The sequence below is a fragment of the Buteo buteo genome, chromosome 17, assembly GCF_964188355.1.
Source record: "Buteo buteo chromosome 17, bButBut1.hap1.1, whole genome shotgun sequence".
NCBI lineage: Eukaryota > Metazoa > Chordata > Aves > Accipitriformes > Accipitridae > Buteo > Buteo buteo.
Window position 1 is genome coordinate 26,317,511 of NC_134187.1, and position 72,089 is coordinate 26,389,599.

Here is a 72,089-nt window from a genome sequence, read left to right on the forward strand (position 1 = left end):
AGCATGGATGCCTGAGCTCCAGTATCTGGCCACATTTCCTGGCATGCTTAATTAAATGAATAGGCATCGTCCATATGGCTGTGTGACCAATCAACCCCTGCTGTGGAAAAAGGCTCAGAGGAGGTAGACAAGGATGGTGTGGTCATGAAGCTCAGGAAAGAACGTAGGGAGTGACCACAGCTGCTGTGAAGGAAGCTGAACTTATCTCAGTGGGGACCAGAGAGTGACCTTTGTTGCAGATAGACCACTGTATCAGTTGAGTGTGTCAACTGGTTGTGTAGTTGGTCTGCCCTAAAATAATCAGTAGAAATTATCTTCCTGAGCCAGCCAGACCAGCATGAGGGAAGTGTGTATATGCCTCAGCCCAACACAGAATGTAAAAATCGAAGAACCAGCAAAATTAACTGTGAAGAGGACAATGGCCTTGAGCTGGCTTTCTTCCCAGTGACTGGAGATGCCCAGCATCATAACGGTGAGCGTATAGCAAATGGTAATGGCATTTGTGTTTGTACTGTGATTCAGCTGTATGTTGCAATTGCTATATTACACTCGTGTTGTTATTTCAGTATATTGCTGTATCAGTCTGCTAAATCAAAGTCCTCTGTAACGTCAAATGTCTTCAAATAAGTAATTTAGTGTTAAAACATTAAACCCTGCTCATATGGGATATCAGAAAGAACCTGTTCAGAGTATTAGGCTCTGGAAGTCTGCATGAGCATTGGTGCGGGTGCAAGGGAGAGGATGGGAATGAGAGCTGGGAGCAGGGGGGAGACAGGACCACCCCTTCCCGCTTGAGTGAGCACTTGCGCGGGATTAAGGGATCATGGAACTACAGTGTCAGTTCTCACTGCAGACACAGGTGTGGGTGCTATGTGCTTACTGCAATTTGCTCCTGCCAGTGGTCTCCTTTTCTAGAAAGTACCTAGGATTATACCTCTCATTTCCACCTCTTGTTTCAAGCAGACATTTGAGAATACTGACTTCCTTTCTGCTTTAATTTCTTGCAATCTCTCGAAAACAGACACTCAATAAATTTTCTGATTTTACTCTTTTGTATTCTTCCCCCCTGCCCCAAAGTTTATTTCCCTGCATTAGCTCCTCTTTCTTTGGATGAATTTGCAAGGAGGAAGAAAAACACGCTGTCAGATCTCATACAACTAGAACTAAAAGAAAGCAGCTCTACAATAAATAGCATGTATTGACTAAACCTCTCTCAGTTCAGTCGCTTTTTCTATCTGTCAGTGAAGCCTTAGAGCAAATTAGTGCCGTGACTGGTCCCTGCAAATTGTCCATAGGTGGCTGGAGCGATGGCTCCGCTTCCCAGGGTCTCAGGAATGTCCCTGAGGCTTGTTAGGATGCACAGGGTTAGAGCATCCAAAGTCACACAGCTACAAAAACCCATCACCTCCAGAAAAGCTGTCAGTCCTTTGGGAAATTCACATACAGTTGCTGAAATGCCACAGCTCCAGCTCTATTAGTAATATGATATAAAGGAAACATTTCAGTCAAATGAGTCAAATATTTTTGAAACCTCTTTAGAAACATGTATTTAGAAGAGAGGGAACCTTAACAGGTGTAGGTTTGCTGGGCTTCTTTTTTAAAAAAGAGCAGGGCCAAGAGGGAAAGGTCTGGTTTACATTTTCACAGAACCAGGGACCAGCTTCTTCTTAAAAGTAAATTGCCATTGATTTTAACAGCAGAAGCAATGAGCCTCGCATTGATTTAGGCAACAACTAAAAATTGGATTTCATGTGGCAAACCGTTCTGGGATCATGACTAATTATATCACTTCGGGTAAAGGCTATTAAAACCCCTGTATTTATCATGTTCTCCCTTTAAATGCCATTTTATCTGAAAAAAACATCTCCTGTGAAGGGGAAAAAACCAAATTCTGCATTCAGTTCAGTTTTTTTCTACCGGACAACACTTCTGCATTCTGTAAAAACCGTAAACGGAGGCGTGAAATTACGGTTACAAGAAATGCCGCGAAGCGGGGTCCGCTCGGAGGGCGGCCGCAGGGCCTCAGGTGCGGGCCTTGGGCCTAGCCCTTGCCGGGGAAGTTCCGTGTTTTGTTTTTCCGTGGCCTTAGTCAGCGCTGCCTCTTGGCCTCTTGCCTCAGGATGTGCCGTTGCGGGCCACTCCCTGAGGTACTCCGAGGCATGTGGGTTTTTTTTGGCGGCGAGGCCAAGAGGTTTTGGTTAAATCCAGGGCCAAGCTGGGCTTGGCTTGGTTCAAGCTCCCTCCTCTCCTGGGAGCGCCTGGGGAGGTGCCCAGGAGGCAGCTTGAGCTGCTGATAACGTCGGGGTGGAGGTTACAGCAGATCTGTAGGGACTAATGATTTGTGTCATGTCCTCTTTACATTGCTTTAGCCTTAGCTGAGGTGCAAAGGTGCCCTGCCCTGCCTCAGGGCGAGTGGCACCAGGCCATGGCAAGCGTCTCCCTGGGGTGCGTGGCTGAGGCGGGAAGGGTGAAGTCCTGAACGTGGTTTTGCAAAGGAAAATAAGGACTGGAAAGCAGGTATCTTATGAGGCTGCAAACCATGGACCTTAAGGAAGGGAATCAGTCGGTGTTATTCAGAGCCTCCCCTTTGCTGAGCACAGTATTCGTACAGTAGGTATCATTAGCAGAAACTTTGGTTGGTTAGAGAGCTACAAGTCTCTTCTTGGGTTTAAACAGTCCAGATTTTTATTAAAAATTAAATTTAATTATTTTAATTCTAGCAGCCAGTGGTAGACATGGCTGTCCTGATGCCACACCGGGTGCAACATCGCAGCCTGCAACGTTACGGAGACTTGCTCTTATCTGTCAGGAAAGGTAGTGGGCTGGGGCTAAATGGATATGAGCTAAACAGAATTTTGGGACCCACATTGCCTCCACCCTTGTCTAGCATCTGATCTGTTGGTCTCACCCATTTGCAGGGCGGTTTTGTGTTAGTAACATGAACCTCCACTTGGGATTTTCTACACCCACTGGCTGTCCCACCAACTAATGTCTCTTCCAGGTTGTCAGACTGTACTTTTTAACCACGGCTGTTGAGTGCAACCTCACAGCCCAGCATGGGGGTGTTTGGGCCTTATTCACCAGGGGAACACAGAAATCTCTTTCTTCACACTAAATTTGTGTGGTCATGTTGTCATCTTAAATTAAGAACAGACTGATCCTTGTGGTCAGGACTGAAGTTCCTCCATCAGGCCAGGATTCATCCCTCAGATAAATCCAGATCATAAAAGCATTCACCCACTTCATACACAATTTTTCAACACCATTACCAGCATTGCTGGCCTCTCTCTGCAGGTACTTTCAGAACATCCTCTTTTTCTTCTAAAAATATGTACTTCCTTTCTGTGCCTCCCTCCTTTTTACATTATATAGAATCACTAAAATCACAAATATTTATGGTGTTGGCTGTTCATTTTCATTAGCTGAGTAAAAGAATCAAAAAAGAAGCTCAGAAAGTAAGACTGAAAGCTGGTGGAATGATGCAGAACACTGGAAAGAAAACAAAGGGAAGTTATCTTAAGGGCAAAGCTGAGAAGCAGAAAGAAATCAGATAAGGTTTGAAGAGATACTAACAAGGAAATGCTGCCTGGAAAAGAAGATGACATTTTGAACAAGCTAACTAAACTGTAAAACCGTAAAGAATACAGCCATTCATATCAAATCTATTTTAACATTCTCTTTTTGAAATACCAGCAGCAAAATGTAGAAGCATAAATTTCTTATTTTAAAACAGTAATAGAAGCTGTAAGCTTGGCTTGCTTGGAAACACTTGCTAGCACCAGCAGTCCAGCCAGCTGAAGGCAAATGGTCTCCCTGGCTTCACCAAGCACCCGAACCCTCCTTTTCCCAAAGAAAGGCAAAAGACCAGAAGGAAAAGATGCCGAGGACTGTCACCTCTTCTGCTCAGCACTCCGGCTGGTCATGGTGCAAAGGGCAAATTGGTGGGAGAGCTGCTGAGCACGGCGGAAAATGCAGCACCCTGCACTCAGAGCCCAGCGGCAGCTAATCAAACAGCCCTCATCGTTACTGATCCCTGGCGACTTTTTGTAGGGTGCTAATCAGCAGCTTGGCTTTTTTCCAGCCCATGTGATTGCATACTGCCTGCTGAAATTACTTTCCGCAGTTTGAACCGAATTTAGTATCTTGCTGCACATCCTCGGTGCTAGGAGCGCTCGGGAGACGTGTTTGTGCCATGTCGTGACTGCAGCTCCCGACTGACGGGGCGTAGGTGATGCTCTGCTCCCTCTGCCTCCGTCATTTCTTTCATGTCTTAGAGCAAGGCGGTTAATAATTTTGCAATGGTTTCAGGTCATGCACCTGAAAATTGCTCTCAAGGTCCAAAATATGGCCCCAGCCTTATTAGGGGCTGTGTGCTTCCAGTCAGAAGAGACCCCTGCTTATAAGTGCCACCTAATATTTAAGGAAGCGTAGGTGCAGGCAATTGGACATGAGTGCCTTGACAACTTCCCAGGTGACAGTTGGCCTCCATTACCTAACTGTTTGCTGTCAGCCCACCGGATGATCATGTAAAACCTGTTAGCTGCGGGGACTTAAATAACAAGTCTCCTTTCACAACTGCCACAGGCTGAGAAGACAAGGCAGGACTTGCTGACGCTAGAAGCAGGGTGGGCGGCTGCCCGCGGGTGCCGTGGGCTGCCTGCCTCGGCTGCACTCACTCCCAAAATCCTGGTACCTGTCCGCCCTGGTCCCACTTTGCTCTTCCACCTCTTCCCAGGACCATAAACAGGGTGGCTACACACCTGAATTTTGCTTACGCCGCTGAGAGACTTGGAGCTGTCTGTCACGCGCCCAGTGACCGTGCTTCTGTTGACAAACAGTAGCTCATTAATCACATTAATTTATCCCCACCATACCACTGCAAGAAAATGCATCAAATTCTTCTCTGAGCTCTGTTTGGGCAGTTGCACAACTTCCAGAAGCTTAAGTGAGGGGAGGATCTGGCTCCTAATCTCCCAGGAGAGTCACAGTTGCTGCTCGGAGCTCCTCCTCCCAAATCCCCTGGCTCTTGGGCAGTTTTCCTGTTGTAAATTGCCCTGAAAGTATGAAAAAAAAAAATATCTGTTGAGGCAAGCTTGGCTGAATGTTTCATTGTTCCTTTGTTTCTAAACACGTGGAAGCTGATTTACTTCTGCTGCCGTCCGGTTAGAAAGGAACAACTGCTTTAAAAAAACCCCACCACCTCTGGAAGCAGAAGAGAAAACAATTGGGGTTTGAACATGAATGGCCATAAGTCCAAAGAGAACCATGTCTGACAAAGAAGAAAAAATAAATAGATTTATTCCTGCTACGTATAAAGCAAACTGTATGTTTTTAAACCCGTAAGAACAAATACCCTTTGTTTTCAATGCACGTTCAAAAATGGTGGCTTCGGTAGCAGGGAGAAACAGTTTCCATGCCTTGCTGGGGGAAAATGGCATCAGCACTTCCCGTCTTTGTCAGCAAACTGTTCTCCGATGTTGGCAAACAGCCAGGCCCCTCCGCTGCGTGGCCGGGGTGCGCTTGCACTTCTCCTGAAAGCCGTGTTTCCCCCTTTCCCCCACAGCTGTCGAGTTCGGTGTTTGCTCCGAGGTCACTGAATAAGCCTGTTAGACAAGCACAAGGTATTATTAACATTGAAATATTCCTAAGCTGTTCTTGTGGATTTTTTTTACAATACTACCAAGGATATGCTAGCGCAATATCTCTTGCCAGGCAGCAAAGGCAGGAGCCAAACATATGATGATAGCTACAAATGTATTTTCGTGGTCCACGGAGGGCTTTACTGCAAGTACAAGAATGAGTTCTGATGTCTGCACTCTCCTTTGCTTGATTTCTTATTCTTTCTTCCAGGATCCACAAGAAATTTAGCTTGCAGCAAGAGGTGATTTTGGGTTTGCTATGAAAACAGCACAAATGAATAGTTTTCATGTTAAAATCTTAAATTGTTTGCTAATCTTAACTACCCAAAGATGAGAATAATTTAAGAGAAACCACTTAAAGCACTTTGCAACCTAATTATGCTTTTGTGTCCTCTGGCAGTGGGAAAAGGCTTTAAAATGTGGTGACACTGCAGGCTATTTTACCTTGCCAGAAAGATGTATGTAAGTACATGTGTCAGTAGTGCAATAACCACTGTCTTCTGTTGCAGTAATTTGAAATTATATGCCATTTTCTTACACCTCCTGCAAAAGGGACAATTAAGGACAAGGTCTAAATGCAGCAAAGTCACCTACCCTACCTTCTGGATTTTGTAAAGGATGAAGCTTTTATCAAAATTAAGCTCTTTGTGACTTTGGTATTGCTTTCCCTGTTCCAGTAAAATTCACAATTCAAATGCAACATTCAAAAGGGAGAATGCTCCTCAGAAACAGCTTTCTCTCTCTGCCCATTTGATGCTAATATCTGCTGTAGTGGAAAGGACTGGGCAGCAGGCAAGCATGCTGCACTCCTGATCTGCCTTCCTCTTATAAAAATGTTAAAATTTTCCCCCAAATATATTCAGTGTATTTGCAAAGGACTTTAAGGATGTTGCTTTTATATGTTTAAACAAACCCTGAGTGCAGGTGTAGGTTATATAACATTACCAGTGAATGGATAAGCAGACAAGAACAACAAAAGATAACCTGTTTACCCATTCCAGTTGCAAAACCCTCCTGCTGGATGACTTTCTGCTGTCACTTAGTGTCGGTGTAATGCTGAGGTAACCGCAGTGCTGTAACTCCACATCTATAGCAATACAGGCAAGAGAACCAATATTTGGCTGCCTACCTCATTTGGATATAAAATGCTCTGGACATCCGTTACCATCAGGCAACGGTTTGCATGGCTGTGCAGAGTCTTCACAGGTAACACATCTCTGCTTTGAGGTGTGATATTTTTTTAGACAAATGCCATATGACCGGTAGAAGTTGAGGAGTGAACCATGAAGTCAGTAGCATTGGAAACATGCCTTGCACTGGAAATCCATGTGAAGGAAGAGGGGACGTGCATTTGTGCTTACAAGATCAGGAGGGTTTCTCCAAGTACTGCAAATGGTCTAGGAAAAGGGCACCAAGCTGGAAGTTGAAAGCAAGCGTCAGTAGGAGGGAGGCTATGAGGGCATCACTCATCCCCAAAGTGGGCATATAAGGAAATAGGTATGCTCTGTTCCGAATCAGGTAAAACCAGATTGTTGATGTGAATACCTATCTGTCATCTGACACAGGTAAAGGCCCCACAAAACATTCATGGATACAATCAGGTTTGTTGGTACAAATTTGAGGAAGTATGAGAACTCCTACTAAAACTCCTTTGTCTTCTGTCCTTTCTCCTCCCTTCTGTGCTCATCCCTCTCTCTCTGGTCCTCCTTTCCACCACTGTTGCCATCTCAGGCCTTCAGAGGAAGGAAAATCTGCTTTTCTGCTGCCAGGTGCAGCCTTACCCCTGGCTGCAGGTTGGTACCAGAGGTAAAAGGTGTGAACTGCTTGCAGCCCTGCAGCTTTCCAAAAGTGCTGGGTTTCTGCATGGGTCCTGGCTATGCCCAGAAACCGAGGAACAGGGAGACGGGAGGAAGGACACTCATGTTATCCGCCTTCTGAACATCAGGACATGCTCCTTACATCCTATCCAAACTTCCCAATGCAGTATTTAGGCGCCAACAAAACTTTCACTTGGAGATCCCTTGCTGCTTTGCCTTAAAACTTTTTAGTCTGAGATATTCAGAGCAGACCTATGATGCTCCGTCACACACAGCAGTGTTCTAGCTGCCTAATCTCAAAAAGCAACATCACCCTCTGCACCAACATCGTTTTCTGCTCTTTTCCTCTCTCTGCTCATGTGTGTCTCTGCCACAACTCAGTCCTTGATCATTGGACTAAACTGGAAATGGACACGAAGCTGATCATTCATTTTGTACTAGTGGACAGACCAACTTGCATTATGATGTTGTGGGTGTCTTGTACAGATCATTGGATTGGGAAGTAGTAGATGAGGTCTTCGTCAGATAATTGGAAGAAGCCTGAAATGAACAAAGTGATTTGGAGCAGTCAACATGGATTCATGAAGGGGGAATTGTGCTTAACCAACCTTATAGCTTTCTATGACAAGATGAGTGGCTTCCTGAATGAGTGGATGTTTTTTATCTTGACATTAGCTAGGCTTTCAGCACTGTCTCCCGTAACATCCTCATAGACAAGCAGAGAAGTATGGGCTTGCTAAGTGGACAGTGAGGTGGACTGAAAGCTGGCCAAATTGCCAGACTCAAAGGGTTGTGATCAGTGGTACAAAGTCCATCTGGAGGCCAGTTACTAGGGTTGTACCCAGAGGTTGATACTAAAGGCCAATATTACTTAACATCTTCATTAAGAACTTGGATGATGGGACGGAGTGCTCCCTCAGCAAGTTTGCTGATGATACAAAGCCGGGAGGAGCAGCTGATGCACTGGAGGGTTGTACTACCATTCAGAGGGGCCTGGACAGGATGGAGAAATGGGCAGAGAGGAATCTCATGAAGCTCAGTAAAGAAAAATACAAAAAGTCCTGCACCTGAGGAGGAACAACCCCATGCTCCAGTGCAGACTGGGAGCCAACCAGCTGGAAAGCAGCTTTGCAGAAGGCCCTTGGTGCCCTGGTGAACAAGTTGACCATGAGCCAGCAATGCTCCCTCATGGCAAAGAAGGCCAACGGTATCCTGGGCTGCATTAGGCAAAATTTTGCCAGCAGGTTGAGGGAAGTGGCCCTTCCCCTCTGCTCAGCACTGGTGAGGCCATGCCTGGAGTGCTGCGGCCAGTGCTGGGATGCCCTGTACAAGAAAGGTATGAACTTACTGGAGGGGGTCCCACGAAGTGTCTGAGAGATGATTAAGGGACAGAAGCAATGGTTGTATGAGGAGAGGCAGAGAGGGCTGGGACTGTTCAGACTGGAGAAGACAAAGCTCGGGGAATCTTGTTGGTGGGTATAAATACCTGATGGGAGGGTATGAAGAAGGCAGAGCCTCTTGTCAGTGGTGCCTACTGACAGGTCAAGAGGCAATGGGCACAAACTGGATCAGGAAATTCCATCTGAAATAAGAAAACACTTTCTTACTGTGAGGGTGGTCAAACACTGGCACAGGTTGCCTGGAGAGATTGTGGAGTCTCCATCTTTGGAGGTAATTCAAAAGCCATTGGGACATGGTCCCAGGTGGCTTGTTCTAGCTGACCCTTGAGAAGGACTAAGTGATCTCCAGAGGTCCCTTCTGACCTCAACTGTCATGTGCTTCTGTTCTGTAATTTCTAAATTGCTATGCGTTTGAACTGCACTTTCTTTTAACAGGAAGCAAATCAGTTCCTGCTCACACCACAGTGAACAGGCAGTGATATTAGATTCTCTTCATGCATGAGAACATCTGTTTGCTATTTCAGACACAAAGTCTGAATGTAGCTTTTCAGATGTTTTACAAAAAGTTGGACTTGAAGGCAGTGTGTTAAAAGAACATTTGTTATATGAGACTCAAATGCTGCTTGATTTTCACAAGGTTGAATCGTAAATTTCTGAGGCTTTGCCATTGCCTGGACCTGCAGTACTTGACCAGCCTCCTCATCTGTGAAGGGCTCCTTGGGTCCTGTATAGTACGTGATGTGCCATCAGGTACTGCTGGATGTAACCACAAAGGCATAACATTCCTCTAGTTCTGTAGACAGTCTGGTGGCAAAACCAAGAAAATATTTGCGTACGTTAAAATGAGATGTCTTTATGCCTCCTTTATAGATATAGCCTGTTCTCGCTAGTGAAAGTTGGTGGGAGGTACATATATTACATCTGTACTACTAAATGAAACAGTCCAAGGGGGCTGACTCACCTTGAGGCCAGCACAACTCATGTCCCTACAGCTAAACTCTCTCCTCCTCTGAGCAGTGTGGCCGCATCCTGCCTGCCTGCATAAGTCTTGGGCCATGCCTGCAGAGTGCGGGTCAGCTTGGGCTAGGACCATGCAGGGAATAAGATAACCGTATGTTTTCTGGGCATATATGGCCAGCCAGGACTGTTTGCTTTCCTAGGACTGTATATGAGCCCCAAACTCTTTTTCCACCTCATGGGTAGGGTTAGGTATCTCCATGGTTCAAAGCAACCAGTACTCCCATCAAAGGGGCTAGTTAATGTTAACAGGCCATTAGAGCAGTGTTGCCCAAGATGTGGGCTGTAATTAATTAATCAGGTTAAAAGACATGATTGAGAAGGTAGTTGGGGCATTAGAAAGAGCAACTAGGGGTAGATTAATATATTACTTGAGTAGTTAGGGAGAAGGGTATGAATGACAGAGTTCACCTAGAGCAGGAGCATGGAGCAAAACACTTGAAAATGCTGCTGTATAGCAAAGTCAAGAGGAAACACTGAAGTTTTTCTTACATCCTTCTTAGTCAAGGTTGTTAGAGAGGGACCCCCATGAGAGCCCTGAGTCATCTCAGGAGACGAAGCACCTGCCTGTTCTGAGTGACTGCTGCGAGGGCTGGTGTCCTGGTTTTAGCCAGGATAGAGCTAATTGTCTTCCTAGTAGCTGGTACGGTGCTATGTTTTGAGTTCAGTAAGCTGGGCAGGCTTCACCCTTCAGTCAAGGAACGTGGCAGCATGGCTGCAGCTGGTCTAGTTGTCTTCTGTGCAATGCTGTTGGATTTGGATGGCTCACCCAGAAAGCTGAAGACTTTAGTTCGGTTGCATGCTCAGCCACTAACAACCACCTCCCAGGAGGAGCCCCCAGGCATGGTCAAAGCTCCCACCAGAGGAGAGCAAGTGTAGGCCTGGTGATTGGGAGTCTACCTGCTAGGGGAGACCTCTGAGTCTCCATACTCTCTTTCTCTGTACACTACTAGTGACTGCTTGAACACTGATCCAGCTCCCAAAACCCAGGACTCCTAACCCAACGCCTGCCTGCTAGGCTGCAGTCCTTTCTTTCTGCTATGCCCTCTTCTCAATTAACATTGAATTGTGTAAAAACATAACTCAGTCAGACCAGAGAGCCAATGTTTTTTCCCTGGCAGATGTAGATGCTTAGGGAAAGAACAGGAGAAACAGCCGGTACAAAATGATCCTTCCCTGCCATATTTCCCACTTTCCAGCAGCCTGTGGTTTGGGGATTTCCTGGGACAGTGATGGCACCCAGACCACAGCAACCAGAATGCTGAATATTAAACCAGATAGCATCAATAATAGTAATGACAATGATGATGATGCCACTATCTAACTACTGTAGCTACGTCTTTTCCCTGAATTTGGCTAATCACCTGCCAAACCCTTCCATATTTTGGCCTCCATAACACCTTGCAGTGATCAGTTCCACAATTTACTTAGATGATTTAATTTTATGTACCCTTATCATGTTACACCCCCAGCTGCCTATTTTCCAGGAGAACAAGTTCTAACTTAACTTTGTCTCCCTTGTTATGAAAGACCTTCTATTTTTCTGAAAATCCCCTTTGGCCTTGGCCATTTGTTGCTCTGTTTTATGCTTTTTGAGATTAGGCAGGAAGAACACTGCAGAGTAATGAAGATGTCAACTCATTGCAGATTTATACAGAGGTTTAAAAGTATCTTCTGTTTTGTTCTCTGTGGTAGCAAAGCCCAATAAAGAGGATGGAGAATTTCCATCCTTTCCAGAGGCCCTTTAAAAAATCTGCTAAAGAATTTGTTTAGGTACTCTGCGTGGAGATTATGTGTATTTGAACCCTGTGAGGCAGAGGAGTATCTGACCTTCCACTTTCTGAGAAGTGCCCTAACCGCAAGGGTCTCATATGAACTTTGAGACATCTTTTTCTGCTAAGCCCTTCTTGAAAAAAAGAAAGCGGCCACTATTTCAATTTGTGGATTGCCATTGCCTGTTGCTTACCTTCCAAACTGAGTCCCTCTGGGACTTGGGCATTGCTGGTTTGGGCAGTGACTAGACCTACACAGGTCTCTTGGTGCTCCCCTCTGTCTGGAGAGGTGTGTGCTGAGACGCCTGGGAAACTTGGAGGTCAAATGTGAGAGGAGTCTGGAGCTCAGACCCTCGTAGAAGACAGCAAATGAGCAAGGGTCCGATGCCTCAACCCATCTTGGAAAAAACTGTTGATATAAATGGACTTTTATCACTCCCGATCTAGATAAAAAAATTGCTGTAAGCCTGCAAAAGCCTAAGTTCACGTTAGGTTCACTGCCATAAGTGACGTAAAGCTTCAGCCGCCATCCCACGGCTGCAGGACACAGCCACTGTCCCAGTGCTGCACTGGTTGTGTTGGACCCAGCTGCTTTCCAGCCTCACCCACGAGAAACTCCCTCTCCTCACCGCCAAGTCCTGATGTTTCGACTGAGGCCAGCAGCCTGGTCTCCCTGTAAATGCACTGTTTTACCCCAGAAGCCCTTCATTCCTTTTCAGTTTGTATCTGCCACGCAGAAAGACGCAGAGGGAGGATGGAAACCCCAGCTTTTCTCGGGAAGAAGGAATTGCTAGGATTTCTGGAAAACAGTTGCCAGTTGCATGTCTAAAACTGGTTCCAGGGTAGCTAGATGCAGAGGAGTTCCTGCCTACCTCACCGCATGCCAAAGCTAACAAGGTAAGAATATGAAAGCATTCCTTGGCAATCATTTGAGGATGTCTAAGTTGGAAAGAGTGACTCAAAGTTAGAGGAGCTTTTCTTTTTTTTTTATTATTTTCTTTTAAAGATAAAATTTTGCCAACAGGAAGGCCTTCCATCCCAAATAATATGCCAGCCTTATCTGCCTTGGACCAGCAGGCTTCACAGACACTGCCGAACTCTCCCCACTATCTAATCTTCCTTGGCTTCCTCCTGTTCTGCCCACTCTTGTGTTCCCTCCTATCTCCTCGCTTTATCAGATTGCCTTTGGTGGGTTCTCCTCATCTTCTCACCTCTCCTACATGGCCTGCAGGTCTCCATTTCTGCTGTCTGTTCTCCTGTCTCTGGATAAAAGCAGAATTTCATTTGCTTGTCTCCTTGCAGACAATTTACAGCCGACTTTAATACCAGACCTGCCTCCTTCTGCCCACACTGAAATCTCAGCTTGTTTCTTTGAGATTAGCTGCCAGATAAGCTGAGCTTGACCAAACTAGAGCTCTTCAGCATCTCCCTCTTTTCCTTCTGCCTTTTTTGGTTAACCATGGACAAAAAAGCCACATACAAGCTTGTAGCTTGGGCACTCGGTTCCCACATGCGGGCTGCCTAAGCCTTGCAGAGTCTTCCTTCATAATGACAAGTAATGAGGCATTTTAAGAGGACTATTGGGTGGCTCCTGCCCGTGTCTGGCTCCACAGGTTTTTCTGTCTCTTCCACCACTTGGGCAGTGGGAAGCAGGCACAGCCTCCCACTTTGTATCCTTAGGGTGCGGCGCTGCTGGCGTGCAGCTGCAGAGGGGCAGGCAGCTGCCTTCCTCCAAGGCAGGCAGGCAGGGGAAAATCAGGAGGGAGAGCTTACGCAGGAGCAAAAGAAGCAGTTGGACAGGAGACTCAACCATGGAGATGTCCTGCCTGGGGAGAGAGAGGGAGATGGGAGGGGGGAGGTTCTTGAAGAGCAAGGTAAGGCTGGCAAAGAGGGAAGTGATGATGAAAAGAGCCTTTTTCCCTGAAAACCATTGTTGCAGTTCCTCTTGACTAGGTTTAGCTGTGCTTCTTGGAGCAGGCAGAGCTCATGGGAGCACTGTGACAGAGCAGTCGGGATTTGCTGCGTACATGTGAATTCAGATATTTTTTTTTTTCCCATTCCCATCATCACAGAAATCATCAGGCAGGTCACAAAACTGGGAACTTGGTGTTATGTCAGTGTTTCCTACCCCATTGAAAGAACTTTTGAAAGTAGCTGCTAAATCACCAGCTCGTGTTGTAGGACCTGTCATAGAAGCTGATCTCCAACTGGAGGTGTGCCATGAAGACACGGCACTAGTATTTTGTGATTTCAGCGCTGTCTGTAATGTCCCCCGGGAGGCACATGCCACCTGCCAGGACACAGCCCACAGATGTCTTTTCATGGTAGGTATCAGACAAACACAAATCTGTCTGATTTCGAGTCCTTACTGCCAGTGAGGTCCACCAGTAGAAGTTGTTTACAGGGAAGTAGCTAGTACAGGCCAAGTTTATATATGCTCTGTATTTGTTCATGATAAAAGGTAGGAAATGGGTGTGCAAGGCTGTCACTGTGTCATCTCTCTCAAACTCGCAGCACAGCCGAGAAATGTAAATACAGAGCAGTTTGATGATAAAATCGATCATAATGCTTTTCACTTTAATTGCAATTAGAGCAGCAGACTCACCATACCACATCATCCCACACGCTCTTCTAGACCAGCATCATGCCTCTGGTTGCCATACGGCAACAGGAGGAGCTAACTGTGCAGTGTTGTAGCGTATCATTGCAACAGCAAACATGTTTGGCACCAAAGTTTTCACACTACAAAACTCTGTTGGCTGCATTAGGACAAAAGAGAGATAAAGCCTCCCTTTCAGAATGGAAGCAGAGCTGGAAAAAGAAATCAGCTCCGCTGATGTCCTGACCAGTAATGCACCTGGCAGATTATTCCCTCGGGACAGTACAGTCCTGGAGGAAGCGTTCCTCTCCCCCAGAGAACAGCATGCCCTGGTATATCTTGAAAACCATTACAGAGTTTTGTACAAACATATGAGCACAGAAGGCAGCCAGCGAGAAACACAGCAGCCTGCAGAGCTTTTCCCTGGATACTCTAGTTGCACAGTTTGAATCTTCCAAGTTTCCTTTCTGTTGCGTGGATTTTGCTTTTCCAAGGTGGGATGAGAAATAATGTCTTGTCCTAGCGCTCATTGGGTTTGGATTCAGGGCAAGTGTCACATTTTATGAGCTCATGGCAAGACCAAACACGCCGTGTTGCTGGAAGCCATGGTCACAGCTGGAGGGACCACAGTGGGCTGCAGGGCTGCCCTCTCCTCTCCTAGCCATGTCACGCCTTCGAACTCTTATGGCCTGAGTGGGAATGGGCAGATACCACCACCACCAGGTGCTGGGATGACTGGGAAGTGGAAAGTTGGAATGAGTTTCCAGGTACACGTGGACACTCCCTTCTGGAGGTCTGCTTTTCGCCGGCATCTCTGGAAATGGCCCCATCCCTCACCCAGCAGAAGCAGTGGGATGTGTGCCCGTCAGGCTGCGCCATAAGTAAAAGGGAAAAGACAAAAATCTGAAATATGTCATTCTGTGCCATTTGCTGAGGAGGCCCGGACAGTTTTACTTAAAACGATGAGTGAAGTTTGTTGTCTAGAAGTGATTGTTTTAAGAACAAGACCTAACTGCATTTGAAAGGGGAATTCTGCTCTTTACCTCACATGGCTGTTCAGCACGTGTCACGTCCAGAAGCACTTGGATGTCACACGTTTTAATTCAGACAGTGGCAATTTTGCTCTCGGCAGTGCAAATGTGCAGCTGAACCGAATGTCTGAAAGGGACGAGCTGGCCTATTTCCCAGCCTGTGCTACGGCAATACCCTTTACAAACACACACCAGGTCTGTCCTGCTTGTGGGACATTTACAGAGAATACCAGCCCAGAGGGCTCCCGGCCGCGGTGTCCCCGGGACAGCCCCACCACCGGCCTCAGCTCCCCTCCGCACAGCCGGCGAGGGCTGAGAAGTCACCGTAGCCGCTCTGCTGAGCCACCCCAGCGGGACACCAGGACATGAGGAGGTTTGCACCGGTTGCACGGGTTGGGGCTAAGCAACTTGGGCCAAAATCCACAGAGGATTTGGACCTGAAATACCACTGTGGCTCTGGCTCCTTTTTCTCTTTATTCCCCAGAGAACAGTTATTTTCTCTCTCCAGCTCACTGCATTGCCTCTTAACTTAGAAGGCCACCTAGGGCTGGTCCTGGGCTTAGCAATGAGCTTTTCCCAACCTCATCCCTGCCTGTGCCATCAGCACACCCCAGCGAGGACCCTGGCTGGTTTTCCACTCTCCCCACCGGGGTTATTTTGCTTTGCTGGGGATGTTACCACTGTCATAGCTCAGGGGGTCACATCGGAGTTTATATTGCATTGCTCTAGTTCAGCCTGCCGCTTTGAGAAGTTACAGGCAGAAGTGGTTTGTGCTCAGTAGTCCAGTTTGTGTCTGAGATAAGCTACTGCTCGGCCGCATCTGCTCCCCAAAATCAGGGGGATTCTGGAGAGCCAGCTGCCGGCTTTGCATCTCTCCGGTAACATCCCTGGCAATCCTCTGTCCTGTTGCTGTTTAAAATCAGACACGCTGTAGCTGGTGCCAGAGGGATGAGTAACGCACAGGAACGCTGCAGGGTGGGGTGAAGGGTATGAAATGTGGGTGATGTCGAGCCTTGCTTCCCTGTGGTGGACAGGGTTTTTTTTTCTGGGAGGCTTTCCTGTTTTCCATTAGACAGCTCTGCAGCAGTCTTTGGGCAAGGAGTCCCAGTCCCTTACACCGCCAAGAAAAATACTGCAAGTTCTTGGCCTCTGAATGCCCATGTTGTGAGTAAGCTGGCAAGGATTACATGTCCAGCACTGCCCGCGCGTGCACGGATGGGAACGGACAGGAAGGCATATAGTCCAGCCTAGTAAATGGTTGAAGGGAAAGAATAAACCCAACTGAAAAATGTTGGAGAGCTTGAGGTCATCTTGGCACAGCTGCTTCCCCAGCACAAATCAAAAGAGCGGGGAGAAAGCGGGACATTTCAGAGACTCAACGGTAATAGGCTTCACTCCTTTATGCTTTCTTCCCCGTTGCCCCCAGCCTCTTCTTCTGAACATGGCCTGCCAGAACAACACACACAAAGCGACTCCTCGCTTCCACACAGACTGGCTGTAGTCGGATAGTGAGGCATTCTTTAAGATGCCTTCGTCAAAATCCGTACCATCGTCCTCATAAAAAACTGCTTTCTTTCTATCTAATTGCATTTAACAGGAGCTTGGACTTTCTCCAGAGTAAGAACAGTTGTTGTTGCTTAAATATTTTATAAACTAGCATTTTTCCAGCCAGAACACAAACTCTTGGAAGTCAATGACAAGGAGCCATCATGCACCAACACTTTCATTTGTGATTTTTGAGCACAACGTGTCTCTGGGTATTACCCTCACTTTGCTTCACTGGGGTCATTTTTACTTTCTCACTGCCAGCATGATTACATACATGCCTTTAGGTTATGTAACAGAGGTAGTTTTTGGAATATCTTTGATAGACATAACCAAATTAATGGGCTAAATTAACAGTTAGACTGTTACTCTGTTTTCTGGCAGGACTTGTGACCTTGTGGGGGACCCATTTGGAGCAGTGTGCTCCTGAAGGACTGCAGCCCGTGGAAAGGACCCATGCTGGAGCAGTTCATGAAGAACTGCAGCCCATGGGAAGGACCCACGGTGGAGAAGTTTGTGAAGGACTGTCTCCCATGGGAGGGACCCCCCCGGTGGAGCAGGGGATGAGTGAGGAGTCCTCCCCCTGAGGAGGAAGGAGCGGCAGAGACAAGGGGTGAGGAACTGACCCCAACCCCCATTCCCCGTCCCCCTGCGCCGCCGGGGGGAGGAGGGAGAGAAAACCGGGAGTGGGGTTGAGCTGGGAAGGAGGGAGGGGTGGGGGAAGGTGTTCTAAGGTTTGGTTTTACTTCTCATTACCCTACTCTGATTTGATTGGTAATAAATTAAACTAATTTCCCCAAGTAGTGTCTGTTTTGCCTGTGATGATAATTGGTTGAGTGATCCCTCCCTGTCCTTATCTCAACCCATGAGCCTTCTGTTATTTTTTCTCTCCCCTGTCCAGCTGAGGAGGGGAGTAACAGAGCAGCTTTGGTGGGCACCTGGCATCCAGCCAGGGTCAACCCACCACAAACAGTTATTATATATGCTGTTCCCACTTTAAATACTAGCTTCAAATGTCTTTTTTACTAGGCTCTGCAGAGTACTGCTAGCTACAAGCCCATGGGTTGGGGGAGGTGACTGGCTTCCTAGTACCCAGAGAAGTTTATCAGAGCTCTACTGGATACCTGCTGCTGTTCTCCTCAAGCTCAGAAAGACCCCAGGGATAAACTCAAAATGTAGTGGCCACCTTAAAGAAACCAAGAAATTGCCCCTGAGAGGAGGGGAGATAAGTTCACTGAGGCACAGCAGTGCATTATATTGGATGCAACTATAAGTAGCAGAAAAGGAGGAAGGTCTGGGACCAGAAGCTTGGGACACTGCAGCTTGCTTTTAAGACAAACATCATAATTCACGTTAAACTTCAAGACTCTGGGGAGGAGCACAGTAGAGCAGAGCTCCGTGGATTTTAGCACCAGCAGCAGGGAAAGGTACAAGCTCTGCTACTGCCACGTCCAGAGCTTTGCTCAATGGCCGCGGGAACTGCCGCTCAGAGGCACCAAGGGCGAGCACCCACGCACCGAAACCCAGGGAGATCTTGATACTGACCTGCAGCAGTCAGTAGGAGTAACGCTGCGGCAATCACAAGGATTTGAGATTCACCGAGTTGTTTTACGCAGCACACACAGGAATTGTTGTGGCCTTCAAAAGAAAACACAGTTAACGCTTTAAATTTTTCCTAAATGAAGTGATGGGAAAAAAAATGGAAATTCCCATTGCAGTTATACCTATGTACGGGGAGCCCTGCATGAAGGGGGAGAACAGGCTAGATCAAAACCAGAGAAATCCAGAGGTCAGATGCTCTTATTGGGGATTACTGCCCTAAATTTGCCATCTGCAGCCCCTGGAGCTCTAGCTCTGTCTAGGCTTTAAGCAGCCATGGCTCTCCTCGCAGCCTTCTGAAGCCAGTCCCATCCAGCACCAAATGCTTGCATCACTTCTGCCAGCGTCAGCCCGTGGTTCCAGTACGTTTCTGGAAAGAACAAAATTTTCAGGAGGGTTTGCAGAGGAATTTTCACTACTTTGGTGCTGCGTAACCTTAAGCAAGCCATTTTATTTCCCTTTGCTTCATTGCCCCTTCCTCCTTCCTGATTTTTTTCTGTAGAATCTGGAAAGCACTTTGCTATTTCAAGATGCTGTGGGGTGTTTTGCCTATTTTGCATCAGTACAATATTTTGATTATATGGTATTTTACATAAGAAAGGGCTAAGCACCACTTTCTCCTCACCCGAGGAGTGGGGAATGCAGGAGGTGGCCATCCCGGGGGAATACACCCAGGGCTGCCAGCACCCGCTCCCACCTCATCTTCTGTATGTCGGACACCGCAGTTCAGTTCTTCATTTGCAGCTCAGTGAATCCAGGTAGAGAAAATACTAAGCTGTCCTGGTTTCAGCTGGGATAGAGTTAACTGTCTTCCTAGTAGCTGGTACGGGGCTATGTTTTGGGTTCAGTATGAGAAGAATGTTGATAACACTGATGTTTTCAGTTGTTGCTCAGTAGTGTTTAGACTAAAGTCAAGGATTTTTTCAGCTTCTCATGCCCAGCCAGTGAGAAAGCTGGAGGGGCACAAGAAGTTGGCACAGGACACAGCCAGGGCACCTGATCCAAACTGGCCAACGGGGTATTCCATACCATGGGACGTCCCATTTAGTGTATAAACTGGGAAGTGGGGGGGGAATCACCGCTCAGGGACTAACTGGGTGTCAATTAGCGGGTGGTGAGCAATTGCACTGTGCAATCATTTGTTCATTCCAATCCTTTCATTATTGCTGTTGTCATTTTATTAGTGTTATCATTATTAGTTTCTTCTTTTCTGTTCTATTAAGCTGTTCTTATCTCAACCCATGAGTTTTACTTCTTTTCCTGATTTTCTCCCCCATCCCACTGGATGGGGGAAGTGAGTGAGCGGCTGCGTGGTGCTTAGTTGCTGACTGGGGTTAAACCACGACATAAGCACAGGTAGTCAGAGCGGGAAACCCAATATCCCACCTTGCTACTCACAGCGATGCTGTGCAGGCTGCAGGAGGACGGACGAGGGAACCATGAAGAAAGCCAGCGGCAGCGGACCGCCGCCAGCTGGGACGGCCGTCCCGACTCCTCGCAGCAGCCCGCACGGTGCTGTGCTCTGCACTTGGGGCTAAAACAGCGTTGGTAACGCGCTGGGGCTGGGGCTGTTTCCGAACCGTACTCACACAGCACCAAGGCTGTCCCCGTTTCCCACTCCGTCCCCCAGCGAGGAGGCTGGAGGTGGGCAAGAGGTCAGGAGGGGACACAGCCGGGACTGCTGACCCAAGGCATGCCCCATACCATATGGCATTATGCTCAGCAATAAAATTGGGGCCCTCGACTCCTTTCGGTGTTAGTGGTTCAGAGTTAGAGGTAGGAGACAGTGCAGGTCAGGTCTCTAGTTTCAACTAGATCTCGTTCCTGTAAAACACTCTCGATTGCTTGTGCTCTGGTGCCCTTTGGTTAAGGGGCACAACGAAGAGGTTACAGCAAGACTGACAATGCCGTGCAGGTCTGTTTGGTTTAGCACAGATGATACACAAAACTTCCTACTCTGCCACCTGCCCACCCCAGCGGCCGCCCCGTCCCCCTCCTCCCTCAGGGTACAAGTATGCTCATCACACAGTTCACCATTTACAAATGTTGCTTCTGTTTCTCTCCAAAGCTCCTTCAAAAAACCAGCAATGAATCATCAGGTCTTTGACTTCAAGAGACCCAGGGTTTCTGCTATAATGCTCAAATTGCAGATTCTTGTTTCTATTGTCTTCTAAATCACAGGTTCTCACACTGCTCAGCGTTACAGTCAACAGCCGTCTTCCGATACCCACCGCAGCAAAAGGAACTATTGCATTTCTGTCCTCTCATCTGCTCTCCTGGAGTAGAGAACATCTTTACTAGTGTATTTGTGCATGCATATGTTGCTCCTTATCCTGAAGAGGCAGCCAGAAGGAAGGGCCTGGCTCTTGGGAAGGGATTACAGCAATCCTTTCCTGCTGAAACCCAGCTCACACCATCCACATAGGTTATTTCAAACTTCAGCTGCCACCGCTTCTGTGACCAGCTTCCCATGTAGTAGGAGGTCTCTTAAATTTGCTGCAAAACCACATCAGCACACTGAATATAATCGACTAAAAATATTAAACAAAACGACTGCAAACAAAAGTTTAGGTCATTTTTCCATTCAGCTTGTACAAGCTGCATGATGTTTATTTCACAGAGGTCAAGTTGCTTTTGCAGGACCAAAGGAGTCCAAAGCTCTTGTACAAAGGTCTTGCTGCACCATTCCCAGAAAGGCAAACTGCTTGCACAGCTCTGTGCACACGCAAAAGGAGACACGTTTTGAAAGTTTAGACCGTGATAAAAAGCATAGCTAAAATAATCCAGAAATAAGGACACTTGTACTCAAGTCCTTTCTGACTCTCAAGAGAACACTGGGCACCAGAGTATCGTTTATTGCTCTGAGACCTCTGGAAATCACAAACGGGATCTTCTAGGTGAAAACTGAGCGGAAGGCATGGAGCAAATTACTGAGGTTGAACTGGGGCCAGAACATGAGCAATCACAGGAAGCGCCACGACTGACGCATTGCTGAGGTCTTTGGGCAAGGAATCAACCACATTTCACCTCAAGTGCTTGGTGCTTCTTCCCCTCCCTTCGCTCACGTGGCTGTTGGAAAGGTCATTATTTCCATGAAAGCACTTCACGGCTGCAGGACCAAAAAACCTGAATTCATAGCCCAAGGGAGTTTCTCATGGTCTCTGCTAAGTCAGCCAGAGCTTGAGGCTCAGGGACTGCTTCTCCACCTCAGAGTGGGTGCAGATACCGCAAAGCCACCTCTAAACTATACTCAGAACCAGTGGCAAAGCTTGCCCTTCCCTGCAGCAGCTCCACTTTGCCGCCTGTGAGAACCTTCACCATGCCACACCGTCAAGAACAGGCTGGAACACATACCTTAACTCTTCATCTGGGGAATGAAACTGCCGAGATACCGCAGCCATGGACACCTCAACAAACAAGCAGCAGCTTTGTGTTTGATCTGTCCTGTCCTTTCTGAGAACACACATACAAGAACTCATGAGGGAAACTTCTAGGCACAGCTTTTGGGCATCGTGACAAAATCTGCTCTCGCTTACAGGACAGTCGCCACCTACTAGGCCAGAAGGGTGATTTAATGTCCACTGAAAGGGAAAAAGGACACGTGTTGATGCAGTACGAGCAGGAGAGCATTCTAGCTTTTTTTAGGGGTCTTCTAAGCATAGCAGCTGATGCTAAGCCATCAGACAGATGCTACCATGACAATGACAAGGACTTCTCTCCATTGCAGGAGGGGTAGACCGGTTGCCATTAGTCCTGAGAAGTTTCACTGTGAACAAAGTGAGTCTGGATAAGATGAGCTATACTTGCCAGGTACGCAACTCTTCCTTTTTTGAATCTGAAAATGTGGGTTCAAGTCATGCAAGTGACCAACACATACTGCAAATTTTATTTTTATTTCCTTCTCACAGAAACTAAATTGGCATATGCCTACATCTTGATTAAAACAAATTCACCACTGCAGAAAAAAAGCATTCTTTTTATTCTCTAAAGCACACCTGTGAACACAGAACAAAGTCTAATGTCAGTACATGAAAGCTTTTTCTTAGTGCACCTCTTCATTGCAGCTTCTCCATTAGTTCTTTTTAAAAAAATCATTACATCTTAGGTATTTATATATGCTTGCATTAAGCTTTGCATAACCTACCCATAATGCAATTCACTTCTAGAAGTCAGTTAAGAAGCTAAATCAAAAAGGCCCCTTAAGTTTGCTTTATTTACAGGTGAAATGGCTAGATTTTAAATACTTTACAGTCGCTCCCAGCACTGGCTCCCAATTCAAAGGATTAGTGCATTCCATGATTTCTTTATAATTATTTTCTAGAGGGGATTAGGCTGCCCATACCTACAGCTATGTAGGTACCTCAGCTATCTATATAAAATACCTTATGGAAATAAACATGCTGCCAAAAATATTTATAATAAAGAATGACAAATGAGAAACTCAACCTTTAGGAAGAATAGACAGGTCCTCGATTTTGTGGTGCAGTCATTGTCAACTGTGGGAACAGCAGCAACGTGGGAGAAACAGCAGTTAAGGAGTGCCACGGTCCCAACCAATTCTCTCTGGTCCTTTGTAAAGACAGCTTCATGTTCAGCTCTCAAACCCTCTCTCTTTCACCACCTCTCCCCCATTACTGCTTTTTTGTTAAATCACTGATCAAATTTCTGAACCGCAATAGCATACAAATTTATTGCAGAGGCGAAAAAATAATGATGCATCTGGGAGAAGATGCATCTTAATCCTTTTTTTTTTGCAGGAAATGCAGCTTACATATGAATATGGCAGCTCTTTCCTAAGGCTACAGTTATCAGGAGACAGGCAGGTTATCTGAATAAAGACAGATCTGTTCCTCTAAGTTTTACAGTTTATGAGTGGATGCAGGTCTTGTGGAAACTGAGAAACTGCTGTAAAGATTAACAAATAGGATGCACATGCATTTGTCTGTTCATATATACTTTCAAAACCCAAATGGGAGGAAGAAGTATCTGTGGTTCAGGTAGGTCCAGAAGATTTTTTTTTTTCTTATACAATAAGGTAGATTACTTAGCACATTCCAGGTTAAAAAAATTACAGCAACATTCAGTAACTGGAATGCATATAATATACAAGTACCATTACATTTACAAAGCTGTTCAGGACGATTTTTCTTTCTAGAATAAGCATAAAAAAGTTACAAGCTAATTCACAATAACTTTAGATACAATGTTATTAAAATACATTGATGTTAATCATAAAAATATTTTACTATTTACATGTACATTGTATAAACCTTAACAATAAGAATATGCCCATTTGAGGATGCCTTAAATGAATATTTAGGCAGATTGGCCCATTTTATAGTGCAGTATCCCTGTTTTGGTCTTCACACCATGAAACTGTACCAGATTCACAGTATCTTTGCTAGTGCTTTGCTAAAAGGCTTTGACTTTCTACTATTTAAGAAACATTCATTCATTCATTACAAAGAGCCAGTTTTGTTTCCACTTTGTTTCTTATTAAATCCTACCCCCAATAGTTCAGGACACTCTGCCTGGCCTTGTGCGATTTGGTTGCATTTCCAAATAAGGCTATAATTCATTTCATCAGTTATCACGCTATCTTGCTTGTAGTCTGGATGCTGTGCGATAAATTCCCTCATCCACCGAGCAACTGTCATTAATTCTCCTGTGGGCAAGAGGAAGCCAAATTGCACACTTTATACATCTAATTGAGCAGTACAACACCTAAAGTTCTATATGTTATATTGACAATTAATGAATAGTCCATGCTTTCACGAGAAACACACTCCTATACATTTTTTTTTAAATATGGCTAATCTGCAGGCATAATTAGGCTGATATAGCACTGATAGTTTAAAAACCACTTGTCTGATGCGATCTTCAAACTTTTAGATATTGTAATGAGACAGTGCAGAGAGAAGTAGCTACTGGAACAGGTGTTACCAACAGATTGTATAGCAAGAGGCCTTAAACACGTCATTTAACAGAGAATCTGGCTGAGACAAACCAACAGACACCTCTACGACAACTACATATATATAAAATAATTTTGTACTTGATCCATCCAACTTGGCTGCTAGCTTTGCTCTGTCTACCTTGACTTAATCTTCTTTCTCCCTCTGGCAGCTCTCCAGCAAAGAAATAGGCAGGTTCCCAATTATACCCACTCTTAGTTTGTACACACTGCCTCTGCTTCACTATGCAGTCCACGGGGCAGTCAGCAGGTGCCTAAGGGTCCCCAATGCTTCTATACAGGGTCGTCAAACGGTGCACACCACTTGCAGGAGACCTTCATCCCTACAGAGTAGCAGCTAGAGGCCAGCTGGACACCAGCGTTTAGGCTACTGAATCTTGCAGCATATGCAAGCAAACCTTAAATAGTACAAATTTAAGGTAACCCTGACAGTAAGACATTAAGGTAGGCTGATGGGATAGTCGAAGAGTCTCACAAAGCTTTCATTGCTAGCTTCTGGAACCTCAGCTTCCTTGTAAGAGTAGAAAGAATCAAGGGCTTCCACTACAGAAATCTTTAGTTTAAGAATATTATAAAAAGCAAGAGGAATCCAGTTAGGGAAAGCAAGAAGGAACACACAAATAAAAAGTAAAAAGCATCCAAGGCTGTTTAAAGATATCCTATCAGTGGTTCTGAACAGAGATACACAAACACAAATCAGAAAAATTACAAAAAGTACAGGAAAGAAAAGCAGAATAAAAAAGGTTATTAAAAATAAAAATGTCCCTCAAAAAACAGAAGTCATGTTTTAAAGACATGAGGCCAGAGTTTACACTTCTATATAAAAAGAGGGCAGAAAAAAAACCACCCAAGAAGCATTATTTGTTGAAGGCACTAATAACTCTCACAAAAACTTTCTCAAACCAACGAGAAACAGAGGGGCTGCAAGAAAATCAGTGGGGCTGGGAGATAAGCAGAGCATAGGGAGACTCCCATTTTTGGACTAAAAGCCGCTGCAGGCTGTCAGTGCAGGAGAAGATGGGAGAGCAGCCCAGCTCACACCAACACAGACATCTAGTGGTCAGGCAGCCCAATCACTCCCCATCCTTCGTACCAGTGAACATCTGCAGCACCATCACCATGAACACAGCATGCAGCTCTCAAAGAACATACACGAGTATTGGGAGAAGGCACCACAGACTGACAAAAGGTGTGAGACAATTTCCAAGTGAGGAGAGACAAGACAAAGGGAATTGCAAGTTCAGAAGCAACAATATACTTGCAAAGTTTGCAAAGTTATGAATGTTGATGAGAAGTGAGTAGAGAAATGTTATCCTACAATGCAGGAACTAGAAGGCATACAATGAAATAACTGGGAAGAGCACTTAAACGTGCAAAACTACAGGATTTTCACTTTTCAAAGAGCACTTCATAAAATTGTGGCATTTCTTATTGTATGACTTTATGGGGAGCAAAAGTGTAAATGCTTCGAGAAGGGTAAGGCAACAATCATGGAAATCATGTTTGGGAATGGTCATGAAGCCCCACGATTCCTGCACCACCTTCGGGTGAGAAAATGTCTACACTGCAGACAGCCAAGAAGCGGGAGAGCACGCCAGGACAACGGTCACTTGATTCTGCTATCTTAACACCACTTTCATTAATATTTGGTGGTGGTCATCAGCTGCTGCCTGCCTAGCAAATCTGTGTCTCACTGAGTGGTCCCAGTCACACACCAGCTAGACAGAGACGAGTGAGGGCAATACCTAGCTGTGCTGCAAGAGAAGAGGAGGCTGAAGCACAGATGAACTATGTTGGGGCAAGGTTAAAGCCACAGCAGCTAAGATGCCTGTGGTTAACTCCGAGTGCTCTGTGTTCACCGTCTGAGAAGAGAAATCTGAAAAATGGCCACTCTTTGTGGACATGCCCATGCCAGACAGGATGCAGTTCAGGTACATTTGATTTAAGATTGAGAGTAAACCGGAATAATCCAAAGCTCACAACTGAGAAACATCATGGCACAGTAATACAATACCTAATGCTTTTTATTCTGTGAATTCTGGTTCTTATAAAGCATCATTTAAAAATCATTTCAAGTTCATCAGAGTTAAGATATAAACCCTAGACTCTCACTCTCACACACCTTTTAGGTCCATGTAAATACACAAGCTGCCTTTTGCAATGCCTGTGACTTTGCACCAGGCAGCAAAGTTGTTCTTTGGAAGGGGAACACCTGCTGCAGGGGGTCGAGCCCTCGTCATTAGCTCTTGGGAAAAACCCTCTATGAGATTTATGCATTCCTTGTTTTTTCAACAGCATTTTTCTGAAGGGAAAAAACCAACAACAAACAATAGAATATTTTGGAAGCATTGCTATTTTTAGGCCTGATGTGCCTCAGTTGTTTTCTTCCTGCCAGTTTCTCTTCTCTCCCTCAGTTAAGCCAAGCATAAAATCCCCTGTCTATGTTACCTGAGGGACAGAAGCCTCCTACAAACAAGCAGTCTTAGAAAAGAACATTTACAGTGAAAGCTCTAATTAATTAAAACTTGTTACCACTCTAAAGTACTGCTAAAGTATTGAATTACCAGGTGAGAGAAAGTACTGATTTCCACCTCAGCTTTAAAAAGGTCTTTACCTAGAAGCTTCTACAGCAATTTTCAAGAATTAAAAAGGAATGCAACACTTTAATTTAAAACCAGTGAATATATTTCACTGGGGGGGGGGGGGGGGGGGGGAGTCTTTACTTATGAGACTAAAATTAACTGTCTAGCTAAATTTACAGCAAGGCAGGCATACAGGGGATATGCACATAAAAAGGTATAAAGTTGCTGCAGACTGTGCTACATGCCAAGTTCTGAATTAAAGTTTAGCCTGCATCTTTTACTCATTGTACTGCTGCATTTTAAAAAAGGAGCATAAGGAGTCATTATACTGCCTGTCTTCACAAACACTGCAACATGGGGAAGACAGGGAAAGAGCCTGGATCGCTCTGCTTGAAGGAGTTTTGCTACTTACAGAAGGGCTTTCTTATCAGGGAGCTAAAGACTAGGTTCCATGCTCTAGTATACCAGAATTTAGACTTACGAATGCTTTGGAGCAGGCATGGTTTAGTCACACCAATAATACCAGGCTACCAGACCCAGCCTCACATACTGTTACAACACTTAAGTGACAGGCAAAGCGGATTATAGTATAAGTGCAAACTACTACAGTGGACAATACACTGGCAAAAGCAGCAGTAAGTGGTGCTGAAAAGAGAAATCTTGGACTGGAGACATGCTACCCTCTAAGCTGTAATTGTAACTGTATGAATTACTTCTAATTTAAGTTCTAAAATGGATCACGAAACATTTGTAATCAGAATTAGACTGGACCAGATTTAAGCCAGAGAACACACTCAAGTCCTTTGCTCCTATGATTCAACACTTAACCAGGCAGCCACAGCTGCCACCAGTTTTACCCAACTGAAAACTAGAGGACAGCCCAATTACTGTCTAAGGAGAAAAATGCCAGGAAAAAAAAAATCTATGTCCAAAAGTGTCAAACATACCAGATGCTCTCTTTTTTATTAGCTTCAGGTAGTTTAGGATGGTGCACCTTGTGTCCACATCCACTTCCATGTTTTCAAGATAGGAATTCAAAATTGGGATCAAACCAGGAAAGACTCCTTCCTGTGTAAGAGAAGAGAGTCAGCATAAAACATGCTCGATCTGATTTCTGGGAGGGCGGAATGGAGGGGAAGGTTGTGTGTTCCAGGTAGAAGAGGCTACGACCTTCCCATTGATAATTGTATCAATACTCATTAAGGTGTACTCTTCCGTGTCGGTGCCTGTCCCATTCTGTGCAGAGCCACATCCATCCACAACAGTATTTCCACCTTCATGGGCGAGAAAAGGAAAGGAAGAAACGATTAGAACGCAAGAGATGCGCTAAACATCCCCAACAGCGTTAATCAGATTGCTTGTTATGATACCTTTGCAAATATCTTTTCTGAAGTAAAACATTCCCTGCCGGACAGCATCTCTTTTCTGGGCCATCTTCATGTTTTCATCCACCTGGCAAAAGCAGTATTTCAGAGATTTGTGATATTTTAGAAAATCAAGATTTTCCCAAACCCTCACATTTTGGTCTCATTAGTTGAAACTATGTTTCTTACGATTTTCGTCACACAGGGCCAAGCTGTGGAGGTAAGTTTTATTTCATTCTTCAGGGGTCCTGGGCAAAACCACAAAGAGATGACGTTCTGCGAAATTAGGTCTCCGGCAGAAAAGGTAATGGTATTACGTTAGAACATGCTAGGCTAATCTTTTACATTTGGATGAAAACACAGGAACAGCTGTAATTAACAGGTTGCATCCCATCTGGCAGACTTCTTTGCATATTTAGATGCAATTTACATGAGTATAGAAGAAAATTGCTGTTTCCCTAGCCATAGTTTGCTGCTTTTATTAACAAAATCACTGAAGTCTTTAGGAGAGCTATCACTGTATTATACAAACTTTCAGAAACAAAATTCCAGTAACTTTGTATGGGAATTGTATCTATTCCATACCCAAACATCTGTTAGCTAGATAAACTTAGAGTGCTAGTAAAGAAGTTCTAAATCCCAGGCTTCTCAAGAAATCTACAAACTACGAAGCACTGTTCATGTGCTCTGCAAATGACAGAAGCGTTGCTCTGTCTTTCTGGACAGAAGATTTTGTCCAAGTTCTTTGGTTGGTATCTTCTCAGGGAATTGACATCGCACAGCTTTAGGACATTAGGTTTACTGTATTGTCTTCGGAAGAAGGGACGATTTGCTGAATTCTTTGTCTGACCTTTAATTAAGGGCAATGCAAAAATCTTTACATCTTACCTTTCAAAACTTTGTTTTCAAAAGTGTGGTTTTGTTCATTATTTCATATTATGAAACCTATTTACAAAACAGGCTGTTTTGAAAGTTTGAAAGAACTCCAGCCCTAGTTAACAGAGTACAACCACACTCCATCAGACAGCAAAGATTAGTGTGAGATTAGCCCCATAAACCCGTATTATTTTACTTGAAAGAGGCAGGCTTACCGGTGGCTGTGCAATTCTGTGTTGCATTACTTGCCAAATTGCTTGGCAAGCTCAAGCAATTTTATGCCCCCCAGCCACTCAACTCTGTTCAGGTTCTTTCAGCACCTGATCTCTTTTTCAGTCTTAACTGGTATTCATTAGCTAAAAATTTTGTGCTTTTGAGACATTCCAAATAACAATGTAATTATGCACTGTAACTGCTAAATTGCTGCATTATTTATGAAGTATGAACTCCCTGACATCAGGAAGAGAATTTCTCTTTTTAAAAATCATCCCAACTTTATGGTATGATTACTGTTAATTTACAACTTCAGTATTCTTCTCCATTTTAATTAAAAACACTAAGAAATGCCTCAGGATACTTCTGCTATACTGTAGCCAGCACTGGCAGTATTTTCTAGTATATAGTCTGTCAAAAGCCTTCTGTACTACAAGACCTTTTTTAAAGTTACCAGTAACATTGCAGGAGTATCTATTTAAAAAGACGTTTTCTGGTCAGGTGCCTCAGAAAGATGTGCAAGGACAGTTTCACCCAAAACAGTTCAACGATTGTGAGGACAAGATTAAGGAAAAAGCACATTTTGCATGGCTGGTCTGTCCAAACACAAGTCAGAGTTGTGACCAGAATCAGCAGTATTCATTTTCACTTAAATACTGTGTAACACTAAGCATGCTGAATCCCTCCTTGCCCTCTCCACCAGATATTCTCTATTTTGTTTGTAAGAACAAAAGACATAGGCAACAGCTACATCAAAATAAATATCTAAAGTTTTTATTTTGACCTCCACAGGTTATTTTCCCCACATGTAAAATGGTGGAAACATGTCCTTTCTCACTCTCAAAACAGTCTTGCGACAATGGAATTTCTCAACATTTCTGCAGTAGTCAGACACTGTGAGGCACCACAGAAATTCCCACAGTATTTGTCTATAAGCTTAATTCCATGTGACAGAAGTAAAATATTTGTTTAATACTGTGGAGTTGAAATTGATTCAAAATACTGGTACAGATGAAAACTGACTGAAAGATAAAAATGACTGTTCCGTAAGTGCACAAATATTAGTTCCTAGCTTGGAGAGGATAAAAATCAGACTTGATGCAAATACTTTGCATTTAGCTCTAATAGATCTGATCTTTCACACCTACCTTGGACAAAGGAATGAGAAAATCCAGTTTATATGACAGAATCACTCTGGTTAGCAGTACCACGAACACAACATATGCAGAGTTTTCAAAGTCTGTTAACTGGACCTAGACACGAAAAGGTTTACAGATTAAATTACTTCAGTGGGAACACACTCATGGAAGTAGATAAATATCTAGGAGAGTTGACTCCAACGTTCATGTTGGTACTTGTATTCGCAGACACTCTGCTAGCAGAGATGGTGACGCATGAGCTGGAATCATCAGCAGTGACTTCAAATGCACAACACATGCACACACTTCAAACTCAACCCTTTAATACAATGCCAAAACACACTTGTGTTTAAAAAGACTATCTAATAACCTGCACCTTCAGGCTCTCTGTGTAATTACAAATGTGTAAGAGCTTTTAAATTTCTACTTTAAAGGGATTAAATTCAGAGAGCTCAGATGGACAGTTATAAAATAAAAGCACTTGTGAAAAACAAAACAATGACAGTGGAGTTGTTCAGTACCAGGAAAAGTACTGGAGAAATACAGTCCTGAGAAGCTAAATGGGGCTTTGTTTACTGTTGCTTTAATACAAGCCTAATTCCTTTCCCCATCACCCAAATCCATTAGCATGCTTTGCTGTGCTGCAGTGGATTCTCCTGTCAGTTATATTCCCACAGTCCATGTCTGATTAAACACTGCTGTCCACTTCACTTGCGTCTACTGATTCAGAGGGGAGAAAACACAGCATAAGAATTAAGGGTTTGGTACTGGATGGCAGAATGCCTGGTACTCTTCCACCTAAAAGGAAATGTGCTTTTGTGCATATTGACACCTTCCTTACCTCCATAGGTCTGAATTCCACTCTCCATCCAATATCTGAATTTGGAGGAGGTGGCTTAAACCTCATTGTCTGCCAGTTCGTAGACTGAATATTCTGCAAAGCACATGAAATAATCTGTCACAATCAAGATATGCACCATTTTATAATAGAAACAAAGAAAAATAAGCAGATAACTAGAGTCCTAATATTTTCCCTGGAACTGCCCATCAAGTTAAAGAAGTGCTTCCTAAGTGGCACGACTTCCTGAAAACAACAGTATAACCACCCATCCTAGGAGCAAATGTGTTACACTTCCTCATGCTGTTTTGTTTGAAGATTACGTATAAGATACTAGAGGACTGAGATTTAGCTGACTTATTTTTTTTATGAGGGGTTGATGCATCCCAAACTAAAAATACCTAATAATACCATAGCTATTATTTCATAAAGCTGTATAAGAGAGACATAATTGTCATGCAAAACAGTTTTTAGGAAGCCATAAAAATAGATAGTTCCCCATAACACATATACATAGCCATAGTTTGGGCTTTTCATATTTTATTGGGTTTAAAGTATAAGCCACCACCTTCTCCTAAATATATGATAAAAAGAAATAAATGTACTTATAATTGCAAAGTCATATGCTAAAGAACTAGTTGAAGTGAAAAACTCAGAAAAAATTCTTCGCTAATATAGTCATCCTCCAATTAAACAGTACTATAAAGAATAAGCCATTTAATGTATATATTTATTAAATTCCTCTAAATCAGACAACAACCTCAAAATGGTCGGATTCATTTGCATCATCTAGATGTATTTTCTCCTCAAACAAAGTCAATGGGTCTCGAATGAACAAGTGTGCAATATGCTGTGCCAAAAGGTGGTCAATACCTACAAAATGAAAATTCAAACAATTCACACATAGCAAAGCAGGCTCTAGGAAACGATTTGCTTTACAAGACTGAAAATATCCAACTCTGCAATGCTACCTCAACCCACCACATCCTGTTAAAGTTTAAATGATGACTTCAGGAAGGAAGGAAATGATTAAAGAGGAAAAAAAACCAAAACCAAAACAACCAAGTTCTTGTTTGGAAATGGCAGCTGAATATTGGTGTGGCTGCTATTCTTCCTGTTTTGTGATGCACCTCTGTGCCACGTGTCCTAAAGCAGTTCTGCTCTCTCCACAAAGATAAAACATTAATGCATTAAACACCGAGCTTCACAAGCTAGAATTAGGGACAGTTTCTTGAGTACTTTTTAAAAAACTCTCAAGACCATGCTACACAGATATTTCTTGAGGAGTCACCACTCTCAGGGATGCACGATGATTGAAACAAACAAGAACGAAAACGTAAAATATCCCCACACACTGCAAGCATAATTCTTAACCTGCTCATAATGAAGCAAACACTTACCTTCCTTTATTAGGTGCTCGTAGATATCTTTGTCTATTGTCAAATCAATGTCATTGTATTTCTCACCACATTCAGATAGATAACTGTCTATGGAATCATATCTGGATTTACTGATTCTATAATGGTTGTTCTTCAGTGGCTATATAATTTAAGAATACAATATTTTAACAGCTTGTTAACAATGTTACCTAAGTTTTGCTCACTAATGACACTTATGTGAGAATTATTATCCTGTTTAAAAAAACCTATAACCTCAATTAAAATTATTCAAAGCACGAGTCTTAAATAGGCTTAATGGAAAGCGATCCTGGAATTATGACTATTTTGTTTGCAGATGTATGTATCTGAGCGAAAAAAACAGACATCACACATTGACTAGAATTCTCTAAAAGTGGAAACATTTTCCTGATGTAATATACCATTACCCCAAGTACCTGGAAAGCATTATTATACCTACTGCAACACATACCAATACAGTTTCACTACTCACACATTGTTAGAGATGCTCTTAAAATGGGTAGTTCAAGAAATATTTTGAGTAGATTTTTTTAAATTATTTTTTAAATTTCTATAATTTTGTAAGTGCCTTGAATGCCAATTGCTGCTTAGAGAAACTCCTTAAATTCAAGTTGTGACAATTGGCTCTTCTCACATAGTTCTAGTTTATACTACTGGATTCCTCAGCAGCACCTGCTATTCAATCCAAAGCAATTTTTGCTTTTTGGGCTCAAGCACAGACTGGAAAGTTTCATCACAGGGGGACCTTTTCAGCAAGCTGTGAAGGAGTGAGCAGAGTTCTACTGGGATTCTACACCTAACTAAAAATATGTATTTGCTAACGTAAACTGTACCAACCAACGCGAATGTTTACACCACCTCTCCTGTATTTACCACAAAGACTGCCATGTTCCCTCGTTAGGGATTCTGATGAGCACAAGCAGAATTTGATGCTAAAGGAGATTCAACTATTTTGCCTGAAAAACCCAGACATCTACTACCCAACATTACTTACCTCTAGCCCCCTCTCTTCTCGCGTTCTATCATCTACAGATGCAGAGATTACTCCCCAGCGACAGTCAATATCAGACACGTAGCCTCTGTAGAACGGAGATGCAGCACTCAATGCCATCTAAAATAAAACAGCCTGATATGAAAACAAAGGACAAGCCAAGGAACCAAAAGCAAAACCACAACCTCACCGGAAAGGGTAACTTGCTGGTCCTGAAGTAACTGAAGTATATACTTCAGTTTAACATACAGCCAAAGCCCATACAACCACAAATCTCTCAACTGCTATCTCCAGAAAACACCTCGATGAAGCGTTAGTATTACTGAAGGGGCATCTGACACTCCAAATTCGTTACCTCTACAGATCAGCATTTAAGGAACACCAAGACGATACAGGCAGAGGCAACTGTGTGACAAATCAGCAAGTATTCTGCACACACACTTCCAAACTTCAGACGTTCACCTGGTAATCGTTTTATTTTGTTTATTTTTGTTTGGCCAAGCACCTTAGCAACACAGCCGGAACATACCTCACTCAGAGCAGGATCTGCTCGCCACCTAGACCAGACCAATACTTTCTAACTCCTGTTATAAACACCTGTTTATGACCACATGCTTACAAAAGGGACAACTTTAAACAACTTAAGCTGAAACCCTCTGTAACACCAGACCAGAGTTGAAAAATTAAAAATTGTTTTAAGGAGTGAGCTTGTCTTGTTTTCATGAAAAACTGCCCCAAATGTATTTCTAGAACTATTCAACAAGAGCCTCATGCATGTGGGAAGGAGGGCAGAGGAGAAGAAACAGACAACACCTGTTTTGTGTTGTCATTCGGACATTAAATAAATCACACTGCTCATGTGACAACCTAGCAAGAGACTAACGCTGCTCCCAGAGTACCAAATTTGTGAGCAGTGTTTGAGGGTTTTTTTTTAATTTAGATTTTATTTTTTTACATGTAGTGGCTTTTGCACAACAAAGAGCTGATGTGATAGAAGTTCATTACTTACCACAATGGGACAGATCGTGGCTAGCTGATCATAGAGATACCTCGCTTCGGAAATGCTGCAAGCCTGGAATGTTACCTGTTGGAAGAAGTACAACTGCTATCACAATTTCTATAATCATAGTGCAGGCACAGTCTTCCTAGATTTAGAATCAATGACATAATAAAATGATTTACATACCAAGAATTTTATGGGTTTTTTTTGTTTGTTTGGGTGGGGTTTTTGTGGGGGTTCTCCCCTCCTCCCAATTCTTGGACAAACTTTTGCCCCACCTATCAGCTGCATTTATATCACAAGCTTCTTTCCACACCATGTTCATTAAAAGATTTCAGACCACAACACTTTGGCTGTGAGGCTAAATATACAAACACTTGCCAGAACCAAAGAAAACAGAGTTAACATCTACAATACATATGGGTCAATAATGCATCTTCAGGAAATAAGCCAGGAACCTACCTACTTAGAACAACAGTCAGAAACTATTGTAGATGTAAAATACGTTTTGTGTGACAGCTAATCCCATTTTAAAGAACATTTCAAGATGCCTTTGATCCTGTGAAACTGTGAAAAATAAGTATTTTCATGTCTACTGTGACTTTTATTTAAAACAATGTCCAATTTTGCCTGTATTAGAGGCCAGGACACAGCAAAAGATGGAAAAGAAATGTTATTTGCAGAAGCCATTAATGATGTAGAAGCCCTACCACACATAGGCCACTAGAAAATAAAACTTCTTTGAAACTTCTGGTGAAATTTGCTCAGCGCAGCATCAAACATGAGACACTTTTCTAGTTGCAGACCTTACCCTCCAGACTTCCCAAACCGACACTTTACACATTTTAAAAATGCAGAGGGGGATCAATCACCTCGAAACTGTTAAAAGATGCAAACAGATTAAAAGCCTCTCTCTCTTTCGCAGTTTACATATTCATAGATGAGAGGATAACTTAGATGGGAGCATACCCCTGTACCACTATCATAACATTGTACAACAGGCTTCAGCATTATATCACCCTCACTGCTTGATGTCCTGAAGAATGCCAGTCAAACACAGATTTTCCTCTTCCGCAGATTACGATTAGAGAGTCCCACAAAACATACAGGTTCTCCTCCACTGGCCACTGAAGCCCAATCCAACCCCAAGTAAGCCTCAAAAAAACCCAACCAACCAAAAAAGACCCCCAAAACTCCAGAGGTCACTGGTGGGCTCAGTGGGGGATTTTTTGGGGGGAGGTGGGGGAGGTGGGATTGAAGGGGAGGTGTAGGAGGAATATGGGATGTGTTTGTTTTGTTTGTCTTTTAAAATCTGCAGCCAACATTCACTAAAACATCCCAAGTTAGAAAAAGCATGTGTGGTAGGGAAAATACTTCTTCTGTGTCTATCCTTCAAGTGGCTATCAAAGAAAAAAAAAAACAACAACCCAAACCAAAACACACTTTGAAAAGACAAGATTATTTAATTCTCTTGCAGAGAAGCAGCTAAGTGTGATTTCTCATCACTAATTTTGGACTTCCAGCACTAGGGAGCCTGCCTTGGCCAGGCGGACAGGACACCTACACTCTTTCCCCGACACAGCGATATCTGCCTCCTCTTCCCTTTTATGCTTATTCCAAATCAACATTAAATCCAGGATTCAACCCGGTTTCTCGCCAAACGCCCCATTACAGAGGAGAAGGGCACAGCAGTCTTCTCCAGAGGAGGGCTGCAAGCACTGCAAGGACTGTGGAAAGCAGCAGCTATGAGCACAAAGCTCAGCAGGCACAGGGACGTGAAGCCTCAAAATGGTTTTGGATGCGATGATTTGCCTTTCTATTCGCAGGGGAAGCACCTCCCACCCCACCATTGCTGTGGGCTGTCCCACCGAGCTCATCAGGACATTATTTTTAACCTTGGAAATACATGAAACTAAGTTGTAGCTTGGTGCAGTGAGGAAAAAAAACCAAAAAACCAAAGGGAAGTATGCATACTGCAAACTACCTTACAGAAAATAGGTGGGAAATACATGTTTTCTTCTAGTCAGTTATCAAGAATTATCAGCTGATACACAAGAAGCTGCTTATAGCACCTACCAGCCTTGTTTTCATTCTCCCTTTGATGATAACAAGACTACTGAGTTTGAATTTGACCACTGATTACAAGAACGAGGAATAGTAAAATGGTATTCCATAAAAAGGAACTTAAAGTATTTTTAAACAAGTTCATACAATGACTGAATGGTAAGGCTGTATTTCTTTTATTGGCCTTAAATAAGAAAGAGATGGTACAAACCAGACCACATCAAACTTAAGACCTTGTAAAAAACACACAGTATTATATACACTTCACTACTTCCATCAGATCCTCCCTAGTTTACCCTTAGTGACAAGGGCTTTTGCAGTTTCTGGAAGGGAAATGCTTTGAATGGGGTCATTTCTGCCAGTGCTATGAAACAACAGCAGCTTGGAGAATTTGCTTTAATCCCCTAGAGCCTTAACACTAGCCTCTTCCTAGCTCTGCTTCCAAGACGGCGGTGGCAACAGGCAGATTTTATCAACAGTCAAATACATCACTACTACTTAAGGTATCAGCCCCCAGCATCAGGTTACTACGATAGACAAACTTTTAAAACAAACAGATATTTAAAGGATTAAAGCACTGCCAAGATACAGCACCTTAATTTAAACAGAGGATACTGTAAGATAGTAGCAACTCAGGCAAGTCAATGAAAACAATAAAAAGTGGGCATGTGTTAATGGGAGAAAACAGAACCAACAATATCTCCCAGTACGCAGTATCAGAAGACAGCTACCCATGTGGATTTGATAGGTTCATGGTACAAGCAGTGAGAAGACTTCTTAGCAGATAGCTAAAAACATTTAAGAATGAGAAATTTTATACAGAAGTTCATGCTGTTTGTAAATAAAGTTATACAGAAGGAGAAAGCTACTTATTTTTAAAGGTATTCCAATGACTTTTTGTCACTCCTTGCTTTTGCTGTTCTAAGAATGGGGAAGAGGGAAAAAAACCCAAACGAATTCCCAAAAAACCCCACACATTCCTACAAGACAGCTCAGTTTCCATTCCCAGTGTCCTTTGGTCATGCCTGAAAGATGACCACAGTGGAAGATGATCTTTCACACTTGGAAAGTGCTGCAGCTCCAGCAGCAGGTGCTTCATCAAAATGGGTTTGACCAGTTCAAGAAACCCTTTCAGCAAGGCATCCAATCACATCTGAATACTAGCAGAAAATAAACATAATGCAAACAAACCTGGATTTTAAGGCTAGATTACCAGGTATACGATTAAATTTGTTGGTTTATTCCCCCTTTTGCCACTCTGAAAATGCATCAGTTGAATTAAGCTAGAGAAATTAGACATAAGGCAAGTCTTAAAAAGGGAAGCGTTTAGGGAAGACAACGTTCAGTAACATCTTGAAAGCAGATGCATTTTACCTGAAGACAGCAGTTTCCCATTCCAAACCCCATAGCATCCATGTATATATAGTCTGGCTTAGCCGCCTTTGCTGCTTCTCCATCATCATTAGGAAACGTTTCGATAAACGGTGATGGCGTGTTCTTATCTTTAAATACTGTGTGAAAGATGCAGGTACTCAGTAACCCAGAGCATTAGATTGAATAATTATTTTGAAAAGCAAAAAGATAGATTGAATTTACTCACTTGGTACATTTATCACAACCTTCTCTCCTCTTCGGTGCCGAATGTTTCTGGTCAGTGTACTACAACAAAAAAAAAAGTTTGCTGAAATATCTGAAAGTTTCTCTTTATGCAAATGTTTTTGCAGTTAGTTTCTCAGCAATTCTCAGGGTTTCTGAATGTGAACTTTCTATTTATTTTAAGCATTTTCCTTCAAGATGCTTCTTTTCCTAGTTTAAGATAGACTGTAACAGATACAACACTGAATTTTAATTCACTAAAGTCAGTTTTAATTTGATGGACTTCACAGTACTATGCTAATAGAATAGGCAGAAGTAAAAGGCTACTGACCTGAAGAACAGAAGGGCAAGCAAAAAGGCATGCCTAGTTTTTAAATAGAATGACTTTTGTTCTCCTAAATCTCTCCTTACAACGAAAACCCCTCTCAGACTATACAAGTAGTTTGACACCATGCTCCATTTCAGAGCAACTAGGGCAAGTTACCAAGTACACTGAGATGTTGCTGTGACATACCTGAGTGAGAGCTGAATTAACTCTGATGAAGTGGTTAGCCATAGGTTTTCAAACCGGAAACAATTTTGCAGTAGCATATGCGACACCTTTTGCCCCATAATGGTGTGAACTACTACATAAAGTTACCTGAACTTAACAGTTTACTTTAAGTCACTTTGACAGAAAATACATGTCATCACAACCATCTCTGTCCCAGTCCTTCTGATATCTGCACCAACTAGCCACATAGCTCTCTATTCCAATAATGTAAAGAAGTTGCAGGTATACCTATGATATTTAGGCATAGAAAAATATTCAACTTCTCATTCACGCTCCCCAAATACCCTTACCTAAATCTAGGATGTTTATTGATGGCTTCATCTGGAAAAAAGAGGGATTTTGAAGCTCCTCCTTCTACTGGCGTTGGCTTATATTCCGGCAGCGTAAACCCAGGACACCCTAACCTATGTAACACAACAATGAGATCCAAGCTGTAATGAAAACAGACTGTGATTTTTAAAATGGTCAGATGATCAGAGACTAGGATTCCAACAGACAAAGGAGTAAAAAGAGATTTTTTAAAAACTTGCATCTACCATGAGTATTTCTGAAGCACTTTTCAAGACTGCTATCTACGCATATGGAATTGCCAGAAGAGGTCTTAAAACAGTTGCTGTTAAAAGGTCAGCACGTGCCAACAACTAGCTTCTGGGGTGGTTAAAACATACTTTTTTAAAACCGCTACTCTATCATTGGACAGAGAAACATAATAAGCAAAGAAAAGTTACAGCTATTAGGTGTAAAATGCTGAGAGATATGCAAGTAAATCAGAATACAACCCTCCCCTTTGGAATCTCCATTGTAAGTTTAAGAGTCATCTGAAACAAGAATAAGTAGGTTTCCAGTACAACTGAGACAAAGGAGCATTTGAGAAGTTGGAGGTGAAGTTGCAGAAGATTAATTTCTCCATGCTGCACAGTATAAAGGACAAAGATTGTGCTATCCTGAGAGGCTCTAGCATTTGGATGTATAAAAAAAAGGGTTAGCTGATACAACTACAAGCAAACTACTCAAAATACCAGGAAACACTCACATTTCTGGAAATACCGTCTATGCTCAACATGTATTTCACTATTGGTTTCTTCCTCCTGATTTAAGTATACAAGGTGTCCTACAGCATGTAAACCCAACTTCATCACTTATATAAGTGCAACATTATAAACTGCATCACTCCAGTCCTCAAGAAGGAAACAACCTCCTGGTCCAGTACTGAGGCCTCATAAATTTAAGAACTAGGGATACACATTTAGCTTCCAAGGTAGAATTTTTTAATATTTAAGCATTTTCAGGTTTGCTCATTTTTAACTGAGTTATTTTAATTTGAATAAGCCTACCACTTTGCCCTTTTGTCAGCACTCTAACAATTTTTTTGTCTTTTCAGATGCAGATTTTATTTTTTTATCATACACACATGTATATGCACAGACACACAGAGGCATATGTACATGTTATTGTAAAGAGAACATAGCAAAAACCCCCAAACCCACAAAACCTCAGAAATACACATTAGCGAGATTCCAGTCAAACCAACAAGGACTTGAATGGCAAGACAGCAAAAGGCAGAAATAAGAAACTAAATAGCCTAGGGAGAGCGATCTCTGAAGGATGAAACTATGTTTGTGACGATAAGTAATAAACAAACTACATTTTATTATTTACTGGCTTTCACTTAAGTCCAACATATTGCTCCTACAGTGATATAAAAAGTGTTTCTCTGTATCTAAAGTGATGAAGAACTCCTCTCCCATTATTCCTTGCAGAACTGGTTCTGAAATGTTTGTATACAAAATTTATTAAATGACATAATCTATTTGTAAGGTTGCAGGGCAACCTCCCACCCCCAGTTCTGTAACACACTGAGAGCTCTTACTAAAGATATCTAGTATAGCTCCCATAAAGAGGAAGCATTATTTTGTCAACAGAGTGTTTGTAAAATAGCATTCATGGGGCACAACACAGGTGTTTTGGTACCTGAACTTCACTGCTAAGTCACCTTTTGTGCCGTTCGTGCTCTCAGCAAAAATTTAGGGCCATTGCATTCTGTGCTATAGAAGAAACCAGCCAGTAAGACCAGCTGTTTCTCTTACACTGCAGAGCAATTTTTTTTACTATTTTAAGCGTAACTATCTTCATTCATTTGACTGACCAGGCTAATTAGAATGAATGTAATAAATCCCTGCCTAGGATTATGTTTGAAAGAAACATACAAAAGTAGTTTCTCCAAGGTAATGGTAATATCCTGAATTTCATTTCTTCAAGAGTTTCTTTACAACAATGAAAAGGAGGAAATCTACACTTTGTAAAGGTGTTGTGAACCCAGGAGAGGTGCACTTCTTGCTAGATTCAGTAAGTACAGTATTATAGAAGTTTTGTAAGGATATATCCATTTTGTAAGGATAATCACATTCCTGTTCTACTGTGTGTTCCAAGCAACCAAAAGAAGTTTGCACACACTTTAGTGAAAAAGTAGAGTTAAAAAATAGATCAGGTTATCCATGTTTTACAAAACTGCTATTTATAAAGATCAAAGGTTGCAAAATAGGTAAAGAGAAACCTTTTATATATGATTTGCCATATCAATTCAAGATGGCAAACTACTCTACATACAGTATTTTATGTTACAAATATTCAGGTACTCTACAAATCATCACAAATTAGAAATAACCTAAAAATATAAAATATGCTTATTTGTTTGTGTCACTGCAATAAAAATTTTAGGAAACACGACCGGAACATTAAGCCAAAGTACTTTAACTGAATCGTACTTTGCTCTGTTTCATTGTACAGTTTAGCTATATATAATAAAAAGTTTATAAGGACAACAGCAAACACAGCATTACACTTCGGCAACCACCTCACCTTGGAAATGATGTCACAGTACAAACAGCCTCATTTTCTTTGAGCACAGAAGCTGCCTCTTGCCGTCTTTTTCTCATGTTGTCTTGCACGGTGTTGAATTCAGACATGGTTCCCCCATACGGCTGCCCAGGCGTCCCTTCTATCATGTAACTTCCATATTCTGGTCGCCAGAGTGTTGGGTGGCTATAAAAAACCAATAGCCTCATTTAAATATTTCTACAACTTCAAAAAAGATGGATTATTTACAAGAATTTCAGAAATGAATGCAACTTTCAAGAAAAATCTCCTGAAGTTGATTGTTTGGTAGAGTAACACAACGTACCTTCCAATGTACCTCATTGCCAGGAAGCAGTGAAAAGAAAGTTTGGCAGTAGGAAGTGTTGCTGTAAGTGCAATAAGTAGGATTTGCCTATGTAAAATTGCAATCGCCTTTAGTATCTGTCTCAACCTTTGTTTCTTGGGGTTTTAACTGAAACTGGAAAATACAGAGCATTCAACTGCTTCCACAGTAAGGAAGGTAAGGCAAATGTTACGCTCAATTTCTTCTTTCTACTGCCTGTGAATACCTGGTCCTGTTTCACAAATTTATTAGGTTAAGAAACCAAATGAAGTTTCATCGCACCTAGTCACCCTCTGGCTAGTTGAAATAGGGATATGATCCAGCTATTCCCGAGAACTCCATGGGAGAGGATAGGGAAGAACTGCCCCGCTGTCCTTACACCTACCTTCCTAATTCTGCCAAAACCAGGAGACTGCTCCTACAGACAACAGGCTTCCCCATACAGCCCTCGCTTGCTCTTGTAGTCAGGGATACACAAATGCTTTATGGGGCAGGGGAGGTGTCGTACCCCATTAGTGTGTACACACAGACACAAAACCAGAGCAAGACAAAACAAATACCCAAACTGCAACTTCTGTGGGCTCACCCTCACATCCTCCTTTCTTTCAAGTCCTAACACCAAAGGTGCATGGACTGCCTGCAAGTGTGCTCAAAATCCTTCACTGCCTGCACCCCAACTTTATCTGAAAATATCGGTATCTGCGGCTCAGTTTTACCGAAAGCAGACTTGAAAGTTAACCCAGGTCTACAAAATTCTGTACAGTATCTAACAGGAGAAAAAAAAAAAAAAGAAAAAGAAGGAACAAGAAACAGCTACTCACTTGGGGTTTACCTTCTCCCCCTTGTCTTGCAGTGTTTGAAGAACTTCTTCACCGCAGAGCACCAAGCGCACTTTCTTATTCTCATGGTCAAATTTTACTAACATATACTCCACCTTGTAAACAATAAAAACAAAATAAACAATAGTAAGAATTTGTTCACACACAAACACAATGGCACATAAACTTAAGCATCAAGTGAAAAAAAAAAAAGATGTCAGACTGAACTTTATCTCTACAGAAGCTTAAAAACCATCACTATGACTGCAGTAAACAATACCACAGAAGATGGCTGCATGCTTATTTCACCTTGAATAAAGAATTAAAATTCCTTGAAAGGAGCCTTGAAAATTTTTTTCCCTCCATTTCTAATTGTGGACATTTCGCCAAAAGGTTCCTGAATTTGTATTTGCCTCCACATTATTTTTCAGACAAAAAAAAGCCTTAAACCTCTATGCAAGCTATTAACCACAAACATCTCTGTCATCCCATGAGTTACAGTCTCTGCTGCTGACAAAAAAAACCAAAGAAACAAGACATCCATTTACTCCCATCACTTGTTGGAGCTATTTAAGACTAGCACGGCAGAGCCTCATTTACACCACGGAAAGCCCGCGGTCGTCGCAGACAGCATGTTATTAACACACTCCAGCTCTTGGCACAGGACGGGGGCTTTCTACCCCTTCCCGATTCAGCTTTGATGCCAACCTTTTCTTCCCCTCCTGCTGTACCTTGCCCCCAGGACCTCCACCTCCTGGCCCCAATGTCCCTGCCCAAGCCAGGACCCACCACCCACTCCTGGTGACACTGCGGCGGAGAACTCCATCCAACAAGCTGCGACTTAACAGCTGCCTGGACCTTATAGACCTTCAATACTTACTGATACAATCTATATCCTGACACCTATTTGGCAGAGGATGCTTTGCACTGTTTAGGAAGCGTGAAAGACAAAACAGCCTCCAAGCCTGATGTGCCACCTGCCACAAAAGCAGAAGTCGTACGTGGAAATGCATCACAAGGGTGCTGGCTTTGAAAACCCCCAGCTGGACCAGCGGTGATGCACAGTGCCTATTTTTGGAGGCTCTCAAACCACTGCCTCCAAGACTTTGACAGCTCCATCAACCTGTAGTTAAAAATTCAGGCTGCAGTTCCACAGCTAGAACTTGTCAGAGGTTTTGCGCTGTGCTCCTTGGTTTTGTTTTCTGACACGGCCTAGAACTGCATCCACCGGTACTTGCCAAACACACTGCTCCAGCCCCAGGAGTTTAGATTCACACAAGATGCCGATGTTAAAGTTGCAGCGTATTAACACGTGGCAGCTTCTATTTAGCACAGAAGTCTGATGTTTATAGGAAAACAGCTTGCCAAAACAGGGAACTTGTACACTGTTTTCCAGCACACTGTAAGTAGATTTGTGGGCTTGATGTTCTTTGGTTGCTTCTGTGCTCATGGAAGAGTTATTGCTAGCTACTACGGCAATGAATATAATCCTCTGTTGGGATTTGTGATTAAATCACAAGCAGCATTATCCAAGAGTGTTTGTAATTCTACAGAATCTGATCAGACACAAACTCTAGAGGGACTCATTCAGCAATTATACATGTTCTCTATATTTTTTTAAGATCAGATTTTAATCCCTGAAGAAAAATAATGATTTCTAGTTTCTGTGCAAGACAGCATTTCTTTGTGTGTATATTTTCTGGTCTGTGTGTATTATGCCACAGTAATCTACTTGAGATAGCTGCAGATGGTAGTCAACCAGAACACACTCCAGTGCCGATTTACTTGTTGCCTAGTACCAGTCTCTCCAGTGATACCCGACCCATGATCACAGTCAATAAAAAGTGACTTCTCTCCCACCTTCCAGTTTCCTACCACGATCAACATCATCTCCTCCTGCTTTGGAAAAGCATCATCCTCACTGGGACCCAGCCTAAACTAGAGGAGGTAAGCAACCACGCAGTTCTCCGAGTCATACGGACGGACAGACGTGTGGACGGGCACGAAGCCCACCGCACACCCGGCCTCCCACCACACCGCCGGCGCGGGCTGGTGGCAGAAGGCAGGGCAAAGGAGCCGCAGCCGCCCACGAGAGACCACAAAGCTGAACATTTGTCCACCCTTACGTGCGTTTGTTACTGTGGTTTAGCCTCCTGTCTTAAAGACCCCTCTCCAAACATAACAGCAATGAGCTGGTAGTGTGAACGCTGCACTTCCCTATAAACCATATTACAAGTTTCACGATATAAAGTAAGCCAAAAGCATAAAGAAACATTAAGCCAAGAAGGCAAAACCAAAGAAAACAAAGTGTTTCATAATCTGTGTGCAGTACTGAATACATTGCATTTATGCATCTAGCTTTAGAAACAACTACTACACTTGCCTCCAGAAACATTGACTAAATCTTCAAAGCTGTCTTAACACACAGAAGATCTGCCATTAATTTTAATGAGAAAAGAAAAAAAAACTTCAGAAGGCTGCCAACAATTCCAAGTAACCCACAGAGTATCTGCCAACAGAGGGACTGACTGAATAGGCATCCTTAAAGAATTTAATTTAAGCTCATCAAAAGATTTAGCCTACAGCTAGAAGGAGAGAAACAAATTCAGAGTTCATGCGTTTTTACATTTAACTTCAGCTCATCATTCACAGACTTCTCACATGTTTTCTATCCGCAAAGTTCAGAGAATTGCGGCCAAGCTGAAAGCATCAGGATGCCTGGCAGAGCTTCAAGAGTCCCAAAACCAAACACGCAGGGTTTCACCCAACATTCATAATTCATCATCGTGCAAGCCCTTCAGAGATCACTTGCCTTCCTAATTTTAAGTAGTCTCTCTAGCGAGCAGCAAAATACACGTCAGGTCAAACTACTGATGCAGAAGGCTGACAAGCAGCCTTGCTAAGAGCCAGCTAGGAAAGCCCACCCTGCCACGGTAAGGAAGGCGGCCGCTTTGGACCCACGCGCCCAGCCAGTGGTCTCACCCCGCACCAAACCCCACGCATCTCCATCCTCCAGCCAGCACATGCTGCCAGGCTGCCGAGGACAAGGGACGACCTCCCAGCTTCTCCCTGCAGACGGACACGCTCAGCACCGCTCCGGAGGACGAACCTCTGACCGGCCCAGGTCCGTCTGGCTCGCAGAAGTGCTGTGGTACCTTACCAGGAGGAGGAACAACGGTTTGGCAAAGCAAAAGCTGTAAATCCACACGCACGCACGGAGCAAGCCTGAAAAAATTGTTCAAAGTTAAATGCATTAAAAAAGTAAATAGATTCTCAGTTAAAGCAAATAAGCTGAGTACGAGAGATCTATCCATGAGCCAACACAAGGAAAAACCATCCTTTACAGGCTGCCTTCCTCTCGGCTACCAATTTGCAACATACTGCATCTACAGATTCCTTCCAGGGCAGCTCCACTCCACTGCTGTATCTTCCAGAGACAGAGCATGAACCACGAGCTTGCTGGGAGGACAGCCCTGAGAATGGCTTTACTTCACTTGTCACGATTATTTCTCAGTTGGCTCCCAAGGAAATGTCAAGCTTTTGAAAATTATTTGACATCGCCTCTGTAAATACAACCACAAGAGAGACCTTGAAGCCCCTCAACGGAGGAGAAGCCAAACCACTCTCCGTGCACGAAGCCAAACAGTGGTGCTGGACTTGCTCAGTGGCAAAGTGAAAGACGACTGTTCTCTGGAAATGGGTAAGCATGTCTGAAATTGTGTTTGAATGCCTGAGTTATTTGACCATAATTACACATATTATTTCTCCATAAAGGACACTACTTAAAAATGAAGAAATATCAGTCAAGCGACTCTTCAGTAGCAATTCTAAGGAACAAGAAAAAACAAAGTCAACACATATCCCACACAATATCGCCGTCCAAATACTTGCCTTGGCACTGGTCTGCTTTCCAACATCAAACCCCCTCCTCGCACACTCAATTTAACATCATCATGCTAAGTACACTAGGAACAAAACCTATCTATCTAATAGTTAAGAATAAAGTCATTACTCTAGAGTTAATGTTAAAATGCTTTTAACATGCAAAGTATTTGCCACAAGGTATTTCTGCATATGAAAACACAGGTAAGCATATAGTCTGGACTTTGGCAAGCTCAGAAGTAAGGTGCCAAGAAGATCATATAATAGAGGAAAACAGTTTAAGAAGAATGATCTGAAAAGCTTTTTTGAGAGGAAAGCAACACAAGTCTGTACACTCTCTACCTGTGAAAAACATCTCCCTGTGTTCACCTTTTACCACAGTCCTGATCATCCATCTCAGCTGTGGATCTCCCATCACTGGAAGCATTCAAGGTCAGGTTGGATTAGGCAACCTTTTCTAGTGGAAGATGTCCTTGCCCACAGCAGGGGGGGTTCAACTAGATGAACTTTGAAGGTCCCTTCCAACCCAAACCATTCTGTGAGTCTAAAAAAAACCTGATCACAGGTGACTCATGGACCATTGCTGTTCTTCGAGGACAATCTTACTGACGGTTTCTTTCTCCTTCCACTGGGCAACTACTGCCGTATGTACTTGGAGCAACTGTTAGCAGTTTCCTCATACGTACCTTCCGTTAAGCCTGGAGCTTTACTAGTAACTGGAAATTTTTCCTGAACACCCAATGAGGTCTCGTGGCTTTTGTTTACTATTACCAAAAGCCACTGCAACACTTAATATAAGTATTTTCATGCAGTATGCCTCATATATTTATGTATACAGTAGAAAATAAAAACTAGGTAAACTTTCTTCCGAAGAGCATCAAAGAAACAAAACCCTTTTCACTAGTTATTAAGCTCCATTACGGGGGAAAAAAAGTAGTTCCCCCATACATTTATTGGTCAGTTAATGTATCATTAAAATACCATGTATCATTAAAATGACAGTCTACGGAAGAACAAAGTTTTAATAATCCAACTGTTCATTGAAGAACCTCTGCCACAAGTTTTCAGTGTTAAGATAGAAAAAGCAGATTTCTTCTGTAGGTGCACATACTTCTGATGAATGTAGAGCATAATACTCAAGAATTTTTTTAAATGCAGTTATTTTCTCACTACTGCTGTGATAAAACATGGAGCCACAGTAATAACCAGCTGGTAATGAACCTTTAATGGGAGGTTTACTGGCCCAGAGAAGCAAGTCTAAGCCTGAGGGAGCAAATTTCAGAGGAAAACAAGTCTGGAAGAGCCACAGAGGCTGGTTAACCTGTTTCTAGCCAGCAAGCCCCTAGACTGTGCAGTGGCACAAGGCAGAGCACTTCCACACTCATGAGATTACCATGGGTGTTCTCTGCCACAGCAACAACTTCAAAAATCCGCCACGAATAGCACACCAAAAGGTTCAAATGTATTGCCCCAAATGCTTAATTTTGATTCAAGCAGATTGAAAGCGGCCAATTCAATGAACAAAGCACTGTGTCCAGCTCTAAATGAAACTGACTCACGGAAACCATGCCCTAAAACACAACTGATTTTTTATATTACACTGACAATAAGCAGAAAATGAAGAACTTCTACACCACGTTAAAGATGACAACGGATAAAGAAAACGAAGAGGATGCAGTCAACACAGCCAGCCCCAGCTAAGTGCTCCTGCCTGTTCCCCCTCCCACTTGCCGACATCAGGGCTGCAGATTTTCTTCTTCTGCACGTGGTAAGATGTGACTACAGGATGTCTTTTGCTGCACATACCACAAACCAGGAAGCTGGCTTACTGAAAACTAAAATCTAGAGGTTATAACCATTTGCATGCTTCTAAAGAATAAGATGTGGCGCATTAGAGAACAAAGTGTCTCTTCTTCAACTGCTGTACTATGTAACACCTGAGGTTAGTACTATAAAAAAACCCACCAGGATAATGTTAATTTTAGATTTCTGCAGCAAAGGCAGCTTTAAGACACTCACTTATGAATTTTTAGATTTAGAACAGAAAAGAACAAGTTTTTTTGGCAAAGCTATATTTTCTATTCCACACAGATGATTTTAAGGACTAGTAAAAGACCATTTATTCAACTGTGAAACAAGATGCTACAAGCTTGTAAGTTGCCTCTTGCATCAGAAAGCAAGAAGAAGAAAAAAAAAACCACACAAGCAACACCAACAAAATCTTTCCTGTACTCATTCTTCTGACACTGTTAATTAACTTGCTGTGCGCAGCAAGAAGAAGTCATCCTGTGGCAAAAGAGGCATTACAATAGACAACAATCCCATGACAAGACCATAACAATTCACTTGACACCCACAGAACGAAGTTCACTGTGAACTGAGTATTTCTTTATCAGAAACATACAAATGGCAGATAATTTAAGCTTCTCTTACTAAGACCTGAGATCAGGAAGGAGAAAATCAATGCTTGCTGTGTGGGCTGGTCACAATGACAAATTGCAGCTTGTTTAGGGGAAAAAAAAAACCAAAAAAACACAACAAAAACCCCTCTCCAAACTGGCTGCCATGAATTAGCTTTTGAAAAAGCATCTCACTAAACTACAGCAAGTCCTGCACTGTCACACACACAACACATCCAGCAGCAAAGCTCCCAGCTGGTCAGTGGTGCTGCACCACGACCGACGTGTACCTTAACACCCAGCCACGGAAGAACCGAGCAAGAGGGAGCTGAAGCGAAGTAATAAGTCATCGGGGAGGTTAACACATCGTGCATATTTTGAGAGCTAGAGAATTTAGATGTAATGCAGTTTAGGCTTTCCCTAAAACAAGGATTAAAGCCAGGCAGAAAAAGTAGTGTCAGGACTGTCAGCCAAAGCACCCAAGGAAGGAATAAACACAGAGACTCTTCAAGGGCACATATCTTGTTCAAGTCAAAATTTAAGGAGTTCTATTTGCACGCATTAGCATACTCATTTTAGAGGTTGCATATACACATTCAAGGCTGTCAAGCAGCATGAACTGATGCGTTAACATTGCACCTTCAGACCCTGCCCCAGAAAGACCACCATGATAAATAGCAGGTGCAACTACAAAACATATTAAGGAAGCACTAAATCTATTTGTAAACAAATAATGCCACTGTCCCTTTATTTAGCCAAATAAAGCTCAGAGATAAAGGATGAACAAGCAGACACGTGACAGATAACCAAATCATTCACGAGGGCTGCTTCCCCCCACGCGGCAAGCAGGCGAGTACATTGATTAAGACAGCTCCCATTCAGATGCATCCACACATGCGGTGTTTGGCAGGGGGCCATCGTGAGGAATTTCTGCATGAAAGAAATTCAAAAACACATTCTGTTCAGGGAATTTTGCTGGGGGAGGAGGAGACTAAAAGTGATTGTCTTCAAATGACAAGAGCTCAAATGTAAAAAGCAATTTTGTAAGACTTCAGGCTACGTTAGCTTTATTCTAAGCATAAGATTCCCAGGAAAAGCTTTAAAACAAAGCAATTTCTGCACACCAGTATATTGCAGCAGTTTGTACAAAGTGGGAATGTGAGATCATCATAATATTGATGATTAGTCTGTATAATGACTTGGCTGAATTTTTTTTGAAGAAGATCTACTATTGACAGCCAGGAAAACACAACTATTTTTTGTGATTCTGTTTTATTTATAACATATACAGTAAAAAGCTAGTTAGAAAGTTTCAGATTAAAGAAACCCCACGAGTCATTCAACGATTACCTAAGTGGTTTGGATAGAGTGACATACCTCTTGCAGCACGTGGAGTTTAAAGAAATAATAATAGTGTCTATTCTTGTCATCCATGCAAGCGTCTATATCAGCTTCAAAGATATTATGTGGCATCTTGTTCCACAGGACATCCAGGCTTTGTGAAGTAATTATCTTAAAAGGACATCTGCTGCTTTTCTGTTCCATTAGGTTAGCCAAATTTCTTGTAAAATGAGAAAAGAACACCACCTCTCCTGTACACCGTGATGCACTCTGAACCTACTGCTTCTTTTATCAGTCACAGTCCTTCCTTAACTCTATTTGAAGATTTCCATGTGCACGTGTGTGTGTCTCACCAAGCCTCACTGTTGTCTTTTAGTGAAGAGATGATCAAAACTTCATTTGTGTATTTTACGGATAGTAGTTGTACTTACTTTATGCAGCTGGTGAGCTAGATCCACCGTTGTTAAAAAATGCACTAGACTTTGTTCCTGGTTTTAAATGGGTGACAGACAAAAGGAGCCTCAAACTGTGTGCATCTGAACCCAAATCCATTTCCTTAAGATGCAGCAATTATTTTACCATTCTGAAGTCCTGCAGACTGTAATGCAACATCACTGATCATCATTTACACATTGCTACTGCCCTGAAGAAAACCAAAAACATACAGGCTGTAAACTGCAGCAGACATTAATGCAATAGCTAGGTCCCTGGGAAGAATCACTCAAAAGGAAAAGCAGCTCTTTTCACAGCTCAGCCTTTCATTAGGAAAACGAAGAAAGCTTTAAAGAGGATCATGCATCATGTAATCAGAAGCAACACCTTTCAGACATTCTGGTAAGAATCCTCTGGCCTCTCTTCTTGCAGCATCTGAGAAGGGCTGCTTTGCTTCTTGCATGAGGAAGTGCTGAGCAGCAAATGTTCATTTTGGTTCTCATTTAACTTATTTACAAGGTATAGTTAAAAAACTAATGGATAAGGAGGGGAATGAATCAAAAGTACAGAAGACAGACCAAAAAGACTAAGAAAGAGATAACAGGCAATAAAAGAAAACCCACAGAATTAAGTCAGGAAGACTTCAACTTGCAAGCAGCGTGGTGGCACATTTTTCACACTGCCTCATACAATTAATTATCACGCCTATTTTAAAGGCTCCAAATTTGACTTCAAGTTTCCATGAAGAAAACAACTTTCTAAAAGCTGAAGCAGCTTATTGTGTGCTACGTCCCAACACTGACAGGAACAAGACTCGTACACAACAAAAGGGTCATTATGTCCAATTTCACTAAAGAAGGCTGGGCAAGTCAGATTGCCATTTCATTCACATATACTTTCAAATAAAACTGTCATGTTTTGCCCATGCTTGCTTTCTAGACCGCTCCTTCTGAGTGGATCTTTCTCCAGCACACCTTTCTTGACATCTTGATATGCTGAAGCAGCTCCTCCTTAATCTTTATCATTTCTTTTTCCCCCATCAATTTTCCTTTTCCAACTCTTCTTGCTTGTATAATTTCTTCTCATAGGTATTCAGCCTGGAGAACAACCAACCTGTCCCATTTAGCAGCAAAACAGACCACAGAAAATAAGTATTACATGCACATATGAATTCATAAGTATATGTAGTTATGCACAAACTGCTGTGATTCGTACACTTGTGTGCATGCTCAGCACAAAGCAATGGCAGTGAGCCTAGCCAAGGGCCAGCCATTCCACTTGTCTGATCCAAGTGCCCACATTAAGCTGCAAGGTGAAATTTAAGCAACATCCGTCAGCTAGAGAAATGCAATCAGCAGACAAGAGGCACTGAACAGCACAGGAGACTGGTAATGCCCTGGCACAGAAGAGAACTTTTGGGGACAAAAGCTGGGAGGCAGCAGAATAGGCTTTGCCTTACTCTCAACACCCCTTTAAACTCTTTTGGTACCACTAATATCTGCCAAGCCGCACAAACCAACCATTTCACATAGTATCTACTAACTCTACTGGAGTTTTAAAACACAGTACTGAGAAGTTGCAGGTTTTTGTGTCTGCTGCATTAAAAAAAAACCCAAAAAACCCCCTTAATGACCACTACTCTGCAAACTCAAAGATAAGCATACATTGTTGGGTGGGAGAGGAACATGAAAACAACAAGGAGACCGTGAGACCGTACTGGTTAGTGTGACAGGGTCTCATCAGCAGATGTAATTGTTGCCCAACTTCTGTGGGCATTAAGGCAAGGATAATAAGGAGGGGTTTGATGAGGGACAATGAGATAGTTCAGTGTTTTGTATTTTCCACAGTCAGGAGAAGCCAAGCATAAACAGAGGGGCCAACTGTCAGTTTTAAATGAGGCAGAAGGATGATAGAGGCAAAGGATCTGTCCCTGCAAATGCAGGTTCAAAGAGACCTTTAGAAATTTTTTTTTTTTTTTTAAGCAAGTCTTATTCTCTGTTACACTCACACTTTTAGTCTTTTTTTTACCATCACAAAGACTTCATGGTTGTGGAAAAGCAGAGTAAAAAAGAACTGTCCCCAAAAGAGACAACAGCTGTTTGGTAAACCCCTTGGTTCTACTAACCCTGCAAACAAGAAGATAGCTGACTTTTCAAGAGGTAGCAGAACCAGTGTTTTGACCTTTCCAGCTCTTTACTTAGGTGAGGATGGGAGCACTAGGGAACGCTACCCTGCAATGCAAGCTGTGATGCTGCCTCACTTCCTTCAAAACAAATGCCACCATCCTTTTCCATTAGCACTTAGCCTCAACACTTTTGTCTGGCACCCAAGAGACAGAAAGCATATAAAGATTCCCCACAGTTTCATTCCCTGGCACAACAGGGAATGGAGTCCCTGGGAGGTTACAAGCACCTCAGAGGACCACCACAGCTCTATAATGAGTCTTACAACACACAGTGCGAAGCGGAGTCCTGTTGAAAACAGATCCAAAGCAAAGGCTGGTTCTACACTCACGAGCAAACACCAGATTTCTTTTTCACAATGGCATCAGCTAGATGGGGACAATATTTAAAGTATTCATGTCTGCCCTGAAAGACAAACTCCGTACGTGCTATGAAAGTTGGTTTTTTCCTCATACGCATTCCTTAAAAATGAAGCAAACAAAAAAAATACATCTTTCGCCAAACACTGTCTCAGAAACATCTCTCAAACATAGAAGTAATTCTGTTTATTCTGATTTCATCTTTACCATTACATGAGGGCTGTCATCTTCATTCTTGATTTCTATCTTCAAGAGGTTTTTAAAACAATGAAATAGCCTCAGGCTATGACTTTATACATGAAGGTCAAAGTACACAAAAGGCTTTTTATGAAAATTATCCAATTAGTCAGCTGATTCATCTAAGCTGCATGTAAATGTGGCGCCACTTTCTAATAACTAGATATCTGAGGGGAAAAACAAACTTACTGCTTTCCCCACCAGTCTATCTACAGCACAGCTGGAGTAAGTTATGGAGACAGGTATGTTTTTGCATTTGCACAACAAGAGCAGATGGGCAGCAGGTATCTGGTACATTAACACACTCCCAAATGCTGTGTTATAATTGCATAATACAGTAGAATAAAGATAAGTTGCCACACCTGAGTTTATTACCATTTGTTAGAATCAGAGGTAGATGATGAACCAGGTTACCTGACCTTCTCTAATGTTCACAGGCATTTCAAATACAGCTCTTACCTCCTTATCAGAATCGTGGCTGTAATCATATTGGTCTTAAAATTCTGACTCTTGCCACACTAGGCATGACAAAATTGTGAATCTCCTTAAACATAACACACCACCATTTACCAAGCATAAATACTTTCTTCGGTATTGTCCCTACGCCAAAGGAAGAACGAGGCTCCTGGGGTGCAAGTCTCACCGTAGAGCTAAGCTTACCAAGTGACTAGCTGCAGGGGCTGGTTCTGCTTGCCCTTTTCCTGCACACGCTCCTGCTGCTTTCCTCACATCAAGCAGAACTTGTGAAACACTGGAAGCTCTGCTGAGAAAAAGAACCACCCTAGAAAACTGAATGGGAGAAGAGTTTTCTGCTGGGTGAACTTCTTGAAGTTATGTAGCCAGTAACAATGCAAGGGAGGCAGAAGAAACACGAGCCTGGAGCAAGGAGAGGGAAGCTGAGCCAGCTCACCAGCAGATCCACCTTAGCCATCTTGTGAAATCTCACCCTGAGAAAGCAAGGACAACTAAAATGTAACACCCACTGAAAAATGAGAACCCCATCTTAAAGATTAATGACAAAATCCTCAAGCTAAGTCTCAGAGCAATAGGGAGACTCTGTTCCGTCTGTATTCCTGAACTTAAGACTGTTGGTGAGGCTCTTCTGTCACAGTAACTGCAGTCATACAAGAGATGTAGGAACACAGAGATGTCAGACAGGGATAGATACATTTAAATTTCCTGAGTCCACATTACTCTGGCTGCAAAACCCTGCAGTATAGACTAGACATGCTGGCAGCATCATTCCCTTCACTGGACAGATTTTAGTAGCCAGGCCCTCACTCACTCCTCTTGAAAGCAGCTCCTCTGCTCCGTTGCTTGTCTTGCTCAGCGTACTGGTTTTGGCTGGGATAGAGTTAATTTTCTTCACAGTAGCTGGTATGGGGCTATGTTTTGGATTTGTGACCAAAACAGTGTTGATAACACAGGGATGTTTTCATTATTGCTGAGCAGGGCTTACCCAGAGCCAAGGCCTTTTCTGCTCCTCACCCCACCCCACCAGTGAGGAGGCTGGAGGGGCACAAGGAGTTGGGAGGGGACACAGCTGGGACAGCTGACCCCGACTGACCCAAGGGATATTCCAGACCATAGGACAGCATGCTCAGCATATAAAGCTGGGGGAAGGAGGAGGAAGGGGGGGACGTTCAGAGTGACAGCGTTTTGTCTTCCAAGCAACTGTGATGCATGATGGAGCCCTGCTTTCCTGGACATGGCTGAACACCTGCCTGCCCATGGGAAGCAGTGAATTCCTCCTCTTGCTTTGCTTGCATCCATGGCTTTTGCTTTACCTATTAAACTGTCTTCATCTCAACCCACGAGTTTTCTCACTTTTACCCTTCTGATTCTCTCCCCTACCCCGCCGTGGGGGGGAGCGAGTGAGCGGCTGTGTGATGCTTAGCTGCTGGCTGGGGTTAAACCATGACACTTAGTTATGTGAAACATGACAGCAATTCCGTAAAAGAAGAACAGGCTTTAAGAGGCAAGGTCTCTCAAGGTACACAAGGGGAACTGCATTTTCCTCTGGCAAAGAGCATCTGTGAACAGCTACTGTTACCACCCGGACAACGTTTTCTCACAAAAGCCCCCACATCGCTCACCTTCTACTCTGCTCTTCCAACTTCCCTGCAGTCACATCACAGACACCTCCAAGTGACAAACAGCATGATAAAGCATGGCTTCTAGTGCAGCACATGTGAAGCTGCTCCCTGTCTCCAGAGAAAGCCGAGACCCTCGGGAAATCCCACCGATCAATACAGGAGGGAGACTGCTCCTCGCAGAGCGCCGTCAAGCTGGGACACAATCCGGCGCAGGTTTGCACAGCAACACGCACAAGACCTACGGATAAGGCTACGGTCCTTGCGCGCAAAGCACCTGTGACAAAGTTCAGGTCACAACCGGAGCGATCCTCCTCATCCTTGTTCAGAAGGCAGGCTGACTTGTGCCGAATGCCTGGAAGACTTCGGAGTAAAGCCAGGCTTGGCGGGTCCCTTTCCACTGGGGTGAACCAGGAGGGACCACGGCGGCAGCTGGTGCGTGGCGAGGGGGCTGCCGCTGCCGAGCCCACCTGCCCACCGCCAGGTCCCCACTTCCCTCCCAAAACCAGATTCCGAGGCCGAACTGGCACCACCTTGGAATTTAGACGTGCACGTGCTTTAATGGGACCTCGCACCGGAGAAAACAAAGTGACGGGAACGAGCAAGCGCTGCCAGGCATCACGGCTCGCCGGAGCGCACCTCCCGAGGGGGGCCGCTCCGTGGATTTAGGGACGCCTGAGGGAACCGCTGAAAGTTGTCGTAGCCTTCAAAAAAATAATAAATCACAAGGTAACACCGGGGCGACCGTGCTGCGCAACCGGAGGCGGCGAGCGAGCCAGAAGGCGTACGGGGGTGGGGGGGAGAAACAAAGCCCCGCCGGGCCGCCTGAACTTCCCCCCCCCCCACCCCTCACCGAGCCACCGCGGCCGAGCTGACCGGACCCGCTCCCCGGCACCGCGGCGGGCAAGGCCCGGGCCGCACCGCAGCACCCTGCGCCCGGGTCGCGGGGAGGCCGTGCCGGTCAGGTTCGGGGTGTGTGTGTGTGTGTGGGGGGGGGTGTCTCACCTCGTCGCCCCACTTGAGGACGTCCTTGTGGCGATCGCGGAGGGCGCGGTAGATGTGGAGGAACTGGAGGATGCCGTGCTTCCGCACGTGCTCCGCGTGCCGCCGCGTCTCCTCCCAGCTCAGCGGCGAACCCTGCGACAGCAGCCCCATGCCGGCCCGCGGCGGAGCCGTGAAGAAGGGAAGGAGAGGAGAGGAGAAGAGAAGAGCGGAGCGGAGCCTGCGCGGCGCGGCGTGCGCTCTGCGCCGCGGCGGCGGCGGGAGCCGAGCCCGGCGCCGCACGTGACGGCGGCGGCGCGTCAGGCCGTGACTCAGCACTTTCCGGCGACAGGCCCCGCCCCCCCCCCCGAGGCCGGCGCCCCGCCCCCCCGCCGCGCAGCGCCTCAGCCCGGGGGGGAGGGGGCGGGGCCTGTGCGCGACGGTTCTCCCTCAGCGCCCCGCGGGCGGGGAGGGAAAAGCGAATATGGGGGAAAAAGCGGGGATCTGACGGGGAAAGCGGGGTTCTGCCGGCGTGTGTGAGGGCAGCTGCCCCGTCACCTTCCGGGAGCACGCCCCGAACGCGGCGGGGGAGGGGGGAAGGCGTCCCTTTCCTGCGGAAGGCCTGCTGAAATGGCGGCGGGAAAGCGTCCTCCTCGGTCCCCAGTGCGGCCCTCACCGCGCCCCGGGCCGGCCGGGGTAGGAGGGGGTGGCTGGTGGTCTGGCCTGGCTGCTGTTCCCGGTGGAAAGGGACCCCTGGGTGACTAAAAGTGCCCAGATAAAGGTCCTAAAAGGCGGACGGTAGCCTGAAAGCAGTTGTATGTTTGTTATAGATTGGAGCACGCGCCTCAGAAACATGGGGTGCCTATAGATGCTTCGAGTGGGTAGAGCGAGGCTCTGGGGGGATACATCTCGTCTCCCCGAGACGTGTCTGCTCGGGCTGTAGAGCCCACGTCCCGAGGAAAGGCCTGGCTAACGAAGATGTTAACAACGAGTTAGCTGGGAATTGTCCTGGGGGAGATCGGAACGGCATTCACTTCAGGAAGCAGGGCCGTGTCATGGTGTGTATTTTACATTTGATAGAAAATGGAAGGAAGGTCTGTCAGTGCTACTTGAAGTGTTGACAAAAAGAAGGAACTGTCCATTAACATAAAGAGAAAGGCTCTCACTTCTGAGAAGCTGAAATGCATTATTCCTGGACCCTTGTTTTCGATACGTTCACAGAGCTTTTCTTCTGTAGTCCTCGGGGACAAGCGTGGCTGGTATGCAGTAGGATTCCATAGCTAAGGGTTTGAGAATTAGTAGAACATTTGAATTGTGGTATAGCCCACTAATGGATGAACTATATTATTAGATATTTCATTAACTGAATGACTCTACTGACAAGAACTGCCTAATTGTCTTTCTTCCAGGATATGGGGTGCCACAAGGATAGGACAAGCTCCCAACACATTAGAATAATAAATTTAAAATGCATTAGTGAAAAGTATCAAATACTAAAGTAAAACCACTCGAAAGTAAAATGGTTTATATCTTGGTTATTTTTTAAATGACCTAAGTTTGTACACAAAGGGCAGCATTGAGAGAACAAGAACAAGCAGTGACCATTAAAATTACAAACATTTAATTTATAATGTGCTGGTTTTAGGGGCTCATGGCTTTTTTAAAACTCATGATTTTGGCTGAAATTGTAATGGCCGATCTAATTGAAAACAATGCTGTTGTTGGTACTGTTGTGGATCTGGTGAAGGCCTATCGGGTTAGTTTGAGGGAGAAGAAAAGTCTTTTCTTTTAGTTAAAAAAATCCCACAGCCTTTTTCATTTTTGAAAAATCAGGAGGTCAAAAAATCTCATGCTTGGCCACAGAAGTCTTATGAGGCATATGCCTCACGCGAAAGCCAAGTGGTACTTTATTTCAGATCTGAGAGGACAAAGAGACTTTGTGCACTGCCCTGCATATTTGAGGACAGTTGCAGCAAAAGATCAAGATTCAACATTGGTGCCACGACGGTGCCACCCAGCCTCAGATTTTCCATAGCTTTCAGTTTGAGCTGGAGCACCTGAGGAGCCCCAGCAGTGACAAATGTGGCCAAGTAGCACCTAATGGCTTTTCTGCCAGCTGTGTTAGCCCTTTTTCTTGTCTTGGGGTATTCAAGCCTGGTTTTGGAGCAAATGTTATTATATCAGAGCAAACCTAGCATTGGCATCTTATGAATCTGGGCAAACCTGTCCAGGTTATTTTGGATCCATGCTCCCAGTTCACTTGGCTGATAGTGAGAGCGCTGTGTTGCTGAGAGACATCTTTGCAAGAATTGGGTATTTGGTATGATCCCATCTGCTTTGAGTGTGCTGCTGTGCATGATTGACTGTAAACATTTCTGGCAACATACGCAAAATTTCCAAACTAAGATCAGCTTTATTATAATGCAGGCTGCTGTTATGCAGTCCATACCCTTCAACTGACCACTAATGCTACTCTTTGACCTGAAATTCAAGAGCACATTTTCAGTGTCTTTCTTGACGTTTAAACTCAGCTCATTTTTGTGTTATTTCAGTGCCATTATCTGCTCTGTTTCCAGTCCTGTGTGCTTAGTCTTATCAACTATAGAGCTAGTATATTGTTTATAATAGAAATCCAAGGTATCTTCCTTCTGCACCAGTAAAACTGATAAAAATGTAAACTCTGTTTTCTCACGTTGTAATCTTAAGCATAATAGTGTGACAGGTCAGCTCTGTTTATGAGGTGTTTACCATCTTCAGCTGAAGCCTTTTTCCCTTCAGTTCTAATGTATGTGTTCTGGCAGTGCAGGGCTATCTATAGTCTTTTTCCTTTGCAGGGGACTGTTGCATGGAGGAGGAGTATAAGCTGTTCTGAGGCTGACAGCGTCACATGCAGAAGCGTTCATTTGCGCATCACATGAAGTATGATTTCAAGACAAACCACCATTGTATAATATCTACCTACCTGCATAATACTGTATAATTATTTCTAGTACACTTAGTATCATGTATAATTACTTCCAGTACACGTAAGATGAAAAAAAGCTTTTTTAAACACACAGGCAGTACTTTGGATGCTGTTATTAGTTTAGCTCTTTACCAATATCCCCAGCCCCAAGACTTGACTAGTTTCTCTGGACGGTCCAAAGGAAAATCTTCTGGATTCAACTTGGGAAAAAAAAAATGTTTGCTAGAAAAGCATTTTGTGGAGAAGAAATATCTCCTCCCAAAAAACATCTTTTGCCTAAACGTAGCAACATGGAACTTTTACTAAGAGTAGACTCCACCCAAATTCTGCTTGAACCCTCCCTTTGCTGCAGCAAGATCTGTTTTATAACTAGGCCACTTTATTATTTATCTCTTGAATAGCTGCTTTTCAGTCCTGGGTAGGGACTGTTCCGCGTTCCTGAAGCAGTATCCACCAATCACAAAGCAAATTAGCATTTATTTGGGAAATGTGACCAGGGAGTGTGACTTTAGGAGATTTTCAATCTGTTGTGGCTTTTTTGTTGTTTTTGCTTGTTTTTTAACTTTGTGTTCAGTTGAAGCAATTAGAATAATTGCTCTAATTAAATTGTATGTCCAGTTAACCAAATACTAGCCTTTTGTTTTTTGTTCTCCTCCCTGCTCCATTTTAAAACAGAAACTTAATGGAGAAACCTTGCCTTGTATGAAAAGGAATACAAATTGTCTGCATCAAGTTGTAAAAAGGAAACATTTTTTACAGAGGTGGAACAATTGTTTCCAGGTGAGATTCAGCTATTTGTTTATGATAGTGTTGATGCAGCATGACAACACCCAGAAATGTCTGTCCTAGGAAACAAAAATATTTTAAGAAATAAAGATGTACTGAAGTTACAAAATCATAGGGAATCTTACTAATCCTTGCCTTGAAAACCATTAGAAAGCCATCAGCTGTTAGAATTTAGATGAAGATCAGTAAGGATCTGGAAGTGCTTTACAGTTGGAACAGTCAAGGGAAAAGGCCTGTTTACTTTTAAGTTGGAGACAATAAGTTGCTGGGAGGAGAATATATGACATGGCACCTGCAACAGTGAGGAGCTGCCCTTAAGGTTCACATGTTCCTGCCTTCTTCCACAGAGGATAATTTGCTTTGTCTTTTGTGTATCTGCAAAACTACTCAAATCAGCTGTCACTAAATCTAAATAGAGTAGCTTGACACTTTGAGAATATGCCCACTGGGAGAGATGAAAGATGTGTAGACTCATGGGTGAGACCGCACCCACAGAATCCTTTCTTTTACTGGCTGTCATTAGAAGTAAAAAGTAGATGTCTTGTGATGAGCCTGTTATTACAAGGAAGAAAGAAAGGTTTGTTTTTCTTCATGAATCACCTATGAAAATTTTTAAAGCGGCATTGTTTGAGGTGATTGTCAAGCTGACGTTGCTGAATATTGTGTTATTCTCTGAATAAAATGAAAAGCCTTCAGATAGAAGAATCCACTTTCAAAGTTTTGGAATGGTATGTTTGGTAGAAAAAAAATCATTGTCTTTTTTTTGATCAAATTTTTATGCTTCTAGGTCTATAATTTATGATGTGCACCTGTGTCCAGTATAATTGACTGTGGAGCAGCAGATGTGATAACTGCTTCCTTTTGAGTGAGGAGGCCTCCAGGCATTTCCTGAGGCACTGGAGAGATTTGTGCTCAGACAATTATTTCTTGATGCAGAAACTCTTGCTGACTAGCAACTTGGATTAAATAATCTGTTTGGGGGGAGAGTGGAGTACTGACACTGAAAAGATTCAAGTGAAGGCTCTTCTGAAGGATCTTCAAGTGAAGGTCTTCGTGCTCTGCAGTTATAATGCTGATTCCTCTCCAAGCTAAATTCTCGATTAGTGTATGAAAGACACTGTTGTGACTTCTCAGTATTGCTTTAAAACTTCTTTTTCTTACAGTCACCTCATATGTGAAAATGACTGTAGTAGGATTAAGTTCTGTCATGAGTCTGAGTGGTGCATTTCTAGGTTTTTTGGGGGGATTTCTCATTCGTACAAATGGTTTTGAGGGCTGGAGTTTTTTATGTTAAAAGTGAAAATCATCATATTTTTTCATCACTTTGGACTGTACCAGCATGTTCCTTTTGCAAAGAACTTGAATTTCTAGTTTCTTAGTAGTCCATGTATTCTTTTGCAGTGACTGTGCACAATACATGATTATGGTGCCTTGATCTAATCATGTCACAAATACTGCTGGTGGTTATAGCAGAGGTTGTAGTGTGTGAGTTACTCTGTGTGCAAACTGCTGAGCTGCGATCTCTCAGAGTAGTAGTGGTGACTGATGCCCATTGCATCCTGTTCACCTTTTCTCCTGCCACTACCTGTTCCCTTGGAGATGCCCTTTCCTACTAATTTACCTGTCACTGTGTCCTAATCTCTGCTAAAGAGGTTCTTCTTTGGTGATGCCCACAAGATACAAAGTACTTCCAAAGAAATTAAGAACTCCCAACTTATTTCCCAGTTTATCTTCTTTCCAGCATCTTCTGAAGTGGAGAGTCTATATTACAGGATTATCTTTATATTCTTTTCTACAGGCTGACCTAAATGTTTTTTTTCGTAGATAACAACTGTATAATATAAAATAAAAGGATGCCAGGTGCTCAGTAACAAAGCAGAAGACCGACACCTTCTCATCCTCTCTGCATGCCAAGTTGTCTTCTTTAACACATCATTTCATTCATCATGAGTATCAGAAGCAGAAAATTCCTTTTTAGGCATAAGGAGAAACAATAGAGGCATGACCTGACATAGGGCATGTGTGCTAAGTCCTTCCAAAGACTTTGTTGACGGCTAAGCTTTACAAAGGACTCAATTTGGACATGTGTGTGGCTTAATAAAGCGACTGAATTCCTTGATTACTTGGATTCCCACCACAGGCAGGAATGTAGGTCTGTGCACATCCCTTGCACTGAAAGAGGATACACCAAGAAGTCCTAACTCCACGATCAACTCCTGAAAACAACTCGCAAACCCCCAAATACTAGTTGAATATTAGTTGGAGCATTCAAAAGTTAGTTGAAAAGCAGAATAAATAATTCATATTTTTCTCTTTAGTAACTTCCTCATCTTTCTTGCCATACACAAACTGTAGCATATTTTTTATATATACAGAAGTTTAGCAGCTAAGAATAAAGTACTGATCCATAGTGAAAAAAAAAGCAGAATTCTGAAGTAAGATGCATTAGTAGCAGCTCTAACCTTGGTTTTAACACCAATTTTCAGCCCCAAGTGTTTTCCAGACTAGGAACTAAAAGCAGAGCCAGTGACCTGCTGTGCCAGGCCACCGAGGGGCAGAGGGGCCGTAGCACCAGGCTGTGCTCCTGCCTTGGGGTGGGCCATGGCAGGTGGCCTGGGCTCAGTGATCCCACTTGGAGGCATGTTCCTCTGCCAGGCAGCAACCTAGAGCCACAAGCTTTTCCCATCCTGGGAGCAGTTTGATGTGTCCTTATGTTGTGAAGTCTCCCTGCCAGAGAAGGCAGACACCTGAGAGGTGTACCCACATATATTCAGGTGAGGTCCAACTTAAGATACTAAAAAAACACCACAGTATTAAATCTGCAAAGCTGGAAATATCACAAATTTCCCATGACAGGATCTGTTCCCCACCCCGCCTTTGTGTATTTGTTCATTGCCTGGCAGCCTTTTGTGTGTTGCAGTTCTGTCTCCTTTCATCATTAAATACTGTTACTGCAGTGTAAGTTATGGTGGATTGCTTCCTGGTGGGAGGACTCAAAATTTACAAGATTGCTCATTCTGTAGGCTTTTGGTCATGTAACAATGAAGCAAATCCTCTTGCATTTTAAATGGCCGTACATACAGGTGTTTGTACCTTACATAAAACAGCAGCAGGAAACAACCTAACCTTCAGGAAGAAAATGAGATAGCAGAGTAGGATTTGATAAGGTAAAAGAGTTTTTCAAAAACTATAGTGAGAGCTTTCTAAGCCCCTAAGTAAGTCCAGAGTCTCAAAACCCGATCTGATTTGACTACTTAATCTTTTTGTCAATTTGAAGCAGGGATGGTCACAAAAAGATTACATATAAGTTTTCTTCTATTGATTTTTGTCCGAAGTACTAAATCCCAGATGGTAACTTAGCTTAAGAACTGCATCTAATTAGAAAGACTGAGGCAGTCAGCAAATACCCTTTGGTATTTTTCTAATAACCAGGACATCATTTTCCTTAAAGACTAACCCACCCTTATGTGGCAAGAAAAATAATAACTTACAGGCTTTTATATAAGAGTACTTTTTTTATACTTGGAGTATAAGAGTATAAAAGAGTAATTTTTATATACTTAGCAACGGCCATTATAAAACTATTGAAAAGCAATCTCAAACTTCTCTTGAGCACCATACCTTAGTTCCTCTGGCTCTTGATAGCTAGTAGAGACTAATCTATTTGCAGACATAATATTACACCAAAGTATTTTTTTCAGTAATATAGTGAAAAACCAGGATATGTTAAGTAGCAGGAGTGGAGAAATTAGCCCACTAGTAATCACACAGTGAATAGTCTCCAGAGATCAATTATGCCTTCCTCAGTTGCAAGTTTACCTCCAAATCTTTAATTACAAAGTATTTTCATTTCATCTACTTCATATTGTATATTGTGTATAATCTACTTTATATGAAAATATAAAGGTCTACTGAAAACTTGAAAATTATTGGAAATGCATTCTCCTTGTCTCTGTGATGAAACTGGTTGTTTGGTAATTTTCTAAAGGGTTTAGATACAGATGAGTGCCAAATCAAAATAGTAAGAAGAAACCTTGAGAAAGGAGAACATTGAGAGAAACTCAGTATTTGCTTTAACATACTCTTTGTAGGTAACTGTTATCACCATTCATACCTCCCAGGTGTTTCCACCAGACAAGTACCTCTCAGGGTCTCTCTTCCAGAGGGAAGTTAGAAATGTTTTGGAGACTCCATTTCAAAGAGAAGTCAAACAGAACACACGGAAAATGCCTCTTCTGAAACTTCTCTAAGTAAGTGGACTAATTGATACAGTTTTAAAAGTTGGCCTAGTACTTAGAATTATAGCACTTTTTATTATCTTGTTATTTACAGCACCTCTGAGGAACTGGCAAGTGGTCTAGTGTACAGGTAGACAAGCTGAGGAGCAGAGATGTTAAGCTGCTTTGGGTGGGACCCAGGATGCTTAATTTAAGTACCTAGAATTAATTACTGCTTACCTTAACTGTAGGGCTGCAACTCCAGGGGTTGATCCAGTTATCTTACAGTAAAAGCCTCAGTCTCCCGTAAGGTCTGCCACAAAATTACTGGATAAGAAAGAGTAGTGACAGCCTGCCGTGGGCACCGGCAGTGGAGGGTGACGAGCCTGCCTGCAAGGAGAGGCAGCCTGCGGACCGCAGAGCACTCGGAGGCAGGGCACACAGCTTCCCTCGCCGCCGTGCCCCTTCCAGCAGGGACCCCCAGGCAGTGAATTGGGAAGTGGTTCTCCAGACAGGGTTTCTCATCCTGCTCTCTCCCGTCCCCTCTGCTTGCATCTGCGTAGCTAACAGGAGCCAGGAACTGGTTAGTGACATCCCTGGCCTATGCCAGCCTTTAAGCACTCATGAAACTGCATCCTTGGTGGGCTGTAACTCAGAAAGGATTTTAAGACAGAAGCACCAGTGACTGGGAAGTGCAGGGGAGAGCACCGGGTCAAAAAGAGGACTGTTGAAAAGGTCAGGACTACTGAGGGCCCTGTTGCTCCAAGCTGTACATTCCCTGGCAAACCCCTGACATGGGACTCGGGAGCACTGGTGACCTACTGATCTCCCTGTGCAGAAGGTCGGAGGAGCGGGTAGATGAAGAGTGTACTGTGCCCTCACCCCTTCTCAGACTGGTTCCTTTGGGAGTGTTGACAAGCTATATTCTCCTGGCCATTCAACAGCTGATACTAAGGCCATGATCATAAAATAATAAAGATATGCAAAAAGCTTTTAAAATAGTGCTACACCTCTATATAATCGAGTCTGTGTTTATAACCTTGCTTTGTGGAAGGTACAAGTTTCCGTTGTTTATATACCCTGTTTCAGCTCAGGCTCTGTAATATATAAATGCCTTTTGTGTGGCATTCAGGAAAATTTTTACCTGAAGTATGAAGAAATAGTTAAAGCTGAGCAAGTGAGGTAAGAGTTGGAACCCAAACTGTGGTTCGCATTACTAAATCCCCCAAGGCTCCATTGTTCTAGTATTTGAGGTTTATAGAAAATAACTGCCCGGTTTCTCTCTTGTGCCTGTAAATGATTATATGCCTCACGTTTCTAACCCTTGCTAATACTGCCAGTAACAGTAATACAGCCTCCATGTGGTAACCCAGTTTTTCACATCCATATCTTCTTTAATCTTTGTCCAAATCCCCATTTCTGCCAAAGAATGCATCAGGCACCAAGATAAGACTTGGGGAAATGTAACCCTTGTCCCAAATAACCTGTACTGTACTGTAATGTTTTATCACGAGAACTGTACTTTGCACAGTTGTGTAAAGAAGCAACCATCTGCCTGCCAAACCAGTAGTGCACCCACGCTCCGTGGCGCTGACACCAGGATTCTCGGATTTTGCCCATGGGATTAGCCACTGCCAGCTGGTTCTTTCCAAAACTAGGGTCGTAGAGTAGCAACACCAAGACAGCATTGCTGGCAGGGTTTGTGCCCTGCATGGATCCATGCATGGTGCTTAGGGGCAGAGAAGGCTGCAAGGTTCACTCAGCAAAGGCTGTTCTAGCTGTATAGCAGCAGAGCTAGAAGGAAGAACAGCACATACAGCCAAAAGACTCCATGTTCAAAATAATTTGGTCTAATGCTAGTTATTTTCTTCTTGGCTTTGATACGGAAATTATGGTACCTTATAACCTCCCTTTTAGTGTATGCATGTATGAATCATCCCATGAGAAACCTTTGTTCTTCTCAAATTTCTCATGACTCCAGTTCCACCAGTCTGGTCTAATCTTCCTTTACATAAGAGCTGTATAATTCTGTGGCACTCCACCAAGGGAAAGGCTTTAACTAAATCATGAAACAGTTCTTGAAAATCCCAAGTAGAAACCTATATGTAACAGAAGATTAAACTTATTAATAAGTCTAAGCATGTTCCAGGCATCTCAAGAGTAAAACACGCTGTTAGCTAGCTCAGTAAATACTAGCAAAGCTGAAATGCCAGTTTGCAAATAGACCAACTATGTCAAAAAACGAAACGTTGGCCTTCCATTGGGTAGTTCAGGTATTCAAATAATTTTACATCCCACTTGTATCTTTCTTTGGCAGCTTGTATTCCTGGATAGAGCTTCAGGTCCTGAAGAATGGGTGGAATATGAGCTCAATAGCTCTGCTTTCTCCCTGTGAGAAAGTGTGTTGTGTGAGGGAACAGCTCTGCTGGCTGCTGTCTCACTGCTGCTCCCACACACTGCGTAAACACTGCTATTGGAAGTAGCCATGGACCATGGGCTGCAGGGGCTTTGGTGGTGTTACCACATTTGTTTCTGTCATGGTTTAAGCCCAGCCGGTAACAAAGCACCATGAAGCTGCTCGCTCACTCCTTCCCCCCTGGCCCCGGTGGGATGAGGAGAAAACATAAAGAAACGCTTGTGAGTCAAGATAAGGACAGGGAGGGATCACTCACCACTTATGGTCACGGGCAGAAGACATGCTCAACTTGGGGAAAAAAACAAAAATCAATTTCATTTACTACCAATCAAATCAAAGCAAGGATAATGGAAAGTAAAACCAAACCTTGGAACACCTTCCCCCCACCCCTCCCTCCTTTCCAGCTCACCCCCACTCCCGGTTTTCTCTCCCTCCTCCCCCCGGCAGCGCAGGGGGACAGGGAATAGGGGTTGGGGTCAGTTCCTCACACCTTGTCTCTGCCGCTCCTTCCTCCTCAGGGGGAGGACTCCTCACTCGGCCCCTGCTCCACTGGGGGGTCCCATCCATGGGAGACAGTCCTCCACGAACTTTTCCAGCGTGGGTCCCTTCCGCGGGCTGCAGTCCTCCAGGCACAGCCTGCTCCAGCGCGGGCTTCCCCCTGGCGTCCCGGCCATCTTGGGGGGCATCCATCCCCCTGCTCCGGCGTGGGCTCCTCTCTCCCCGGGCTGCAGGTGGGCATCTGCTCCCCCGCTCCCCTCCCTGGGCTGGGGGGGGACAGCCTGCCGTCTGGTCTCCCCACGGGCTGCAGGGGCATCCCCTCCTCCCCCGCTCCTCCTCCCCTCCTTCCTCACTCCCCTCGGGATCTGCACAGGGGTTCCTCTCCCATTCCCATCCCCTCACTCCCGGCAGGTTTTTTCCCCTTCTGAACTCTGTTCTCCCAGAGGCGCTACCGCCGTCACTGACGGGCTCGGCCTGGGCCAGCGGCGGGTCCGACTCGGAGCCGGGGAAGCTTCTGGCAGCTTCTCACAGGAGCCGGCCCTGCAGCCCATCCCCTGCTACCAAAACCCCGCCACACATACCCAAAACAGTTTCTCGGACTGTGTTGTAGAAATCAAGACACGGTCCTGAATGACCAAGGAGGTTGTGTGGAAGTGAGGGCCAGATTCTCAAAGGCAAAGATGCTACAACTAGAAAGACATGCATAGCTCTCAAAGGACAGCTGAGTGCTTTGGAAACACCTCAGTAGATGCCACTGGACATTTTAGGCCTCTAAACACATTTAATATCTGGTCTCCAAGATTGTTTTCTCTTGGAGTTCTTTATGCTCACCGTATATCACATTATTTTTCAGTCCTCTGAGCCAGGCTATATAAGTACTGACAGGCTGCAGATGGCTGTTAAGACAAGTTTACGGGGCACGTAACAAAGAATTAAAGTGTCTGCAGTGAAGCTGCCACAGGTGAAGTTACACGTTTGGGCTTGAGATGGTCTAACAGCTCATTTCCATGTAAAGAAAGAAGTTCTGTGCCCTTCTCCCTGTTCTCCTGCCTTGGCCCTCCTCCTGTCATGTACACTGGCTTGTGTTTTCTGACCCTGCACCAAGCCAATTCAGTTTACTGCAATCAAGAAGAATATTAAACTGGAAAAAAGGTGAATTGTTTGTGATGGCATATGGAGTTGACTCAAAGCGTGAACATACTGAAGAGCACCAAAGCTAATGCAAAGGATGGGATAGGATTGTGTGCCTGTGTCTGGGTCTAGGGAAAGGAAGAGGAAGAAAAGGAAACAAGATCTTCATAGCAGTGGCAAGCTGGTTAATCCGCTTTGTGGTAAAGTGCCACTACCCTGAATAACAAACGAACAAGTTCCATTCACGCGTAGTCCACCTTCAGCATCATCCTGCATATACATGTTATTTTTATTTGTCATTATGGATTTGTCTTTCACAGAGTGGGTATAACTGGGTAAAGCTGGGACTGCAATATGACAGATTATCCATTGAGACAGCAGCAACAAGGCTTTGCTCTGAGGGAAGATGATCAATAAAATCTGCATATTTTGTAAGCTCATCTCTCAGCTCCCTCCAAGAGATAACAGCAATCTTTCTTGCCATCTCCATAGGACGTAGGGAGGCTTTCTTTCTCCATTTTTAGTTTGTTTGTTTGTTTAGCTGGAGTTTTTCCTATCATAGATTCTGGAAACAGATCAGCTTTTCATCTTCCCCTCAAAAATCTGTAGAGAAACTATGAAGCTAGACAGCAAATAAACAAATGGTAATGAAATGTACTTGCCCATGAAAGATGTAACTCATTCAGTTGGAGGAAAAGGAGGAAAGCTAATGTTTGGCAGCAACTGATAATCACTCCAGCATTTCAAAGTTTTGCAGATTAACTCATTTTCTCATTTTCTTTTTCTATTGAAGTCAAAAGGCAATATTTCCACTGGCTGCAGCTGGAGCAGTTTTAATCTCTTAAGTTTTGAACAGTCCTGTTTTTCCATCTAAAATAATGATGTATGATATTATTTCAAAACCGAGTCAGTTATCTGATGTGTGGATTCATCATTCATTTTAACATTTATCCGACCATTTCCTCATTCTTCTGCTGAGGTTAGTTTAAAAGAAAAGGCACCTCCCAAGCTACCCTCCCTTGAAAGGTCATCTAAGGCTTTCTTTTCCATTTTTTAAGCTCTATGGGAAGTACAGCTTCAGCCCCATTAAAAACAAAACACGGCAAGAACAACCCATGTTCCTCATGCAACAGTGTCTTTGAGTGAACACCGCAATGACTCACTGTTGCCTTTGGCACCCTGCTTTGGCCAGGCACGTGCAGCTGGGGGGTATGTGGGAGCATTGGGTGGACGGCAGCAAATGGACGATGCCTGCCGAAACACTGACAGCCTCAGTTGTTGGGGAGCAAGGCAGATGCCTGGACATAAGCTACTGAGGGTAGCCAAGACATCCTCACAGTGCTGCAGATACAACATAGGACCTGTTGGACTCCCACACCCTCTGCGTTGGTGCCTGGAGACTGGGTGGGATATCCTAGAGTACTCAAGAGGGCATCTACGTCAGAAAACCTGCATCTATATTGAAGATCCCCTAGAGCTGGTATGTTAAGAAGTCATGGGTGAAAGAGCTAATCCGCAGAGAGAGCATACTTGCTGGTTTTTCTGGGCGGATTCTGCTCTGAAACCTTTAAATGGATTATGGGTTTCCACTTTAGCTTCTTTTTAAGAAAAAGGCTATTTGTGTTGCTTTTTTCTTTGGCGTAGCATATTGGACCTCTTGGCAGTCTGAAGGTGGAGGGTCCCATGCTGCAGTTGCCACTGCCTTACGGGCAGTGCTCAGCTCCGTGCTCCCGATGCAACAAATGCATCACTCATGTTGCCTCCCGGGAAACAGGAGGAATGGATGCTTTGCCTTATTCTGTGAGTTTTGGTCAATCGGTCCACCTTCAGGATCCTTTGAAGAGAGGAGTCCATTTTTCTGTGTGCATGCATGCAGGCATTGGATATAGCAGTCAATTTTGGGATAGATCAGAGGGAATTTCTGGTTTTCAACTTCACATTTCCCTATGATACCTTCAGGTATTTTGTAGGATTCTGTCCTATGCAAACATATCCTACAGGCAGTCGGTCAGTCAGAGGACACTGGTGTAATTGTGCCCAGCAAGAGTAAAAGATGTATATTTTCTGGGGTTGGGCCGAAAGTTGCTGCTCTCTGAAAGGTCTCTGCTGTGTTTGCTGCAGAATGTGGTCGAATTTTAGGGTTGAGTGGGGAACTTTCAAGGAGTTTATGAGTAGTGCCACAGTGAATGCAGCTGGACATGGCTGTGTCATACAACCCGGGGGACATAAGGCCTGAAAACTAGGTTTTTACAGCTTGCTTAGTCTGCAGTTTTTAGTTTCCTATCTTGGACTGCTGAGTCTTAGCACTCAGCTGCAGCTGAATTGAACTTTCAGAATAATGACATAAAATATAACATTTTAAATTTTCTATTCAGAGCTGTACTGAGAACAAGTTCAGTAAACAAAAGAGGGTGCAGAAGGACAGTGCTAATAAAAATCCTGCATATATTCACATTAAGAAGTCTTAGCTGTTCCTGTGTACTGAATGAAGCAGGGATCTTCTGAAAGGAGCATGATGCAGTTGTATCATTAAAAAAGTGTATCATAATATATACACAACAGGATGCCATATTAAAGGCAAGCTTAATTCTGGCATTTCGTTACATTGGAGGGACTGACTTTGTAATAATAATTTTCTTTCAGTGCAGGCTCATTTTTGCTGGGGGGTATGTGAATAACCGCCTAGGTTTACAAAACAGAAGGTGAAATTGCAGACCTCGTATGTATACACCATGCATGTTGACACTTATGCATCCATCAGCAAGTGAAGACATTTTTGATTCACAGCTCTGACCTCTGCCCTTTGAACTTGTGCACTAAGACATAGGCTGGCCTCCCCAGGGAGTCAGTCCCAAAAGGATGCTAAGACACATGTGTCCCCACTGCCTTTCGCAGATTATATGCTGATAAAAGAAACCTGTTTATTCCCAGCTCCAGAAGAAGTTGAGACAAAATGAATACAGAACTGTCCGGCTATTTGCGTTTCATCGTTTCTTTGTGATAAGTGTGTATCTTGTGCTGGTCCGTTGGCTCCTTGTGCTGATCCTTGCAACCCCCACCTCTCCAAACGGGAAATTCCCCATCAAATTCCTAGCTACTGAAGAGCCTCCCAAAGGATCAACTGT

The 72,089-nt window shown here is 43.6% G+C and overlaps 1 protein-coding gene across 4 annotated transcripts; it reads right to left on the reverse strand.

Moving 5' to 3' along the window:
• Positions 1-5,281: 5,281 nt before the first annotated feature.
• On the reverse strand, positions 5,282-57,248 carry GCLC (glutamate-cysteine ligase catalytic subunit). Of its 4 annotated transcripts, XR_012653319.1 has the most exons (18): positions 56,976-57,248; positions 43,048-43,160; positions 41,887-42,069; positions 39,318-39,458; positions 38,479-38,537; positions 38,253-38,389; positions 34,824-34,898; positions 33,818-33,934; positions 32,806-32,944; positions 32,166-32,278; positions 31,409-31,501; positions 30,577-30,681; positions 28,346-28,427; positions 28,146-28,249; positions 27,923-28,043; positions 21,774-24,084; positions 18,366-18,458; positions 5,282-5,603 (listed from the first exon to the last, which is right to left on the reverse strand). XR_012653319.1 is itself a non-coding variant. In XM_075049299.1 (16 exons), exons 1-16 carry the CDS (start codon positions 57,123-57,125, stop codon positions 23,879-23,881), a joined length of 1,911 nt encoding a protein of 636 aa, XP_074905400.1. In that variant the 5' UTR covers positions 57,126-57,248; the 3' UTR covers positions 22,294-23,878. The 4 variants fall into 4 exon arrangements, 3 of the variants coding, with proteins under 3 accessions (XP_074905400.1, XP_074905401.1, XP_074905402.1); XM_075049299.1 differs by lacking the exons at positions 5,282-5,603; positions 18,366-18,458 and having other exon boundaries at positions 22,294-24,084; positions 39,318-39,431; XM_075049300.1 differs by lacking the exons at positions 5,282-5,603; positions 18,366-18,458; positions 56,976-57,248 and adding an exon at positions 55,974-56,617 and having other exon boundaries at positions 22,294-24,084.
• Between the last annotated feature and the right edge of the window lie 14,841 nt (positions 57,249-72,089).

Excerpts from the sequence above, each read along its gene's own strand:
- GCLC (XM_075049299.1), bottom strand. The coding sequence starts at position 57,125 with ATGGGGCTGCTGTCGCAGGGTTCGCCGCTGAGCTGGGAGGAGACGCGG. Across the intron at positions 39,432-41,886 it reads ACTGTGACATCATTTCCAAG|GTTAGGGTGTCCTGGGTTTA; the intron begins GTGAGGTGGTTG and ends TGTGTTACATAG. Across the intron at positions 30,682-31,408 it reads TGGAATTCAGACCTATGGAG|GTCCAGTTAACAGACTTTGA; the intron begins GTAAGGAAGGTG and ends TTTCGTGTCTAG.